This window comes from Pelecanus crispus, chromosome 15 (genome assembly GCF_030463565.1).
Source record: "Pelecanus crispus isolate bPelCri1 chromosome 15, bPelCri1.pri, whole genome shotgun sequence".
NCBI lineage: Eukaryota > Metazoa > Chordata > Aves > Pelecaniformes > Pelecanidae > Pelecanus > Pelecanus crispus.
This window is the reverse complement of record NC_134657.1, coordinates 7,633,167-7,694,114: the sequence shown is the minus strand read 5'-3', so window position 1 is coordinate 7,694,114 and position 60,948 is coordinate 7,633,167. Positions and strand designations below refer to the sequence as shown.

At 46.4% G+C, this 60,948-nt stretch overlaps 2 protein-coding genes across 2 annotated transcripts; both read left to right on the top strand.

Moving 5' to 3' along the window:
- Nucleotides 1-5,355: 5,355 nt before the first annotated feature.
- On the top strand, nt 5,356-34,845 carry SSU72 (SSU72 homolog, RNA polymerase II CTD phosphatase). Its single transcript, XM_075721501.1, has 5 exons — nt 5,356-5,487; nt 12,669-12,812; nt 31,000-31,139; nt 32,969-33,087; nt 34,141-34,845. The coding sequence occupies exons 1-5, from the start codon at nt 5,408-5,410 to the stop codon at nt 34,240-34,242; spliced, it is 585 nt and encodes a 194-aa protein (XP_075577616.1). The 5' UTR covers nt 5,356-5,407; the 3' UTR covers nt 34,243-34,845.
- Nucleotides 34,846-43,031: 8,186 nt separating this feature from the next.
- On the top strand, nt 43,032-59,147 carry TMEM240 (transmembrane protein 240). The gene is made up of 4 exons (XM_075721703.1): nt 43,032-43,088; nt 43,325-43,431; nt 55,523-55,731; nt 58,999-59,147. Exons 1-4 carry the CDS (start codon nt 43,032-43,034, stop codon nt 59,145-59,147), a joined length of 522 nt encoding a protein of 173 aa, XP_075577818.1.
- The last annotated feature ends 1,801 nt before the right edge of the window (nt 59,148-60,948 follow it).

Here is a 60,948-nt window from a genome sequence, read left to right as displayed (position 1 = left end):
GGAAAAGGCTTTTGTACAAAGCACAAGGGGAGAGAGGAAAAAATTTGCTGGGAAGCACTGAAGGGGAAAAAGGTGAAAGACGTTGGTGGGAAGCGCTCGGGGGAGAGAAAGGAAAAGCTTTTAAGAAGCACTGGGCTGATAGTGGGGAAAGAATTTCTCAGAAAGCACAGAGGGAAAAAATATTAATGGGAGGACAGAAAATATTTTTAGGAAGCATTGAGGAGAGAGAAAGCACCCCTTCCTGGGCAGGGAAAGCCCTGCCTCGCTAGGTGAAGGTCATCTGGGCTGGGGAATAGAGTTGTTTCTTCGATGTCCTGATCTTGTCTCCTGTATTTCTCTTGCTCCCAGTTCCCCGCTCCTGCCATGCAGAAGTGAGCAAGACGAAGAAGGCTTTGGAGAAACTGCAAGCCAGGAGCGAGAAGAATCTGCAGGCTGGTTAGGAGGGCAATGATGTGAGTCCCAGGAGATGGAGAAGGACCCTGGACAGTGGCACTTCTGCGAAGGTAGGGCCTGGGGTGCAGGTCCGCGTTCCGGTGCTCCCGAGCCCTTTTGCTGCCCTGAGCTGCGGGGCTGCCCAGTAAATGTTGGCTCTGAATTCTCAGGTTATGAATGTTGGCATTTTTACATTTCCCCACATAAGTGTGGAGATACTTTCCTCCCATGTGTTTTGTTGGACCTTGTTTCTCTAGGGGTACTTCCTAAGAGCAAACACAGGCATGTGAGTACTAGGACCAATGTATAATTATCTAGGGTCTTTGTGTCCCAGATTTCTGCTCTATTGCAATAAAAGTTTTCCTAGGATAAATGCAGCAGGAGATGGTTATTTTGGTTCTTGCTTTTGGGATATATATGTCCTAAATTATTCTGCCCTCAGTAATCTCACGTTTGGAAGCTTTGCGTTTTGAGTTGTTAATTCCAGCATACAATAATGGTAGAGGTAAATCTGAAGCTTTCGGCTTTGGAGCAAGGTTTCTGGGAATGTTTTTATAAAATAATTGTGGGCATCTTAAGGAAAAGCTCATTTGTAAATGTTGTATCAGATATTCTTTTCTTACAAAGATTTTTCATTTTTGTCGAAAAAGGGATTTTTCCAATTTACTTTTTGGTCTTTAATCTTTGTCACTTGGATAGTAGGGATTTGGGTTTTATTTGCAGGCCATACTGATCTGTATGATGCTCTATCTCATAAAAATTCTTTATTGTCTTTCTCTTTAGGGGCCTAAGTCCTCCATAGTTACTTCAGCTCTCACTCCTCTGTTGCCTTCCTGAAATGGACCTGGGGCCATATTCAGTTAAGCTTCCCAAGTACTTTCAGAGTTTCATCTCTCTGATGACCACTTTCTAATGATGTATTTTACTTAATAAACTTACAAGGGTAGGAATCTCAGTTCTGTCTTAGACCAAATAAATGGTAAACTAATAAATACTGAAAAGAATTAGAATGAAAATTAAGTAACAGTTAACTATACTGTCTTCTTTAATAGTCCTTGTATATAACGCTCCCATTATATTACAAATTTCCTGTCACAGGAATACATGGCAAATAGCTTGGCCTGCTGTATGCAGTCTCGATGGCAATTTGTTTGGCCTGCTAGCATCACGACACTGATTTTGTAGAGTGTAACTAAATTTGTTTCGCTTGTCAGCTACTTCACTGTAATTGCTCCAGACGGGCCTGAGATGGCACTTTTAAACTCAAAGGGTGGTTGACACAGGAGTGGAAGAAGAGGACTAGTGCATACGGCGCTCTGCCCATAGGCAGCTGTAGCAGTAGGCCTACCAGCTGTCTTAGGCCACCTTTGGTATTGAATCTGGGCGATGATTCAGAAGATCGCAGTTAGATGCAAAAGTTGCATATAAAATGGTGGTCAGAGGACATTTTTTTGTGAGAGGGGACAATTCAGAATACCTGAAGTTAGGCACTTAAAACGAGTAGCCCCCTGAAGATGAAACTTATAATAAATAAAATAAATAAAATAAATGAAACAGAATAATAAAAAATTTCCCTCCCTGATATTGTGCAGAAAAAGGTAACCCCAGAGGCCACCCCAGCTGCAACCCAATATTGATGACTCTAAATCTTGAATGCCTTCCCCACCCTGTGTGCTGTGCATTCCTGATATGAATCATCTCGGAGCTAGAGGGAAACCGATCCAACTTCATGGCCACAGCTCTTGGATTCTCTGAGCTCTGTGTGATGAGTAAGCCGCTATCTTAAGAACAGGCTGGGCATCTAGACAGCTGTTCCCACATGATAATCAAAAAGTTTTTAATTACACCACTAGTTGTTTCCTCTTGTAGTCAGTGCAAGGTAGAGAGAAGAAGAGCCCCAGTCGCCGTTTTAATATCGTTCCAAATTTCCTAAGTACTTTTCAAGACCCCATCCTGTAAAATATTCACTGTCCAATGGCTACATTGAGCTCAGCAAGAATGTAAGATGCTTGTTCCCGTGGCAGGAAGCACTTAGCATCTTGATGGATCCATTTAACTTGCACCCATTTTAATGTCAAATTGATTTTGTCACAGAGCTGCTCTCAGATCACAGTTCATAGTAGGCAGTTGATAAGAAATTCATTCTATCTGTCTGAGACCAGATAAATAGAGCTGGAAGGCTATGAGAAAAAGTAATTTCCAAGCATTTATCCTGGCTGTAATGCAGCTCAAGGCCTGTGCAACCAAATCTGGCACAAAGTAGCATCAATTGGAGATTTTTAGTAATGAGCATTCTTTCACTTCCAACATTTTAGAATTGTCAGGAGCTGGGGAGCAGATGTCTGCTTCATACAATCTCTCTTGTTACCACTATTCACTTCCCTCCACTTTTGGTAATCATAGTGGCACCAAACAGCTTCTCAGCTCCGCTCTCAGCCCTGGGACTGCTAGGGTAGGACCTGTGGTGAGATGGACCAGACTTGCGTTTAGAGCATGCGGCCATTGTCATGGTGTCGAATTTTAACACAGACAACTTTTGTACTTGGAGTCTATGCACATTCAAATTAGAGTTGGTTTCCTCTGGATTCTGCACCGACAGCAAAAATGTCCTTGTATTCTCTGAGATAAGCTTCCACCTCACCAATCTGTGAATGTCCTCTCACTGCTCTAAAAGGACCTTTTCTGGAATGAAGGAGGAAACCTCTACGTCCTGCTGAAGCTTTGGTTTCTCATCTCTCCTGGCTGTCTCAGTTCTCAAGCACTGAAGAGTACTGGAGTCAGCTGAAATAGTGCAAGTAAAGCAAGGTGGAAAAGCACAATGATACGGAAAGGGGAAAAGATGATGAAAGCCTCAGGGAAAAATGGAGTTGGTCTGGGCTGAGCAAGGAGTGCCATGACCATTTTCACTAGTATACAAGCAAAATAATTCTGAAATCAGTGCATTTTACCAGTCAGGTGGTACATAAATAACTCCTAGTTTTGGCTGTTCTTATTTGAACAGTTTTCAGTAAAAGCATGAGAGTTTACTCCTAAAATGCAGAATTCCATGATTAAGCGTAACAGAAAGCATATGTCTGCCTCATCTTCACTACAGAGTCCTCAGCACAGAGTGTTCTGGGTACAGACACGGAGATGGGATTGACCCAGGGTGTCAAACCCAATTTACTTTTTCTTAGGGGTGACTCAGCCCTCCATCCAAACGCTGCTTCTCCGGATTTTTTGTCCATGGTCCAGCTCCATGGACCGACTGCAACATTTGGCTGCCATCTAGTGCTGAGAGAGAAAGCCAGCCAGAAGAGTCTGCTTTTCAGGAAAAAAGCGATTGCTCGAGTGACATTCTGCTGAAAACAAACTAATGGAGCATGTGGCTTACATTGCCAGGCAAATGGGAATTATATGCGTGTGATGTATGGAAATAGGGTATATTTGGGAAGAAGATGGGAAGACCCAAGATGTTACACTGTAAATTTGGAGTAATTTCTTCCTGGATGTTGGAAAATTGCCTGTAAACTAAATGAGACAGGGTTGTCTAGCAGCTAAGTCAGGGGACTTGGAGCTGGGGGTGATTATAACGTATCAGCTGTTGTGGTCACAGCAAATTATTACATTTCTGTCTCTCTGTTTGGCACATGTAGATGAAACCTAACAGCCCATGCATACGTGTACGTGTGCCTGAGACTCTTCAGAATTACAGAATTACTCAATAGAGACACTGCTGTTGTCTCTGCTGGAATCTTTTAGCGGTTGTATTTGACTGAAAGAGCCACTTGCTTATACAGTAACAGCACAAGGCCACGGTTAGTTGTGAAAGCGCTAACCAGACGGGTGCATCGTTGGGCATTTTCTACATCCCTGTGCTCATGTTTAATTTGCATGAGCAGCGTGAATGTTTATCCAGTAAAATATTGTATATGTATTCTTGTTTAGAGTAGTACAAATCCACAGCACCTACTGGTGATTAACAGCAAAGCTGGACCTTTTCTCACAGGTACTCCCTGTTTTGCGCTAGCCCTCGGGTAGTTCTATTCAAGTGCCTTTCTCTGCCTCACAGTTGTCCCTAATGTTGGAAGAGCACTGGTGGAAACCATCTGGTAGCTGAATAGTCCATCGGGAGAAAGTTGGATCATTTAGGAATCAGAGGCTGCGCGCTAGTAGCGGGCTGTCCTGTGGGAAGTCAGACGCTGGGTCAGAAGCAAACCATCTGCGCAGCGCAGAGCTGTTTCCAACCACACGCTCCGCTTAGAAAACTGGGAAACGCAGTCGGATGGGAGGAAATAAATTGTGCCGAGCGTGGCGCCGAGTCCTCCGGGGAGCACCTGTGCCGTCTTCTGGTGGCTCTTCTCTCTCAGTAAGCGGCTGACGCGTTAGGCGGTAGCTTTAGGTGAAGAGCGCAAGCAAGAGTCACGAATTCATGCTAAGCGAACTGTTTTCTTTCGTCAACACCTGAGCCCCTGCGGGCCGTGCCCGCCGGTTCGGGGAAGCCCCGGAGGAAGCGGTGTTTACCGAGAACAGCCCGGGCCTGGCGACGGCCGCCGACTCGCGTACCGGCGGCCCGGCGCGCAGAGGGGCCGTCAGGCGCTCGGCACCCCTGAGGCCCGCGAAGCCGATCCCGCGGCGCGGCACAGGGGGCCCGGGTCGCCCCGCTCGGGGGATCGGCCCCTCCGCAGGCGGGAGCCGCCCGGGGGAGCCGCGGGCTGGGGCCCTCGGCCGGCAGCGCCATGGCCGCCGCCTACCATAGAGGCAGGGACAGAGCGGCGGCGGCGGCCGCCCACCATAGAGGCAGAGGCAGAGCGGCGGCGGCCTCCGCCCCCTGACGCCCGCCCCGCGGTTGGCCACGGCGGGGCGGCGCGGCCCTGGTGACACGTCCCGGCACCGCCCGCCGCCGGGCTCCCGCCGCCATTTTGTGCGAGCGGCGGCCGGGACCGAGAGGGTTTCGGAGTCGCGGGGAGGGAGCTGGGCTCTTCCCTGCGCCGCCATGCCTTCCTCGCCGCTCCGCGTGGCCGTGGTGTGCTCCAGCAACCAGAACCGCAGCATGGAGGCGCACAACATCCTCAGGTAACCAGGGCCTGCCCGACCCCCTCCCTCCTTCCCTTCCTCCGGCCGTGGCGTGGCCTGGGCCGCCGCCGGGCCCCGCGAGTGCGTCCGAGGGCCTGGAGGCCGCGTTCCGTCGCGGGCCGCCCCCCGGACCGCACCGGGGCCCCGTCTTTGGCCGCTGCGGCGCGGACCCGGCTGCCGTGCCTGCCCCGGAGCGGGGCTGCAGCGGGGCTGTCGGGGCAGAGGGGCGCGGCGCCGGCTGCCGTCCGAGGCCCTGCTCCGGGCCCGCGCCTGGCCCTGCTGGGCCCGCGGGCGTGGGGGCTTCACCCTGCTCGCATCGGGCCAGCTCCGCAGCCCGCTCCAGGCTGGGGTCGCCGGTGCGGGGGGTCTGCTCCGCTGTCGCTGGCCGACCTCCGGACCCCGTGCTGCAACACACGAGCTGGCGAGGTCGGCAGGTGCAGAACAGCTCCCGTGGCTCGCCATCTCAGAAGTTAAACGCTCCTTTTCCTCTTTTTTTTTTTTAATTTTTTTCCCCCGTCCTTTCTGTCATGCATCTGAAGACTGGAACCACTCTGTGCACTGAAAGGGAGCCTTTTCCTGTTGCGGGAAAACTGGACGAAGTGTTTGGTTCAGAATGTTAAAAAATCTCTTTGAGGTTATGAGGGGTTCATCTGTTTAGCGCTGCAAGTATTTTCAGCTTGGCTGAATTCAGAAGAGAAAATGGGAGACTGGGGATGGACTGACGGACAGGGGAGACCTGATCTGCCTGAAATCGTGTTCCTAAATCTTCCCTGTGCACTGCAGGAGCACGATAAAGGCGCTTTTTTTTTTTGTTAGCAAAGTAACATCCACGTTAAAAGATACATATTGCTAGCACAGTAAACCAAACAAGCGTGTGTAAATTGTGTGCTACATTTAAATAAAAACAACAGCCTTGGAAAGAATAAATAATAGAAGCATCTGGTCTGGCAGCCATCTTACTGTGAGCAGCACATGATGCTGTTATGTGCTTAAACTTGGCATCACATGTTACCTGTGGCAGTTCAATGAAAACATGATGTTACCAATAGCTGCTTGGGGGGGAAGGATGCTATTCTTCTGTTGTTTTTCTGCTAGTAACACTGCCACTGAGTTTCAATTAAAACCTGAGTACTAAGGACAAAGTTAAATTCACTTCTAATGTCTAGCCTTTTTCTTCCTCTCTGTTTTTGCAGCAGAAATAAATCACTTCCGGTGTGACTGACGTTCTTCTGGCAAATGTGGCAGGGAAATGTTTTTTGAAAGTCTCTTCTCCCTTAAGGTTTTAATCAAAAATTGACAAAATGTATGTATTTGGAAAATGTGTATTTTCAGCAGCATCCTATGTAATTACAGCAAGAATAGCATAAATGGCAAAATAGAGATGAATTACTGATGCTGTTCTAAAGAAATAACTAGCCCATGTGATAAGAGTGGTCATTTGCCAGTAAACTGCAGGAAAATGTTTGCATTGGCTCAAAGCCAGTCTGCTTTACCAATTCAGGGTAGTGTCTTGCTGTATGTTGCGCTACAGTTTGAAAGAACACATGATTAAAAGAGGAAGAAGAGTTAGGAAGAAACTGAGGTATTACGAAATGTTTAACGTATTTTGTTAAGGGATTACAAGACTTTAAAGGATACAATTTCTATAGAACTGCAGGTGACTATTTGAAAACAAAGTCTGGCATCCAGCCTTCAATGTTGAACATCTTAATGAACATTCATAAACAGTGTTTTGTAATGTGTAGCCTAAGATCTTGCATGAGTATTTAAGAGAGGCTTTTTTTGAAAATATTTATGCTAGGAAATGTATCAAAAATTTTTATTGAAGTGTTTGTCTTCTATTTGACGAGTCTTTTAGATTTTTGTAATGCTGTGAGTCAGGTTTCAAAATAAACTTCTCTAGTCTATTCAGTGTTCTAAAGAATTGCAGGTTTTAGTTAAGCCAAATTTTTAATGTAGAATTTTTATCAGTATCTTTGCTTATTCCATTCTTCAATTTATAGAGAAAAATATCTCAATTTATAGAGAAAAGTATCTGTCAGTAAGGCAAACTTTCCAAATGTTAGGCCTACCTACTGCCTACTCACAGTTGAACTTAATTGTATGCTACTTCCTTTTAAAGCAAAAATGATTTTGCAGAAAAAGCTGAATTTTAACTTCTGATGCATTTGTAAAACATAAAATTTAGCCCTCTACATATAACATCTAGGTGAAATGTTCAGTTTACCTGGTAGGCTTTTGTTGGAAGTACCTGTAGTCTATCCCTTCTCGCTTTTATGTTTCTTCTTAGTAGTTTATCCTTTTTAATGCATGAAATTACGAAGTGGTTTAAACAGGCTTGATTTAACATCTTAGTGTACTTATTTTATAACATCCTGGTGTTCCCTCTTTTAGAAAAGCAAATTGTAACATACTTTCTTCGCCCACTTCAGCAATTTGGGGGGTGCTGTTGGTGTTTGTTTGATTTTGTTTTTCTTTCTTTCTTTAAACTTAACATGCCAGATAATAAGAGTTACTTCTTTTTGGCCACTTAGAAACTTTCTGTCCTTTTAAATTGCAGTGGTTCATTCCAAAAGGGTTTGCAATGAGTCTCACTTGCCAACTCATTCATTCTTACTGTACTTGATATCTCTGTGCTGCCACTTGTGTCTCTGGAAAACAAGTTATGCATTAGATCATTTTCATATCTGAATAGTCAATCTACCAGTTTCTGGTGTTACCTTGGTCCAGTACAGTTTCCATTTGCTTTGTAGTGTGCTTGCATGTTTTCTAACCAACCAGGTTTTTTAAACATTCTATTCTAATCTTCCAACCAGAAGTCAGATTGAAGGTCTTTTAAAGTTTGGTAATAGAATAGTTACCATCACCATAGAGGTATGTTGAGACATTAAAGCAAGGGGAAAAGAGGAAGAGCTATAAGGACTACGTGGAAAAACATAATCCTTCCTTAACAGCTGTCAAACTGGATGTCTGTCTGTAACCAGTCCCTAGGGCAAATCTTACTCATCCTACATTTCTTGCTTTTACAAATACAATTTGTGCATAGGTCTGTCTTTTTTTTTTTTTTTTTTTTTTTTTGACATAAAGTATGCAGACTTAGGCCATGGTTCTCCTTTGAACATAGAAGAGGAAGGTGGAAGGGTAACACTTCTCTTATTAGCAAACTTTATTATACAGCAACTTTGACATTTCCACTTGTGTATATTTATTTGGTAGTACACTGATGGCCTTTAAAAGGAAGTTATCGTTTCAGACTCTCCCAGTGTGTAGGAGGTGCTCTGGTAACTTTGTATTTTCAGGTTCTTGTGGTATAGATACCCTATCTCAGTCTCCTGAGTTCAGGGACTCTGTGTTACTACTGATAATGAAAACTCGTAGGCTACTGATACGTGCTTAAGCTACACACACATATGTTCCTTTGTTTTGGGAAACTAAGTGTGTTAAGAAATTAGTGTGAATATGCGATATCTTAGTGGCAGTAAACAGATTTAAATACTGAAACCCTAGTAGCTGAAACTTAGATTTCATATTGATGTTATGTAGCTCAACATTGACCATGTAAGAGAACTTAAGTTGCACCCTCGCAGTTTACGTAAGTTGCTAGTCACAGCTTCTCTAACATTATCTGTCAGCAGCTAAATGCGGTTAAATAGTATTAATAAACCCTCAAGAAGAAGATGTGTTAACATTTTTATAATAAAGTGCTTTCATTTGACAGTTTATCATTGATAATGCAAATTACAAGTTAATGTTTTAAGGATTTTGTAATCAAAATTAGTTAACGATGCTTGTGTTCCTGCTGTTTAAGAGTGTTAAGAGTGGGGGGGTTTGGGGTTTTACTGGTTTTTTTGGGGGGGGGGTTGGGTTTGGTGTTTTTTTGAAAATATCTTATGTCATTCAATCAATCTAAAAAAACAAAGTGGTCTACAAGGAGGGCACTGTTGCTAGTCATTTTCCTGCTACATGTTGTGGAAGGGGATGTATTAAAATTAGTGATTTGTCCCCTGAAAATATTTACCACTGCCAAGGATTCATTGCATTTGCCTTAATGTTTAGTAATACTTATTACTGGCCACTGTAAGAAGAGAAGCTGTAGTGTTGTGACCTTACAGTAAGCTGAAAAATACCTTAATGTAATAAGTGTATGTGAGATCCCAAAATAACAGGGAAATAGAAGAAAGGTATGGATAAAAGTTCATGTCTCAATCTGCACCGATTAATATTAGTTCTCCCCTAAGTGCCTGAAACTGAGTGGTAACAACTCTGTCGTGTGCTAGTGCTCTCTTAATGTAGTCCCATGTTGATCTTGGCTTTCAGCAGCAGTTGTGTCCCAAATACTACTTCTCAGTAGTATTTGCAGTGAGCTCTGAGATTCTTTGGGGGGAAATGCAATGGCTGTTTTCAGGTTCTTCAGTAAGTCTATAAACTCACAGGCACACGATTAGTGCGTGTGATCTCATTGTAATGAGCTTTGGACTGAGGTGAGCATACTTACTGGAAATGAGATCCGAATACCGGCTTATATTTGTACTTAGTATATTGATAGTTTACGTACATTGGTCTTAATAATATTAATAAAAACACATTCCTGAGATTTCACAACACTTACAGGTCTGTTAATGTTTAAGCTCACATTTTCAGAAATCAGTGCTAGGGTATATATTAGCATGTCTTACCCTTTACTGTTTATGGTAAAGTTGAAGCTCATTATTTTTCCATCTTCCGGGTAGTTTTACTAGGCCAAAAACAAATACTGGATATACGTTGTCTTGTAGAAAACGTTCATCGTTACAAGGCTGTGCCACTTTACAACAGATACTTGATGACTCACTAAACTAGATCTGTCCAGCTACTTAATAAAAGCAGGCTCTGTTGAATAATGGTTCTGTACAGGCATTCTTCCCTCTCCCCTGTCCCCCAATTGTTGCAAGAAAAGCGTTGAAACATTTTCAGAATATTTCACAATAGTACCCCTCGTGCATCAGTAGTGTAAAAGCTGTACCCTGGCAACTGCTAGTGTCAAAGCATGAGATTCCATGTGAGTCATGCATATTCTGGCTATTCAAGGAAGTAATTTTCAATGGGTCATGTGCATTAGAGGCACAAATTTTTGATGTGTGGCACTTCAAATGAAGATTTCTGTTCTGCTTTATATGAGATCATGGAAACTTCAAGGACACTTCTGACAGTTGGAGATGGGCTTCTTCATGTGTGTGACCCAAGCAGACTTATTTCAAAGAATAACATTAAAGGAAAAATGAAAAGTTAGGAGGAAAGCATAGAAGAAAATAACCATTGTAACGCTACTGCTTTGCAGTAATGTGGGAGAGAAGGAAAGAAGGCAGAAAGTGCAAGGTGTCAGAGTCCAGTATTTCTCAGTTAGTTGGTATTAAAATTCTTAGCAAAAATGGCTTCAAGTGGTAAATATAGAAAGGAAAGAAGAAGGGTAAGACGCCTGTGAAAAGGATCAATTTGAAACATTAATATTTTAGCACTGCGTTTTCTTCTATATGTGTTATGTCTCTCTTCATGTCCAGTAGAAGCAGTAGAATAAAAGCTTGGGTCTGGAAGTATTTCAGGGAAAGTAAAATAAACTAAATGTAACTGGTGCAGTTATGAGTTGCTCTTAATGTGACGGTGGGCTGGGAGGGGAAAAGAAGTGCACTCTTTTCCACTTGCATCTGTTTTCAGTCATTAGTCCTGCAGAAAGAAGAAAAAAATCATCATATATCCTGTCTGTTTACAGAAATAGGAACCTATAAATAGTTGCTGGAAGAAAAAGTGTAGTGAAGCAAGAAGGAGGGGCTATGTTCCAATAGGACAAACTAAAGGAAGTAGCACTACTGATAGTTGTATAGCAGTGTTTGAGCTTGGGGCGAAGCTTGATCACAATTAGTCTCAGCATAGAAGCTTTGTGGATCACTTCAAAGACACCATTTGAAGGCAAACATGCAATTTGAATTGGTGTCTTCTACTGAACTTCCTTGCTGTCTTGTATGTGAAGACCAAGGAGCCAAGATGTGACTTGTTTGGTGCTCAAAATATGTACCTGGGAGTCATGCATTGGTTCCCAGTCTCCTGTTTGCTCTTCTCAGAAGAAGGTTCTACAACTTTTTTTATTTTGGGGGGGGAGAGAGGGGGCATTGGGTTGTCTGCTTGCTTGTTGCTTTTAAGACTGTTCTCTCTATTTAGTCTCTGATAAATCATTAAAGCTGAAAATGTGGGTCCTTAAAAAAAAAAAAGAGATTAAGCCATGGTCTTGACCTGTTTCAGAAGTTAGATTGTCATTATAAAGCCAAATGTTTCGTCATTCTGGACAATACCAACAGTATTTTACCTCCATTAGACCACCAGAAAACAATCTCTTTTCGGTCCTGTTATTCAACAAATATATTGTAACATTTCTTAATGTTACCGAAGGATTTGCTGAGGTTCAAGTAGGTATATTTAGGTTAATCAGAACATTTTGGCATTACCCCTAAAGACAAGCAGGTTCCCATCTTGTTTGTTTGTTTTTAATTATAATTATTAAACAAGTAGCTGTTCATGAGAATGGAATGAAGCTATCCCTGGCCTCCCAAGAGTTTTAGGCAGCAGAATATATGCCAGCAGAATATATGCCCCACTTCTGTAAAGCTAATTACTCAGTATGTTTTTCAGTCCACTTGAGAAAAGTGCCAGGCACACAAATATTTGTACTAGGCTAATTAAATTACACTAGAGGTAGTTTTGGCAAAATAGTGAGGGGAGTAATGTAGTTAGCCCAGCAACTTTAGCAGAATACGTAAGTATTGATCAGTTGGTATTGTTAATTACTTTCTTATATCAAGACAGAAACATCTTTGTCTATACTGTATTGTCCAAGAGTGAACATAGAATGCATGCTTGTTGCAAATCCAAGGTGCCTGAAAGCACAAAAGAAATATCCAAAACACTATATGCCATAATTCTAAGAAAATTTCATATAAAATACAGGTAGAAATGGTGTGTAAGTTTGAAACTGTGAGGAAATATGCATGTTGGGTACGCTTGGTTGGTAAGAGTTGCCCAGCTGGTTGTGGTTTCACTGATTGCTAAGAGGTGTTTTTAAAATTCAGTATGTGTTCTTCACTTTGGTGTTTAAGTTCTATCCAATCTAATTGCCTTCCCCCCCCCCCCCCCCCTTCCCCTCTGTCTTTCAGCAAACGAGGATTCAGTGTCCGATCCTTTGGAACAGGGACTCATGTGAAACTGCCAGGACCAGCACCGGACAAGCCGAATGTTTATGATTTCAAAACAACATATGATCAGATGTACAATGATCTGCTTAGGAAAGACAAAGAACTGTATCCCTGTGGCACGGCCTTTTTAAAAAATCCAATATGGTTCATCCTTGAAAGGTGTAATTCATTATTTGGCATTATGCATTAGGAATATATAGTTGCTTGACTGGCGATCTTAAAATGTTTTAGGTTTATAGGAGTTTTTTTTACAATGGGCCTCTAATGCTCCCTTGTAAATTGCTATTGAGTTACAATGCACGCATTCAAAATGCTCTTTTGTAGTATGTTAACATGTTTAGCTCTTGAATGAAAGCACATTAATACTATCGCAGATTGTCCATTGCCTCTACTGCACTGTGGATTGTATTTTCTCGGTGCAAAGGCTGTCCTGATAATCGATGCGAAGAGCGACCACCTCGACATTAATGTTGTATTTAGCTCAGACAAACTGACAGGTAAGGTTTACTACAGTATACTTTCTCTGGGAGAGAGGATACCTTTCATTAAAGAGCTCACCCTTCTCACTGAGAATTTCTTGATACATCATTTGATCTGTGCACAGAAGAAAGAAAAAAATCCTGTAGCATATCATAAATCATAGGATTGTAGAATCATTTAGGTTGGAAAAGACCTTTAAGATCATCGAGTCCAACTGTAAAAGAATGGACATAGGAGAGCCCAATAACATATTTAATCCTGGAGAGCAGAGGTCATCAAGGTTATGCGCACCACTCAAAACCATGGCTAATGTCAAACTGCATGATTTTAGAACATCTATATTTAAAGTTGACTTTTAATTTGTTTTTAAGAAAACCCACAAACCTACAAAATTGGGGCACTCATTCTAGATACTCTTTTCTCAACAAGGGATCTGGTATAATTTTTTTTTAATGTTAAATATGAGAGAGAAAACTTACCCTAAATAAGGGATTCAGTATATGCTGAATTTCTACTTAAAAGATAGAGGACCCTTTAGAGTGAAGTATCCCAGAAATGAGTCTTGGTAATTCAATAGAGCAGTCTTTGCACTTTATAGTGGTATTGGTTTTTTTCCTAAAATCTTGGGTATGGCCATCTGAAGATCGAAGAGGAATGTTAACATGGTTTAAATGTCTTAACTGTACTCAAACAGCCCAGTTTTCTTGCATCTTTTTGGAAAAATTGGAATAAGACAAAACAGGTTGTCGGAGACTAGAAAACTCAGAACATGGTAGAAACTAGTTCAAGCTGTTACCCAAGGAGTCAGCAAACTCGGTGACTTTTTGAAAGATAGCTCTACAGTTGTTTGGTAGCACAGATTACACTATGGCTTACTACTACTCAGCAAATTCTTTGTTGTATTTGCTGACCAGAAATAATAAATTTGAGCTCCCTGAGACCCCAAGAGTGGTGGCTTCTTTTGCACTGGGCATTGAAAGACTTTTGTTAAGAAGGGCTGGGCTGTTTGATTAAAGCTATCCAGCACAATGAGAACTGATTAAACATTGGAATACCTTTCTGCATGGTGTGCCACACAAATGGTATCCCTTGCAGGGGTATTGCCTTCCTAATATCTAGTTAGAGGTCCTTTAAAAAAAAAAAAAAAAAAAAAATCAAAATTTAGGGTATAGTCTTAATGAATCACATGTGTGATGTGCTGGGGGGTTTTTTGTATCCCTCTGCCTATAGAGAAAAGGAATATCTTGCAAACCCATCTTACCAAGCTATGCCATATCTTGATTAAAAAAGAATAGCTTCAAAAGAAAATTATTTGAATTGAGAAATAACTTTAACAAGCACTAATGGCTTGTGATTTCCTTGTTGCATTCTTCGTTGCTGCTGTACTGAATATGGCACTGCTTTAAGATAAAACCAACAGAAAGCTTATCTAGTCCCTCACATTCAGCATACTTTGGAGTTACCATTTTGGTTCCACTCCATGCTGGAGATGGTTGCTGTGTTCCCCAAATGTATTTTCAGTGTTAGAGTTAAACCTTTTCTCAAGATCAAAAAAAGCAAGTTTAAACAATAGCCATTGCAAGGGGAATAGGGCAAGAACAATTGCCTCTACATCTTTGCATTTTTGATTCTCAGATATTAGAAGTTGAAGTTGTCCGAGTGAAGACTGTCAGTGCAGAAAGCAACTCCACTTCCAGAAATGGGTTTTGAGGGTGAAGACTTTTACAGTAACCAAAACCAGACCTACCCTTGTCAGAGTTGTGGAGTAGTTTTTTGTGAACCAGGGTCATGTGGGCTCTCGGGTTTTTGGGTGAGCATTACTTCATAGAGGTGATGGGTATGCAAACATTACCTGCTGAGGGGTGGGAGGGTCTGCTCTTCTGATGGGCTTTGAGTGTAATTGGTATGGGAAAACAAAAGAAGGTGTGGTTCTTCATATGATTTAGCTGCTTGTTCTGTTCCCCAGCCTAGGTTTCATCAGCTAAGCAGAGATGACTGTCACCTGTAGCCTTTCCATGTGGTTTGAAATAGTATATCTTGGTGACAACTGTCTGCTTGTTCCTGTATTCCAGTGGTGGGACACATGAAGTTTGAGTGCTCAGCATTCAGTACTGCCTCACTTAGGAGTGATGTCCTTCCTCCAGTTCTGTATGTCAGCCGGGGTCCAAAGCATTAGGGACACTAGCTACTCCGTGAAATTGTGGCTGTAAGGGACTTAGAACGTTCTCTGTTGGCCAGCCAAGTAAATGACCCCTGTTTCAGAAAGCAGTAGCCTCGAACAGAAATGTGCTTCTGCAGTGCTGGACATCAGTCAGAGCAAGGTTAATAATGTGTTAGAGTGAAAAGATCCATTGAAACTCTCTTACTCGCTTGTGGAAGGGAGGGAGAACTATCAAAACCCCACTCTGCAGAGACTAAAAGCACCTTCATTGCAGTTAATTAGTGAAATACAGAGCACAAGCTCATATACCTTGAAGGCATATGTTGAATTTCAGAAGCACAGGAATAGGGATTAATGGAGCCAGGCATACAGATTCAGCTGAGTAGGTGGTTACAGTATATCTAAAATGGGAGTACTTCAAAGCGTTTTAAGATGTGGTAGTTAAACCTTACAGTTAAAATAAGTATCCATATCTACCGTTGCATTTTTAGAATATTGCATTTAAATTCCCCGAGTCCTAATAGAGAACTGTGATGAAACCATTTAAGGCTGTTCTGAATGTGGCTTTTGGTTGCTTTTTAAAATACTACTCTTAGTTCTAGGAGAACAGTAGGGGGTTCTACTACTGATCTGCAGGAGACATGAGCAATGTCTGCAGTACCTCTGTGGGGCTATGCATGTGTAGTATAGATACACTACCTTGTTGTATTTGCATGTGTAACCAGATCTCTCAAAGACAGGCCACTGTGATTACTTGCCCCTTACAGCTGTGTGAAGGGGTTTAAGGACTTAGTTCTAATTACGTGATGGTGACTTTAAAGGTGAAACAAAAATAGAGGAAAACTGGTGAGCCCTGCCTTCAAGTGAACAGAAAAACTAGTCAAGGATGAAACTTTCTCAACGCCAATTTATATCTGCAACAGCAATTGCTTTTATGCCCAGGGTTAAGAACTGTTCAAATGGAGATTTGACCAAAATTCTGCAGCAGTAGCTCCTGGGTTCTTTATCAATGTTAACTAACTCCATGATAGATTGTTTCTTTCCCTTTGTCAACGCTGATGTATCTGTGACCCTCAGATGGAAGATACCTAGTGACTTCCATAGATAGTTTTTTTTTTTTTTTACTAGGATTTCTAGGCAGCCTACCTCTACTCTGCAAGCTTGGCCTACTGTTCTGTTTCCTACTTTTTTTACCTCCTCTTTAATTTGACGTGCTCTCTAACTACACATGGGATTCCAGCTTTAGCTCCATAGTTACATGATGATATAAAATTGGGGGGGGGTGCAGAACATGTCCTCAAGAAGTTACTAAAGGTGTGCTTGAGGTAGAAAGGAAAGTGTTTTAGAAATGAAGAAGAAAAACAGGCTTGGTACCTCTCACTGAAAGGCATAAGGATTCTTTTCTGTCAAAAAAAAAAAAAGTTGTGATAATCTAGGTGATTGGGATCTAGGTTTTTTTTTTCTCTGTGAACTCCATATTTAAGCTGGATGGCCATATGGTACTTCTTGTGATAGTGCTGATGTGTGCTGGTTTTTTGTTGTTTGTTTTTTTTTTTTTTTTTTTAATAGTACCCTTCACATTCGGAACAAGTGGAAACAGTTTCTTCCACCATATACAGACCACTTTGTCAGTAAATACTCATAGCATTATGGTCTCCCCATAGCTGATGCTTATCCCTGGTTTATCCTGCAATCTTCCATCTGCCTAAGAAGATGTGCTCTATTAACTGGTAAGATTCATTGTGGTAGAACATCAGTAGAGGAAAATGTGGTGGCTTTGGAGCAAGCGTAGGCTTGAGGGACTATGTATAGCAGTTTGAGAATTGAAAGGGAAAAGAAAAAACCTGAAGCAGTTTCTGGCATGCACAAGATCTTCATAGGGTCTAGATGAACAAAATGGAAATCTTTATTTCCCTACAGAATATGAGGAAGGCCAACAGAAGTATATTGTTGAACTAAATTGACTTCACTGTAGAACTGTGTAGGAGAAAGATTCTGTGTCTTTCCCAGAACTTTTCAGTCCCACTTGAGACACCATCTCCTGTGTCCATGAAGAGGAATAAGCACAGAGAGGATTGGGAGTAGCTAAGGGGGCATCCAGAGGCAGTGAGGCTATACTGAGGATTAAATTTTCTGTCTTTGTAGGGTGGTGATGAAGGAGGATCCTTTAGTGCTGAAGTCTTAGCCAGACATCGCTGTAGTTAGGCTTTTCTTGCAGAAAAACTGCATTTCCTGTCTTGGAGTCAAGCTTAGCTTCATCGGACAGGACGATATGAGTATTAACAGTTGTCTCTTCAGAAGGTTTCCTCTGCTCTCCCTTAACATTAGTACTGGAAGAAGGGAATCTGTTTCTTGTGCAGTGTCTCTCAGCTGTAGTAGAAAGTTACTTGGCATCAGCCACAGAATTGATAAGCTGGCTGATGAAATACTGCATATCCATTGTAGTGTGTGTTGCTGGTTTCTGCTTAAGGCAAGAAATAGCATTGCTTGTTGGACCAAGGTCAGGCTATCTTATAGGTGAATAGGAAGTCATTCTCTATTCAGTCTGAAGGGTGGAGTCAGTAAGAGATGAATATCTTTAAATGGGGGGCTAAGACTGAGAAGGAATTATCATAACACACCCCCTTATGACTCTTAAGTATGCAGCTAGTCCAGGATTACATCTGCTACCTTTTCCTGGTTAGGTGTAGCATACATTATGAGGATAGTAGTGTCTGTTTGTTACAGCCTTGGTCTTAGTCATTTAGAATTCCTGGGTTCATGTAGTCAGGTTCTCGAGAATTCTTGCTCTTAAACTGATCAGTTTGCCCTAATATATCTTCTTAACATTGGAGTGCACTGATATGGAGAAGCCATTTAGTAAGTAGTGGGTTTGTTGCATTTTCTTAGCCTGGTAAGCAAGGGAACAGATGTAGGGATTTCAATTTCTCATATAGTTAATCTAGAGCATAAGCCAGACTCTTGGGGTTTTTTTTCCCTGCACTTCAGATCTCTTAAATTGTTTGGTTATGTAAGGCTTTCCTTCCATTGGGCTTAGACTTTCATTTTCTTGAGAAGGGATGTAGTATCAAATAATATCTTGGATCATGCTGCTTAGCTGTGTCTTCCCACTTTAGAAAAGTGGCATGTGATACTGATACCCAGATGATTCACGGCCTGAGCTGATGACCATGCAGGCATTGATGTGGAAAAGCTGTTGGAAGAAAAGTTGGCAGTGACAGGAATACCTTGCTCTAAACCATTTCCCCAGTTTCTTTTGAATGCTGTTTGTTCATTGCAGAAACTTCTGCCACCTGTAACAAAGCTCTAGGATTCATAATACTTGAGTAGTAATTCCTAACATTTCTGGATCAACGAACTGCCCTAATACATGGAGCATTTATATTGAACCACTTGACTGGAGGCTGCACAAAGCAACCTTGAGTTGCTTAATGGGGAAAGTTACCACGGCATGGGTGCACAGGAGCACTAGTGAGACCTGCAGAGCATCTGCACCCTGCTTGTTGGGGCCATATAGCTCAATCTTGAGGAGTAACTTAATTAAATTCCACTTCAGGTAAGCTCTTTGCACATGAATTTATCTTACGTTTTCATTTGGTTTTCTTCATAGATTTTTGAACCAATAAACAGCTGTCAGCTGCTGTTCTGAGCTGTCATTCCAGTGGTTAGTGGGATAGTTTCTGTGTCTCTCTAAACCACCTTGGAGTGTTTTATTTTAGGTGTGTTTGGGGTTTTTTGTTGTTGTTTTCTTCTTTTTCTTTTTTTTTTTTTTTTTGAAGCCTGACCTTGCAAAAGCTAAAAATGGTTGAAATCATGACCTGCTGCATGTCAGTGGCAAAACTTCTTCTGAATGCAGTGTGGCACAAGTCTCATTTTCTTTTTAAACTGGATTTGAGCAATCCTCTGAGAGGCACATTTCTGCGAATCTGTACGCTTTCAGCCATAAGCTGAATTCCAGTTCCTTTTTCTCCATGAGGGATCATAAGACCAAAACGCTTCACAAAATCTCAGGCCTTTCAAAGGCAGGAGTTTTCAGTACTTTTTAGTTTGACTTCTGATCAGACTGCCATTAATCTTGGTTCCATTTACATGAAAAAGGTAATATTTAAAACTAAAATACATAAAACATATATTATTTAAATATTATTTCCTCTGTATTTGAACTTCTGGGACATAGTAGAAACTACAGGCTCCAGTCTCATATTAAATATTTTTCAGCATATAAAACATCCTCTGCCATTCTGTCTTCTAGGTAGTCTTTGGAAGGTTTATTTCCTTAACCAAAGAGAGTCCTGAACAGATGCTCTAAAGAATTCTGACTAAAGGATCCTGTCTGAGGCTGATAAATTCTAAATGGATTTTACAATAGTTGAGTGATTTCATTGACTGTGTTTCAGTCATAACATATGAACTCCGTGAATGAACACGTACGTTTGAATCTTCAGGTGTCTTTAAAAGGGCATTCTTGGAAGTAAAGGTGACGCTTGGATCTGACACTTCACGTATTTGAATGGATGTTAAAAATAGGGCTACTTGAATGTCTAGCCAAAATACGTCCTTGCCGTCTGCTGGCCTCCTGAATGCACCGTGCACAGTTAGCATTGCTTAAATATGTTTTGCTGCATAAGCAGATCATAATGCATCAGCTCCATTGTTTGTGATGCAACACAGGAAGCTTTCATAAGTAGCATTAGCAGTAAATGCAGCAAGGCATTCGTATTGGTTGCTCTTTGCATAGCTAACTTCTTAGCATGGGCTTTCTTTGTTTATAGACTATCGTCTTTGCAAGGGACTTTATACAAGGGTAAGTAAAAAATTTTGCTGCTTCTGCTCTTGGGCATTGGCTTAAATCACGCTCAGTCCTCTTGTAATCTATAGTTGATAAAAGCAGTCTGCAGCATAAAAAGGAGCATAGCTATGTTTGGTCCTAGTTTGGCAATTTCGTCCTGGACTTGAATGAGCGGGGAGAAGGGATGGTAGACTACTCTTTCTTGCCTTGAAGAGGTTACCTCAGATTAACACAAAACTTCTGTGCCAACATAAGGGATGCTTATACATACTTTTTTTCCTTATATCGATTCCAAAACAATTTCCTTTTTCAGGGTAGTAAGTGTCATTTCTTCAAGTAGCATTAGTTGCAAGACAGTAAAGTCTCTGTGCCTGACTTTCTGCGATGTTTATGCCATTTTTCTTGGATATGTGGAAAGATAGTGAAAAGATTTAACAGATGGACTGAAGGCCTATTTCCACACAAAGTTTGCAAATACATGTTTCCCCTTCTTGTTCTTTGCTCTTATATTTGTAATTAAAGATGCAGAATTTTTTGCCAGAACATTTTATCTTGCAGGTCTTTCTGCTTAGACTTTGTGTATGGAGTATTTGTGTCACTTCTGCCACCTTTTAAAATGGTAGTGCTTTTAGGTATAAATCACATTTATTTCCATTTAGGCAAAGTTAGCATTCTCTTGCTACCAGCATTGCTTCTTACTAAAGCTCCAAGTTAAGCAGCTCTATCTAGTTGAATCTTGTGGAATCATAGCTTCTGCCTTTACTAAAGCATCTAGAAACTTGCAGCAAAACCAACAGCTTAAATTGTGCAAGATAGTTTTGAAAAAGACTACTGTGAAGAAAGAAATTTGATTTAATTTACTGGGAAGAAATAAATCTTCATAGTTTTAGCAATTAATTTTGATGCTTTTGACTCTAGAGTAATTGACTTGTGTTCATGTAAGACAAACCTTTTAACACTTTTGGGTATGGAAGAGCAAGTGGAAGTTTGACGCTTCATCATTTTTTGTTTAAATTACTCTGATCTTAAAAATTCCTCAATACTGCCAAAGGTACAAATTGTAGAAATTGAGTGAACTGTGTCAAACTTTTCTGGTAATCTATATGCGAGATGGATTATACGTCACCCGCTTCCATGAAGTGTTTTGGAAGCTCACTTCTGTGTAGCTTGCCCCATGTCCACACAGAGGAGTGTTTTGAAAACTTCTAACAGAAATGAAAGATTGTTTGGAAACTTTGGATGCATTTGGGAACATGATCAATAACCCACATCTTGATAGAAGGAAGATCAGAAAAATGTGAAAGGTAAGAGAAATCTCAGTAACATGGCCATTGTTACAATTTTCCACTCGTTGTGCTCCTTGTGCTCTTAGAGTATACAAGAGTGCACAGGCATGTGCTTCAAGCATTCGCAGGATTATTTGGATCACAGTGTTTTGTGAAGGATAGCACATATCCTTCTGTGTATTTCAAATATAATTGTTCTGGCACTTGGGGTCCAGGTGCCAGATTTGTTCAACTAGAGTAAATATAGCAAGGTTTCAGCAATGGACCAACGTATAAAGAAGTATTTAGCAGTGCAAATTAGAAGTCTGGCCAGTTTTGTGCCAGTTTCTTACTTTCCATCTCGGTAGAAACACGTTGGCTGACCAACTGTTCTATAAAATCCAACTCAATATAGAGAACAGTTGCTGGCGTGGAATCCTTATTGGAAGATCTTGTTCATGTATGCTGCTAGAGTACATGCAGGAAGTGTCTGAAGGGCTTCATGTCCCAGACAGAGCTCAATCAGCCCTGAGAAATTCATATACGTGAGAGCTCTTTTCAAAAAAATTCTGCAATAAACTTCTGAGAGAAAGTCAGCAAAAGAGGGAATCTAATATAAATAGAAATACACATTTAGATGGTTACCTTTCCCAAATGTGATGCTCCTACTTTATGGATTACTTATTTTTCACTGATTTGATACAAGGCAGTGAAAGTAGTGTTAAAATTGGAAGTAGTATTAATTACTGAAGTCTCTGTTCTCAGGATGTGTGAAAGAAATTCAGACTGTCTTGCTGCCATATATGTCTAACTGGCATAGCATAGATACCAATTCAGGAAAAAACCCAAAGTGATTAAAGTACTACGTTTTCAGGAGATAGTAAGTTGGGTGGGGGTGAGGGGGAGAAGGCATTCTAGATTTGTTGCTGCCCAGCGACAGACTCAGAAGTCTTCAGTATCTTTAGAACTTAACGCAAGAATAAGAGACATACTAACGAGTGTGAGAAGGGCTTATCGTGAGAAGTGTTTACCCAGGGCACACGAGTTGTGTGTATGTAAGCTTTGCAAAATTGGTTGTTAATCAGACTGGATTAACGACATTCCTCTGTTCTTCAGTATCCTGTTTGTACTGTCGCGCTGAGGAATATTTGCTGCAGACCTCATCCAGCGTGTTTCTTGGTCTGCACGCTGCTGTTTAAAAGTGGTCCTGCTGTCTTTATGAATGTGTTCTCAGGTTTCCCAAATGTGTTAAATGAGATGGCTTAATTGATTTAAGTTTTGTAATACTTGTGGGTTTGCTTTATCTGAGTTACCCTATCCAGCTGTAATTCTATTACAGTTGAAAATTACCTTTGATTTCTACAGTACGAAGCAGTGGCAACAACGGAGACCAATTTGAAAATACCTGTTGCAGACTGTTTCTCTGAGACATTAAATGGAATGACTAATATTTTTCTCACAGACCTCTCTCCTCACAGCTACCTCAGAGTACTTCCCCCTGCACAATCCTATGCCATTTGCTGCTCATCATCTGAAATCTGGTGCTTGTTTCTAATCCTGAGAAGAGCATCCAAAAGTAATGTGTGATACTTAACAAATCCTCTTGCGATTCCCTCTTGCTTGCCTACTGGTCCTAATAATGACTTCTGTATTCCTTTGTTACATGTCCATGTCACGTACTGGACTTACTGGTAGTTTAAGCTATCTTGCCAAGTGACCAAGACACTGTAGATTCCAGCAATCAAAATCAAACTCCTCTTGAAGTACACACTTGGATGAAGTGCATAGTCAACTGTTTGATGGCATAGTCAAACATGCCATATCTTTGAAGTCATCTTGTGTTTTGTCTCTGGCATCCTTGTCTTTCTGGTATGTCTGTGATATCCCTTCTCCAGCTATTTGGCAGTGGACTTTACCATTACTCCCTTTCTCTTCCCCTTTGACAGCTTGTGTCTGTCTAGTTTCATCCTCACGTACAGTTTCAGCTGTTCAGCACCGACCAGTCATTGTCTGGCACTTGAGCTCTAGGCTTCTTTCAGTGATGTGTGGGTATGTAGCCCTCAGCTTTAGGGCTCAGCCAGCCTTGAGGAAATGAGCACGGCTAGCATGTTGTTGCATTTGGACCAACTACTGTGAGTGTGCTCCGCTGGATTTTACCTGTGCAGCTTGTAGCTTAGAGATGCTATGTAGTTGGCCTTAGCAGTGAAAAACAAGTGACACTTCAGTGCTTTGCAAGCCATTAATGCAGGCACAGATGTTACCAGAAATGTTATTTAACCCAAATTAGTATTTTTGTGATATTTTGGGATGTCATATTCTCAATGTTAAGTCTACAAGTTACACAATGCCACAAAAGACTTGTGAACAAACTCTGGTTTGTACTAAAACCACACGATTTCAATTCCAAATGAAAGGCAATTTGCACTCTGGATGTGGAATGTAGGCAGTTCTTGCAGTCATAATCACAGTTGCTTGGGAAGTAGAATTTGTAGTGCTGGTGCCCATTTTTAGTCTTTCATTCCCTGTAAAAGGAAGTGATTCTGAAGGTGGAAGAAGGTTGGGCAGTCTCACCCCCACACACACACTTCCTTTAAGGAAATGTCTAGTTCCTAGGCATTTTGCCCAGCTGGGCTTAACACAACATATCTTATGCTTATAATACAGATACTAATAAATAAATTAAGATGATACGCAAGAGACACCTGTAAATGCCATTCATACTAGTGTGAGAAGTATTCTGCTCTGCTGCTGTTTCTTCACAAAGAAGAATTGCAGTATTTGAGTATGATGACAGCTGCACCAAAATGAATAATCAGCATGTCAGCTTTGTTTGAAGATGTAGAAGCTTTGGGTGCCAGCCATTACTTTAAAGATGTTTGTTTCCTAAAAAGTGTATATACATTTTAGCAAATGTAGTGTGCCCAATTATGTTTAATAAATTGGTCTCCAGTTTATTGTAGATGACTATGTAATTAATTTACATACCCCAAAACTTTCAGCTCCAATCACTTGTGGGTTTAATTTTCAGTTTCACCTGGGAGTTAAAATGAAGCTTACTAAATACTTTGGTCAGTAAGAGGCCACTTTTCTTTTATCATACAGGATTTTAACGGAAATAGGTCTATGTGTTGGTATATAAATGGTTTAAGGCAGCATTTATCTCATCTAAGTTCAGTCATCTGCAGACTAGTCATCTTGATGGGACCTGGCTGGGTGCCCTTATGCCAAGAGGAGAGAAAGGGGTATTTTAGATGATGGTTTTTCATGGAGGGTGGAAGAATTAAAACAGAGTAGCTGGGCTACAGATATGCCAGATTCTTTTTCACCGACTGTCAAGGAAGACTTTCTACCTTGATGTAGATGTTTACATACAGCCTTCTAAACCTGCATGGTTGAATTAATGTAAACTTCTTCTTAAAGTATGAAAAATACTTCTGAAAGTAAATTGTCTAGGTGCAATGATTGCCACTGCTAAAATGCTGCTCTGTAAGCATTTTGGTAAGCATAGCGGTAAGAAATGAAAACAAAGAAGCCTTTGTCTTAAAATGCAGCATCATGTGCTGAAACATATTAGTGTAAAGAAGTAGGCATGAAATTTAGTGTTGTTGCTTGCATTTCTTGCATGGTGCTTGGTATCCAGGTGATGTTTTACAAGTTCTGAAATACACGTTCCTTTATAAACATGCGACTTGGATGGCCTAAAACGATGGTCATTTCCGTCTCTCCATTCCTGAATATCAAGCTCTGAGGTTGAACTACTGTTGAAATCTCCCTGCTGAATTAATAGAGCATTCTGATTGCAGTTGGACACTGAGCTCTGCAAAACAGTAATTTAGCGGGAAACAGAACTCATCTGGCTATGTCCAACTCTGATTTTAGTCCGTCTCATTTTCCTGAATTTCTCGTTCAGAATTTTGTGGTCTTGTTGTAGCTCAAAACTGAGATGGTAGGTGGAGGCACCATCATCCTAGTTACTGGAAAAAAACTCACTGTTAACTAGATTTATTCCCAATGAAGTTAAGAGCTATTCTTGATTCCTACTGGTCTGGGAGAAGCAGCAGTGATCTTGTACTCTGACAGATTGGAATGTGTCTACTGTTGTGCAGTGTACCTCTTTCAACCTTTAATTGTCTGATCTTGGGATTTATCGAAGCCTCCTGGTTTTTTCTTTGCTAATCTGTTGCTTTTTGTCAACCTCAAGTACAGGTTCTCTAAACATAATCCATAATAATTTCTGTGCAGACTAGTTGCTTTCTGTACCCTGTATCTTACTATATGCTTTGTGCTCTAACAAGAGTATCTGTTTTTATTTAATGCAAATAAAACTTGGTTTTCTTACATAATTTTCTATTAGCTTGTTTGGTGATAAAAATGCTCAAGTCACAGCCAGTACTTTATTGTAATCTTGTCTTCTGTTTCTGAGCTTGCTTTCTTCTTGCTGTCCTCTTGCGCTTCTACTTGAGAAGTGTATTTGACATAAAACCTTCATGTCTGGAAGTGATAGAAGGTCTAAGGCTGGGTTAGGTGTGACACATGATAGCACCTCATATTGGAGGGGAGGAGGGCAGAATTCTTGTTAAAGGAAAGTCAAATCTGATGCATTTGACTATTATTTTAATGCAGATTATTTAGTAGTCTTTCAGGTGCTGGCAGTCCACTTTAATACTGATGTATTGGGGGAATTAGTCTCAATATGTAGTTCTTTAGGGAATATGCCATATTTGATGAAGGAGCTATTTTAAAAAAAAAAAAAAGTACTACTCTGGCAAAGAAACTCCATGTCACTTTCCTACTAGATTCCGCTGTCTAACGTGAAGAAGAGAATGCCTAGACTCCCTTTAATTCTTCATAGACAGATTTGCAAGTTGTTCTGAAGACCATCTTTAGTTCCCTAAAAAGTTGGCTTCTGAAATAGAACTTGGAATAACTGCTGTTCTTGAACATGGCTCAACAGAGGAATGGGTGTATTGTTCACAGGCATAGATGGGGAGATAGCGCTAACATTTTAGTCATTAAAAAAAATTAATTACACCATGAGTGATTTTTATGTAACTGTATGAGCATATTCAATACAACTTTAAGTTACAAAAATACAGACCAGACCCTGGAAAACCTAATTAGGAGAGAGTGTAAATATGCAAGAGTATGTGCTTGAGTGGTTTTGGTCCCTTCCCTGCCCCCCCCCAATTAATTTTTATAGTACCTGAATGGAATAACACCTGGCACCTATAGGATAAATTTTTGTTGTTGTTGTTCTAAGTCTGCCTGTCACTTCTTTTTAACATGTTTTACCCAGCTGACGGCTGACAGAGATAGTCATCCTACAATGTTAAGGGGCTGACTGATGTCGAAAAAGCTACATGCGTTCTCCTCTCCACCCCACCCCTGATTTTTTTTCTTAATGAATTTCCAACAATAGTTCTCACGGAATTATAGCCAGAAATATCTTTTCAGGTTTGCAAGGATCCAATTTCCTAACAAAACCAGCAATCTACATTTTATTAAATTTCATAGTCTGGTAACCACCAAATCTTTGGCACTCTATTCAGCTACACTAGAAACACTATCAGCAAAACAGGAAGCTGGACATTTGTGAAAGCAATGCAGTTGTTATGGTTATCTGTCAGTGTGGGAGTGGTGTGTATGGACATTGGAAAATAGTATTCTGGGGTAGGGAAAGCTTTGAATTTTTAAATTTTAGCCTCATTGTAGGTTTTATGACATGCAGGGCAGGTTTGGGAGGAATTACTCTAATCGTAATCATTGTGTGAAGACAATTACAAGAATATATTGAACAACAAAACACCTCTGCTTCTCCGGATTAGCTGCAGTCTGTGGATGTTCTCCCATATGCCGGTTTCACTTTAACAAAAGCTCCTGTTCGCAGTTTTTACCAAGACTTACTCATATTTTGCGAAGTGGACCTGTTAAAATGGTTACTTCAGTGCAGCAGTGGAAGATGGGCAAAACCAGCAAATAGACTTTCAGTTCTGGAAAACTTCCTCTGAATATTACTAGTGTTTGTGGAGGAGATATACTGTATCTTTAGTTGAAATTGCTTTCAGTAGAGACTTTCTGAGAGGACTTGACAAACTCAGAAACATTTTGGTATTTTAGAACTTTTAAAGTGCCTGGGAGGGGGGGAAAGGCATTTAGAGAGGATATTGTGGATCATTGCTATTTTCTTTGTTATTGTTGCACCAAATGACTTCTTGTGTCCATCCTTTTGTCACGTAATAATTGGCCAGAGGTTTTGAAGTTTGGAGTGCCCAGGTCAAAGCAAACGCTCGCATGAAAGGACATCTGCAAAAGCAAACACTGAGTGTGAGAGAGAGAAGAAAGAGTGCATCAGTATTACTCGCTGATGTTCAGGCAGTTGGTAGAATCTGCTTGTTCTTGCTTTGTCCATGATCTGGATTTCTGAACAAACCCAGGCTGATCGCTGTGTGGTCTGTTAAGTACAGTCACTGCTGGCTATGCTGTGCTGAAGAAGGGGGGAAGAGACTGTACTGTCTTGGCTATATACATCTTTCAGTTAGTGCTCATAGCTGAAAGTATTCTCTGGTCCTGTCAGTGAACAAACTACTGATGAATTGATTAGAGGGGTGAAGGATGGTTGGCCATGCGTTGGGCAGAGACCTGTCGAGTGGATGATAAAAGGCATTTCTGGTGTCTGTGACAGGAATTTGAAATTTGGGTAGCAGAAGCTATAAAAGCTTTAGGGGTTCAATCTAAGCACACAACTCTTACTATTTTTTTTTAAATGCATATATATCTTCATCACTGCATTATTATGGGATATTCTTATGTAAATGGAGAGAACACACCATCAGTAACAGTAGAAATAGCTGGGTTTAGCTATCTCCATAAGAATGAGCAACAATGCTGTGTCTGTTGGAAAAACTCAACTTGTATTGCAACATCTCCTTTTTATATCAAGTCTTTCCATTACTGAGTTGCCATGCATCAATTTCATTATATTGTAGATCTGTTTAGCATAGTTATTCCAATAAAGGTGATATCTGAATTGGACTCACTGTAAAAATGTGATGGATTTACTCTACCAATAGTTTGCAGTAGGTGAAGGCCTCTTAGATAAACGTATGCATGTTTTGTTGACTTTCTGAGCATGGTGGTGTTAAGAAGGCTGCTATGGCCAGACAACGTAACAGCACTGAAAGCCAGACAAAAATTGTGTGAGTACCTTCTGAAGAAGTGACTGCTGAAAAGGGCCAGCAGAGATCCATAGGATAGGGAGCATGCAGTTGAAATGTGTTGGAAGGAAAGCAGTCTGACTTAAATGATTCAACATCTGGCACTGTAGTGGAAACCATTAATAAGTTGTAATATCTTTGCATTCGCCTGAGCTCATGAAGAGAAAGAAGCTGGGTTGTTATTATGCATTGAAAACAATCATGCAGATCACATCCCCCTGCTTGCTGAAAGGACGGTATGCGGGTTTTTTTCCAGGTGAAAAAGATTCTGACAACCAAATATGAAAGTGTCATGAATCTTAACTGCTTATTTCAATCTCCTTTTATAGGCAGATGGACCCTTGGAAAAAAAATAGCTGTAAGTTGGCAGCAGAAAGCTTGACTGTGTGAAGCAGAAAGCTTGACTGTGTGGGTTTTTTGAATATGCGTAATTCTGTCTCCAAGCTCAGTCAGGAAAGCTAGGGGACAGATGCCAGCAACATTTTATCCTAGAAAGGGGAAAAAAAAGAACCCAAAAAAGTGTGTGGGATGTTGTGGGTTTTTTTCTGGAACTGCATGATGTAGAAATGAGGACTATAGAGCCCAGAAAGGGCTCACCTCCAAACTGAACAAAGCAATGCAGCCAGGTGTTTACAAGTATTTTGAAAATGGCTGCTGCAGTCGTTTTGATGCTTTGCAAGTAACCAGAGGTCTGAAATGGCTACACTGAAGTGCATTTTTTCCAAGCATGACAAACCCAAGGAGAGTTTACAGGGGTGCTGCGAGGAAGCAGTGGGTGCTGGTGCGCAAGAGCTGCTTGTGAGATAGCTTTGGACTGTAAAGGACAATTCTTTAATTATATAGGGAGAAATCTTTTGGGAAAGAAGAGTGGTAAAAGGCTTGGGGGTGACCTGAAGAAAAGAAATGCGGTAGAAGTCAGCTGGCTCAGAGAGAATTGACAATGTGTATTTGTGATAAAAAACATATTGTTCAGTTTGTGATTCAAAATTGAAATTTTCTTTAGTCAAGTAGTTAGTGAGATGATGCAGACACATGAGAGAACTGAACATATTTTCCATATGAAGTAGACTCTTACAGGTAGAAAGGTGGGTTTAATTTTTAAGGTAGCAAAAGCTTTGGAGGCTGTTTGCTTGAAAACTGTTCAAGAACACTTTGAAGCAAATAGATCAGCAGGTGTAGGTCTGGCTACCTAGGGCAGTAGAACTTGAGATACCAGAGGGCAACTTCAAAAAGGTAGGCAGAAGGTTGCTGGTCTTTTGTTACAGAAGTTTAGGGCTGTTCTCTGAAAAGAATTAAGATACCTGCTAGGTATGTATATGACCTTTTCAAAAAGGAAATAAGCCAAGACGACCTCTTACATACTTGCTACTAACGATGGGAATTTTTTTGCTCAGAATCCTTCTGTTATCTCAAATTACTCTGTTACCCTTACTGCTGTTTTAATTTAAAATTATATACTTGGACAGCTAAAAATACTGCCGCTTCAAAGCAAGGAGGAGATGCATCAGTTTCCAGCCTTTCTTAATTCAAACCTTTCCTGGTATTCCCAATTTACTCATAAAACTTTGCCTTCAGAGGGCGTTTGCTTTTAGTCAAGTGAGCAGATTTATGTGATGGTCAACCCTGGTGTGCTCCTAATGAAGCTGCATGTCCCAGAAGGTGGAGAAGACAGTGCGATGAGTGAATCCTGTCTGAAAGGGGAATACAGGATGTAAATTTGAGCCTCAAGGTTACAGTACCAACATAAATATAGCTACCAAGCAGCATAACAGATTCCTTTCACACAGTGACTGAAGTTCTGACAGGCATAAAGTCAGTGTTTTTCTTCATTCCCATTTATATACCTTGGATATTTTTAAAGGATGATGCTTCTGTGATTTATTTAATTTTCTTTGGAAGTTCAGTCATGTAAACCTGAGGCCTGAGTAAGACTTCATGCAGGTGTGCAGCTGATGCTAGAAACACCATGTAATTGCCTCTCAAGGTGGAGGCCCCTGGAGTGAGGGGCAGCGACTTAAGTGAATGTAGGACATTCTGCTTACGCAAACAACGAAGTCTTTATGTTCTAAGCATTATTGATATAAAAATAGTTGCCCAAGACAAGTTGTCCTTCTGAGGAGCTCAGCTCTTCCGAGGGCCTTCTAAAGCTGCCTTTGCCATTGTACTAATGACAGTGACGGGCCTCTGAAAACCAGAAACTGCATGAATTACCTGATGGGGCATCATGCTGCCACCTCAGGAATCTCTAGTGATCAGTGATCTTATATTTGCAAACAGAAAGAATCGTATTTTAAAGATACAGTAATAATCTAACTTGTGCTGGTCATTTGCTCAAAACCCTGACTTTTCTTAAAGTAAAGGTACTTAACTCAAGCAACTTCAGATACACACAGAATGGGATTTTACACATGTTGGACAGAAATAAGAGAATCAAGCCACGACCAGAAAGATTCCAGAACTGCAAAGATGTTTTTGATTTGATCCTAACGTGTGAAGAAAGAGTCTATGATCAAGTAGTAGAAGGTAAGGACCTTGAACTGATAAATGATGTTAACTTTGAGTGCTGTTTTTCCCTTCCCCCTGAAATCCTTCACAAATCTGGAAACATCTTTGTCTCCTCTGACTACTGCTGCTGGAACACCAGCAGGGACAAGAGCTCACAGTCCATTGGCGTAGACTTTATGTACCAGAGTGTGATGGCTGAATACCTGTTTCTAAAAGATGCTGGTGTTGGCAGCTACACAGAATGTGTATCTATAGCAATTTTAAGGCCTGACATAAGGACATAGCCAGTGTTTGGAGAAACTCAAATACATGTTTGGTTTGAAAATGCTCATGGATCTGGAAAACTAGCAAGTTGTATGTGATGAGCATTTTTTCACCCTGGGTTGATGGAGAAACAAAGGCTAAGCTGTCTTCCTTAGGTCAACTTCCCCTGCCTTCTCTGTGGAAGACTTCCTGTGACCTACCAAGCAGTTTATCCACAATAAATACCTTTTGTACAGGTGGAGAAACTGTTCTTGAGCATGGTTAACGCACTGCAAACGTGCTACGGCTTTGCCCTTAAACGAGTCAAAGTGAGATATGCCAGAAGAATCTCAGCTGGGGATTGAGTCCTGCACAAATACAATGCAGCAAGCTTCATGTGGACTCACTTAGTCATGGGGTTTCGCAATGACTCAGTTAGCTCCTGGGCCGACAACCCTGCCTCTGGAAATGCTGGATACAGGCTTGGGTGAGGTTTAAGGTGTTTCCTTCACATTGAAAGACCAGCCAACTGAATTAGTATCATGCACGTAATTTACAAGGCTGTTGCCTTGCCTTTTCAGTCCTCGGTCGTCATGTTACAAGCAACGCAGAGCACAATAGTTTTGGGCTTCTGCAGACTGAGCAGTTAGTGTTCTGAATCTTTAAGTGTTGTGTTTGAAATGTGTTGGTAAGTTCTGAGAGCAACTGCCCTGGTACTTGAATGGATCTTCAGCAAGTTCAGCATGTCTTACCCAGAAAGCAGCTTTCACTAATGTTTTAGGCGAGTGTCCTGAGGAAGGGAGGTGAAGAGCAACCACTTGCTGATTTTCCAGTTGTGCATCTCTCTAACTTCATGGTAATGCCCTTCATAATTGACCATGAGAGGAAGAAAGCTTGAGTGCCACCAAATGGCTCTAGATGTGAAAGCTGAAATTTTAAAAAAAGCCTCAACAGGTTTGCCAAAATGAAGGTGCAGAATAGGGTGAGGAGAGGACAACCTGTAGCTTAAAAACAGTGTGGGTAATAAGAAGGTTATGTGAGAGAGGCATAACAATAATACATTGGTGGATTAGTAGGAAAAGGATGTTTTCTTTTCCCCCTTCACCCCTTGTTAATAAGCGGAATGCATTAAAGCTAGAATCTTCTAATGTGACTATCAGTCCTTAACTTGTAGGAGTTCACCTTGCAGTTTAATTTTCAGAGTGTTGGATGTACAGTGACTTTTTTTTTTTCTAAATTGGCAATTAAAACTTACCAGGTGAGGAAGCCCAAAATCATTCTTTACTTTTGAGAATCTTGGTCTTGGTCTTTAAAGACTATCAGAGTAAGGTGAGCAGTAACTTTTCTTGACCAAGGCAAATAAACTGCCATCACCTTTCCACAAAACTGAATTCTTTTGTTTCCAAAATCCTTCTCTCACTCTTGAAGTAAGAGGGACTATTGTTTAAGACTGTGTTAAATAAACAATTTTCTAAAAACAAGTTTGGAGAAGGCAGAGGTGGACAATGTCTGCGTATTTTTAAAAATCTTGTGAATACTCTGTGTAAAATATGATACCATTCCACCCAAAGTTTTGCTGTTACGTGTGTTTTGTTTTCAACTAGATTTAAATTCCAGAGAGCAGGAGACATGTCAGCCAGTACATGTGATCAATGTGGACATTCAGGATAACCATGAGGAGGCAACCCTGGGTGCTTTCCTTATCTGTGAGCTCTGCCAGTGTGTAAGTAGAGAGGGCTCGTTGCCTGTGGCTACCTTGGACCCAGCTGACTGCACAGGGGTTGGGGTTTGCTTGTACTCCGTAAAGGTGCTGCATATTGCGAAAGTGAAGTAAAATCCACGTCAAGAGACGTTAAGTTTCCAAATTCCTGTGGTTATTTTTGGAGCGGTTGTGCAAACAGATGAATTGTAACTGAGTTCGTGGTTTCCAAAGTGGAGTCTGAGTGCATTCAAAGCCAATGCCTCGACAGCTTACATGAAAAGCAGTATCACAAAGTGCCGCACAAAACCATTACACGTTGAGCCCATACACAAAACACTGTTTATGGCAAAAACGTCCATTTCGGAGGCACTTGTAATATGTGGGATTTAAACATCAGAGTTGCATTGTGGATCACGATATACTTGAAAAACATCCTATGTAGGTGTATTTCATAGTACCACCCTGCTGTGTGTGTGATGTGGAAGAAAAAACTGGTGCCTTCTGCCATCCCTTCTGCCCTAGCCCTTGAAGTAGGATGGAAATAAGCCGCACGTAAAACAGGCGGTGTAACTGTCAAGAGAACAGAGAAGGGATCTGTGTCCTTTTACAGCATGCAAGTTGATGAGTTTACCTATTCCAGTGTGGCAACGGGCATTTTTTTTTTTTTTTTTTACTCCAGCCTGTGTGATCTATTCTAGTCTTAAATTCTTTCCAGATTCAAAAAGCCTAAGAGGGTTCAAGGACTTGAAATTTTAGCCATCTGTTCAGTGTGCTTGTAGCTATTCTGAAGCTTCCATTTGTTATCTAGTGAGGATGGATGTTGCCTACTCAACAAAGTACTAGTTAAGTGCCAGTTCAGTGGGCTGGGGAAGGAAGGATATGCAGATAAACATGATGTGGAATATATATACGTTTGGGAATGCTGGGAATGTCAATAAAGCACCCGGTGCTGCACTGTTTGGTACAGCCTGCTGCTTTAGATTTCACAGTAAACCAAAAGCATTGAATTATTACAGTTTTCTAAACTACACCATATCCTTGGAGTCCGGTTGCTTAGTATTTTTTTTCTTCTAGATACAGCACACAGAAGACATGGAAAATGAAATAGATGAGCTGTTACAGGAATTTGAAGAGAAAAGTGGAAGGACTTTTCTTCATACTGTCTGCTTTTATTAAAGCACATCTGTCTCTTAGGCCTTAATACAGATGAGGGAAGCATGTGTTTAAAGTTCTGATTATACTGTATTTTCCTGGAAAATGAATATTGATTTTTTTTTGTTTGTTTTGTTTAAAAACTCCTTTTCAGTGTCTTTTTGTTTTGTTTCAGGTATTCTGTCACAGGTAGGCAGAGATACTGGTTGGGGTTGTACATATGAGATGATGAAAAGTATACACAAAGGCCACCTATTTAAAAATGAAAATCGAGATTTTCTTTAAATCCTACTTTAATTATTACAAGTAGGCTTTTAATTATAAAGAGAATGTTTCTTGAATATAAGTTTATAATGTATTTTTCCAGCTTTCAAATTTATTTTATTTCAGTTGTGCTTTTTTTTTTTTATTTTAATGTGACAGAATGGCTGAACTACGTGAGGATATGAATGGAACAATGAAAAATGAGTATCTGTATATTATTAGATATAAAGTTGGAAGCATCCAATAAAAATGAAAAACCTGCAAGTTTGTCTCTTTTCAAAATAGAAGCTAAGTAAGCGTGACTGTGCCATGTGAGGTAAAACACAAAGGATCTGAAGTAGCACAAGAATGCTCATTCATCCAGAGTGTCTTGGAGAGGGTAGTGACAGCAAGAAGATCTTGATAGGAATCAAAAGACCTGAACTGCGTCCCTTGTTCAGAGAGGCTGTGTATTTGGGGAGCTCATAATGATTTTTGATCCTGTGTTCAACTAACGTGAACTGTTTTCTCTGCATGAATTAGGGCACTGCCAGGAAATCTTTTGGGGTCTCAATGGCTTTTGAATTACCGTGTGTGAGCTGAATAAGACTGTGAAGCTGTAACTGTAGCAGTCAGGGCCAATTGTGTGTATGCCTTCTGTAAGGAGGGTGGGGAGAAATGGCAAACTCCACTGTCAATGGAAACAGTTTAAAGCTTTTTGGTTTTTTAACTGAAGTATCTTTTGAATAGATGCATTCTCCTCCCGTACAGCAATCATAAACATGCTTGTCACAGCTCAAAATCCAGAAACTGAGTTATGTGTATACAAACAGAGCAAAAGCTCAGACTTGCCTTTGTTCAAGCTGATAAAAGTTAAAAGTGAAAATGAACCAAAGTGTTAGACATTCAAAATGTAAAGTGCTGCTGCTGACAGGCAAGAGGAGATCTTAAAAGTTATTTTGTTAAAGGAACCTGTAAACAGTTTGGAGCAGATGAGGTCTGTGTGCTCTTTAATACATGGATATGCGAGGACAACTTTTTAAAGATGTTGTTAAAAGTGAAGTAGCATGAAACAGGGTTTGAGGTTCTGGCTTCTGTCTCTCATTCTGTCACTGACCTCTGACAGCTCATACGGATCACCTGATTTTCCTTCAATTTAATCATTTTGCACATGCAGAAAGTTAGCGCTAAGTACTTTCTCTCAATTTAGGGCAATGTTACCCATCTATGCAGATGACTTTGGCTGTGTATGTAGTAAGTCATATGGCGATGCTACTTAACCTCTTTCAGTGAACACACTCGCATATATTAAAAGGCATCTGCTCCACGCCTCAAAACTGCAAGTCCATATCTGAAAAGACTTCTTTGCAGTTGCAAATCTTGAAGTCTGTTGAGTCAGGCCCCTCTCTGCTGGGATCGGGGGGTTGGCTGTGGTTTCAACAGCCTTGTGGGAAAGCTTAGACCTCTGCCAGCTCAATCTGTGTCCTGGAGAGTGTCCAAATGGGTCACTGCATCATACTCTGGTCCCAGGAATGTTTAATATCCCTGAATTACCTGTGCTGTTTTTCTTGTCCGTTAAAAATACTTCAAGCAAAAATTTTGTGGAGAGTGAATGAATAGATCAGAACAATTAGGGGTTGGGGAGTTCAAGCAGCAGCTGTGATAAAGTTTGCAGAGTGTATGTTTTCTGACTGGCTTGTCCTGTCCCATTTTGTTTCTGGAGACTCTGTATTTGAAGGATTTTATTCAGCCTCCTCTGCTTCTGCTCATTTGTCTGTCTGATACCATCGCTTGTTACCATGGGGATATTTACAGCCAAAGGAAGAAGATGTTTCTGTAAGGACTGAACTGTTTTAGTTGATCTCTTTAAAAAGACATTTCAAGCAAGCATGGTACTGAGCAGAGTTTTCCTACCCTGTACAGTATCAGTACTGAAGTCTACTCTGTGGCAAGGTGAAACTTGGCGAGTGTTTGAAAATGTTTTCTAATTTCGACTTAATTCATCCTATCAGAGCTCTTTGTTGTTATTTTGCAGAAAGGCGGAAAAAACCCAAACAGGATGTTTTAACCCATGTTTTGTGTCTATGTGGAGACCTACAGAAGTGTCCTTTTTATTATATAAAGATTATACTTTTCATGTGCATAATTGGCAGAGAATTCTGGTTCATGTAGTGCTAAGTGTGGATTCATTAGTAGAACTTGAGTTCACTGCATCTCTCCAACTGAAATGAGAAGCCTTGGTCTAAAAACATGATACAGTATACAGGAGGTTACAGAGTTGTTCTTTCCATCCTCAACGTTCTGTTCATAAGCAAAAGCAACACTGGGAGCTGGTCATTTGTCATTTGTTTATTTACCAGTGTGTGGAAGGATGCTTGGATGGATGGATGATGACCTGGGCGGACAGGCAAGTATACTGAATGATCCACAGTCCAGTTCGAAGTATTCAAATTTCTGTGAGCAAAACTTGTTCTTTGGCTAAAACTGTTCTTACTCTGACACATTACTGCTCATTTAACTTACAGGTCAGTGAAAAATGGAAAAATGAAAAATATGTACAGTTACTTTGTCTCCATATGCTTCATTTGCATTGAAGTCCACAGTGAAGCTCAGTTTATACAGGAATTTTGTGGGGTCCTAGTCTTGTTTGAGATAAATATATATTTATACACACACACAAAAATATATATGTAGGTATAAAATAAAGTCTGGCTAAACACAAGGTCAAAGTTATTTTGTGTGTCAAAAAGAAATTTCAAGAGAAACTTTGGTTTAAAGGAAATGGGAAAAATAATGTCTTTTTCCTTTAAGAGCGGGGTGGCGTATATATGATGATGGTGTGCTCTCCCCTGGCGTGTAGACAGACTGACACTCCCATCGATGAGTATCGGTGCTGAAAGACGGGCTCTTTCTTTTTAAGTCCTGTAGTTGGGCACCTTCCTGTTTAATGAAGGAAAGCAACGCAGGGTTACCACCTCGTCAGCACAGACTGTGAGTATTCTGAATGTGGCTGTGACGGGAGACGTCTGCGGTAAATGAGAGTGTTCAGCTATCATCTAGGCTGTTCTCCCAGGTTCCACAAGGCCAGCAGAGGTGGCTTTAAAACGCAGATTCCTCCCAGAGGTTCCCCCCACCCTTTCTAAATGTGGTGATTAAGTTTTGTCAGCATTTCTCTCACTTTCTTGACTTTCTATGAAAGGCCATATTGATTAAAGAATACTATCTATTGAAGTGCGTTTTTAAGATTTTGCTCTCTTGCTGCCGTGAAGCTGATGCCGCTTCCCATGCGGGTCGATCTTCGCCGAGAACTTCTTGAGGCTTCCATCTCTCGCACCTCAGTCCTCTGCAGATCCTATCCATGCAGTGCAGAGCAGCAGAGCCCTGTTCACGTCTGCTTTGCAGTCTGGTTTTCTTTCACACAAGTCACCTTGGATTTTGCGTGTGTTTTCTGTGTTTCTTGTCTTGCTTAAGACCTTCCTGACGTTCATGAACGTTCTTTCCATCACAGACATCAGCACGTCTTTCGACTGGTGATTAAGGAGCAATGCCCTTTCTCCCCTCTGCACTGCCGGTGTCTTGTCCCTGAAGTTCTCTGCTTGCTGGCTTCCTTCACCTGCCTATAAGGCTCAGTGCACAGAGTAATGCAGATAATGCAATCAGACTGCATATGGTGGAAAAGAGCATTCTTCCCTAGGTTTCAATATTGCTGGTTCTGACTGTGCAAAGATCAATTATCCTAGCTAGACTTCCCCAATGCAGCAGCCTAATGAATTTGTTGCTAGGCAGATTATCCAGTTTTAATTTCTATTTCTCATACATGTAGGAGCTTAGGAGAAGGTATCAATAAAGACAAACACAAATGCTTGTACCAGCACAGGAACTGTGAAAAGAACAGGGGAATAAAAAACAGTCAGTGGAGTAGAGGGTAGAGGACAGCTGAGTGGGTTCTTATGGAAGAGAAAAAATTAAGAAGGAAAAAGGAGATAATTGCCGGCTCTACTTGTTGTTAGTCTAAAACTTCTATAAATTCTGACTTGTGTGAGCACCACAGAATGCCACCTGAGGTCTGTGCTCCCTTCAAGAGGAAAGTAGAAGGAGTCAGTTCCTGTGAACGTGGCTTGTGATAATATTCCTACCTGGGGCTGCATCCTCACAGGGCAGAAAAACCCTGAGGTGGTTCCCATACAGATCTCTCTGGTCTCTTTTATAATCTTAGCCAGTATTGCTGGGGTTTAAAAGATATTCTTAGTAGTGTTAGGTTAATGGTTGGACTGGGTGATCTTAAAGGTCTTTTCCAACCTAAACGATTCTCTGATCCTACATTTAATAAGGAGGGAAGGATATGTTCACTGTATGCCCTCAAGTGCTGAGCATTAAAGGAGGCTGGGTGACAGTGCCAGGTCAGGCAGCAGGGTTGGGCTAAAACAAAGGAAAAGGCGGTGGCCACTTGATGAGGGATAGGCCAAATGCTGCCCAGATCTTGTAATGCAGGCTACGGACTTGTCTGTGTGAGGATGGTGGTGACAGAGGTGGTGTGGATGCTTGTTTTCAAAAAGGAGCAGGTTATTTTTAGCAATATTGAAGTGATTAGGAACAAGTTTAACACCACCATGTGAACTAGTGTGGTGGCAACCCAAAACTGTCTAAGCATCTGTTAGCATCTGCATTAAAAAGGCAGTCTTCACTCCTACGAGTATATGCCACTGTGCTGTCAGTCCCTGCTGCCTCTTTTCGTTAGATGGAAGTCACCAGAGAAACTCTGCACAGCCTTATTTCCCCTGGACGTGCAGACGAAAGGCCGGCCTGGCTGAACACCATGCACAGCCTCAGGTTGTTCCTGGGTGTCCAGCTACTCAGGCTGCGAGCAGCCAAGAGTTCCGTGTGCGCTAGCACTGAATGGGGCAGAAATGCTGCTGTTGGTTTGTTCCTGCAAGAGCGGGCAGTCCGTTTGTTGGCCCAGGTTCTTCTCCAGTCTGATCCCTGCCATGGCTGCGCACAACTCATCGTTTCCACCACGGGTTGCTGTGAAGGGTTGCTCTGATGAGCTGCTGCTTGAAAAACTCTTAGTAAGAGTCTGTACTAAGGCTAGGGAGCAAACCTCGATGTGGTGGGGTCAAGAGGATGGGCCGAGACAGGCTTTACAGGGTCCAGCCAAGACTGGGCGTGTGGAAAATGGGCCAGCAAGGACGCTGAGGAAACCGGTTTGACTGACACGCTGCAGCATAAAGCAAGCGTGAGATGTTCCTGGTTGCAGAATCGCAGATGTCGCTTGGTGCTCCTGCCAACTGGAGGATGGAGTGGAGAGAGGAGAAGGAATTTCTAATACAGTTCAGTGCCACAGGAGATCGTTGACTCAAATGTTCTGCATGGCGACTGGATTTAATAAAGACACTGATAATTTCATGGCTGCTATCCACGTTTGCAGCCCTGTGAGCCTGTCGGATTTAGTGACTCCTGTACTCTGGACAGTGCCAGCGGGCGCGAGAAAGCATTCTTGCGCTGCTCTGCACGTTAGCACCGTTTTGCCCACAACCAGGCTTCACCACCCCTGGAAGCGTTCAAAAAACGGGCAGACGTGGCACTCTGGGACATGGTTCAGTCTGGTCTACCCTTGACTGGTTTAGTGTGGCCTTGGTAGTGTAGGTTAATGGTTGGACTGGATGATCTTAAAGGGCTTTTCCAACCTAAATGATTCTAGGATTCTGTGAAGTTTGTTAGTGTCAGGCAGCGGTACATGCTGCCCCGTAGCCGAAGGCCGGAGGTCAAGGGCACGAGGTGCAGCCAGGACTGCTCTTACTCTAAAAATGCCTACGTTCTGTACAACTAGCAGAGTAACTAGCTGCATTCTCTCTGCCTGGCTTTTACTGCGGTCTGCATCTAGGTGGTAGAAGCCACCTCCTTGCTCAGTACGAAGCAAAGCAGCTCCAGGCAGCGGGCTGGTGAGGAGGGAACCCCGCCGCGCTGGGCAGGACTGCGGCGAGAAGCCCCTTCCCCGCCTCGCTGCTCGTTTGCGTGAAGTGCCTGGCTTATCAAATATTTCATGGGTGTGGTTTAATTTAAAAAAAAAAAAAAAATCTGCAATGCAATCTGTGCTCTAATTTGAGGACACCATTTAGTGATTTTAATTGTGTGACAGTATTTTGGTATTTTCAATACCCAGTAGTAGGTTAATGACTGTTCCTTGAAGAATGGAGTTTATATAACCCAAGTCATTACATAAGGAGGCTGATTGTGGCCTGAGGAACAGAAGGGAAACAAATATGCAAGAATGCGAAACCCAGAACAAGCAAACTCTACTTTGACGGCCCTGAGAAGCCTTAAAAAAGAGCCAGGACTTGGGTTCCAGCAAGGTGAACCTGACCTTGAGCAAGGCTGAGGACGCGGAGGTGAAAGCGCTGCCCGCCGCGCCGTGAGGACCGCCGAGCTCTGTGCTGCCACGCATCACCCACGTGGCGGCCGTCATCTCCCCTGCTCATCCCCATCGCGCCGTTTCCATTAAAAAGAACAGCAAACAAGCAGGCAAGCAGAAAGTTATCGGCTGGTCGCTTACTTACTCTTTTATTTTTCCCCAGACGCTGCTAAACGCGGCCTGGGTTGGACTGCCCAAATCGCGCGGTGGGGTGGAACCGTGGCAGAACCCGGGGTACAAACCTGGCACCTTAGGTCTCGGGCTTGGTAGAGGGGACAAAGCTGTGCGGGGTAATTGTATTTCTGTCACAAAAGTGAGTGGGTCTCCTGTGCCTGCATCGCCCCAGCTTCTCCTAGGGGGGCCAAGTCCGGGGGGTACTCGGCGGGGGTGGGAATTGCTCCCGGCTCCGTTGCTGGCGTGCTCAGAGAGGGGCTGGGCACCCGCAGCCTTCCCGGGGGGCCCCTGCGGGCACCTTCCCGGAGGGCTCCTGCGGGCACCTTCCTGGGGGGCCCCTGTGGGCACCTTCCCCGGGGGGCCCCTGCGGGCGCCTTCCCGGGGGGCTCCTGCAGGCGCCTTCCCCGGGGGTCCCCTGCGGGCACCTTCCCCGGGGGGCTCCTGCGGGCACCTTCCCGGGGGTCCCCTGTGGGCGCCTTCCCGGGGGGCTCCTGTGGGCACCTTCCCCGGGGGTCCCCTGCGGGCGCCTTCCTGGGGGTCCCCTGCGGGCGCCTTCCCCGGGGGGCTCCTGCGGGCGCCTTCCCGGGGGTCCCCTGCGGGCGCCTTCCCCGGGGGGCCCCTGCGGGCACCTTCCCGGGGGGCCCCTGCGGGCACCTTCCCGGGGGGCTCCTGCGGGCGCCTTCCCGGGGGTCCCCTGCGGGCACCTTCCCGGGGGGCTCCTGCGGGCGCCTTCCCGCAGAGAGGAGCGAGGGGTGCTCGGGCCCAGGCCGAGCAAAAGGGGGCTGGGACCCCCCGGGGCCGTGGCTCCCCGGGCCGGCAGCCGCGGGCGGAGGGAGGCGCCGGGGGAAGCGCGGGGGGGCGCGGCGGAGTTCGGGGGCTCCGGTCCCACCCCGCCGCGGGCCCTGCCCGCACCCCCGGCTCCCCCCGGCCCCCTCCGGGCTGCGGGGGAAGCGGCGGGCGGGGGAAGGGCGGGGGGAGGATGGCGTGCGGGGCTCCGAGCGCGGCCAAGCGCCGCTGCCGGGGCTTCGCCGGGGCAAAGCGTGCGGCTGCCAGGCGGGGGGGGCCCCGCAAGGGCAGGGCCGCAGAGCCGCCGCCGCCGCTCGCCATGAGCCGCTCCCGGAGCAGCGCCTGCCCACCTAGGTAAATGCCCGGGGTGGGGAGGGGGCGGCCGGCTCTGCCTGGGCGCTTCTCCCCGCTGCATCCCGCACCCCCCCCCCGCAGAGCCGGCGGCGCGGAGCCACCCGCGCCCGGGAGGGGCTGGGCCGGGGGCTTCCAGCACGGAGCCGAGCAGCGGGGACACGCAGCCCCGAGCCGGGAGGGGTGTTGGGGTTTTTTTTTTTTTTGTCTTTTTTTAGCTGGGGGTGGTGGGGCGGTGGTGTTTGGGATTTTTCCTTTTTGCACCCATCGGGGAGGGGGGGGGGTGGTGTGTGATTTCGGGGAGGGTCGGGGACGAGGATGCAATGAGGCTCCCTCGGACTGGGTGATTTTTTTTGCAGCCTGCCTCCTCCTCCCCCAGCCTCCCCCCCCCTACCCCCCCCCCCCCCCCCCCCCCCCCCCGATTTTGGCTGGCTCGCTTTCCAGTTGCTGCATGAAGGGCTGTGCTTGTGGCGGTGTGTGCCCGCTCCGGGAGCCGTGGCGCACCTCCCGCGGCTGAAGCCGGGGGGGGGAAGCGGAAAAAAAGGCACAGATTTTTTTTTTTTTTAATTTTTTTTTTAAAATTTTTTTTTTTTTTTTTTTTTTACCTGTCACATTTGTCCTAGAAAAATAAAAAAATAAAACGGGCAGGGCGAGGGAGCCCGAGGCATCCCCGGCGCGGGGGGGAGCGCGGGTGTGTGTGCGGGGGGCTCCCCGCCGCCCCCCGCCGCACCGCAGCCTGCGGGCGCTGAGCGCGATGCGCCCCGGGCTCGGCTCTGCGGAATAACGCGGCCGCCGCTCGCCGTCCGCGGGCTGGGGGCGGACGGACCCGACCGCTGGCAATTCCCTATTGATGTCCATGAATGCAAACACCATGATTTTCATGATCCTGGGCGCCTCTATCGTTATGGTAAGAGATTTTGCTTATCTCCCTCCCCTCCATCCCACCCCCCCCCCCCCCGCACCGTCCCTTAGCCTGTGCACCTCCGTGTGCGTGCGTGTGCGTGTGTGCATGTGTGTGCGCCCCGTTACACACCAAAGCTTATTTTCTTTACGACTGCTCCAGCCTTTGGCAATCAAACTAGAGTCAATGTTTTATTCCATCATCCAGAGTTGACCAGATGCCTTGGTTATGGGCTCTTACAGGCAATAGCTTGCTTGATGGACATGAATGCGTTGTTGGACAGATTTCACAATTACATCTTACCGCATCTGAGAGGGGAAGACCGAGTTTGTCACTGCAACTGTGGAAGGTAAGTTACCTGCGCAAGCTCTCGCTCACCTGTCCCCCCAGCCCCTTCCCACCTCGTCTCATCCGAAGGGCACGGTGAGGTGGTGGCCAGCGGCAGGGTGCTGCTGGCTGGGCTACCATGTTTGCATTCTGGCTGTGTCTCACCTTCCTCAGCAGCTCCTGCATGAACACTGGGGGCTTTTTTTGGTTTGGGTTTTTTTTTTTTTCGGAAGAAGAGTTTTCTGTGGGCCTGGAAGTCCATTTTTTTTCTTTGTGTGCGTGCTTGTGTATTTGCATCTGCGAGCCCCGGGAAAGTGAGTAACTTTCGTTTAAACGCTTGTCGTTTTGCCTTTGTTGTCACCGGGCTGTGGTGTTTCTCAGTGCCTTTGTGGTCTGGGTGTTGCAGTTGGTGGTTGTGTGGCTTAAATGGAATGGGGTTCGGAGAACCCGGAGGATCTGTGTCCAGGGAGGAGTGTTGCTGTCTAGGACAGCGTCACTTTGAGGCTTTGTAATCTTTGCTCGGCTTTTAATTCTCTGTGGCTTTTCTCCTGAGAGTTGTGATGATGCTGGCCGGAGCGCATTGAAGCAGCTGGTCTGTGCTTTTGTGGAGCGTTCAGTAAGCTGAGAGCATCGGGGTGGATTCTACGCCCCGAGTAATGCCTTTGCTGTGTACGAGTTTGACTGGACAAATACCCACCCCTCTCTGTGGCTCTTGGGCACTGCTTAATTCTCCTAAACAACATAGCGCGTCTTGCGTGGAATCGCCCAGGTGCTCGACTTGTAACTGGCCTGTGGCTGCTCTCTGTGTTAGCGCCTGGGGACTGAGTTTTGGGGAGGTGAATTCCCCTCTTCTCGATGGGACTGTTCTCAGGGGGCCTTATCCTGCGCTCCTGGAGGCCTCCTTCCCCTCCCGTGCCTGGTTCCTTGCTGCCTGCTGGAGAGTTTCTTGTCTGGGGAGGGAGTAAAGCAGCATGGGGCTGTGCCAGCTGAAGGCCGTGCTGGGGGAGCCCTCCCCTGCCACATCCAACGTTTAGGTTGAGCTCTACTCCTCTCCGAGCTGCCTCTGGAGCCAGCTGCATCCTGGCTCCCCGGCGTCACGTCCCTTTGGTGTCCCTGGTGTGGAAGCTAAGCTGAAACTGGGATGCGCAGAGCTTAACGAAGGGAAACTGCTTTGCCATTCCGCTCTGCTTCGTTCACCGAAGGCGATCATTACCTTTCTCCCCACCGTTCCGGCTCAGGCTCCTGTGGCAGAAGAGCAAAGGCGGCACAAGCAGCACCTCTGGGGCCAAGTGCAGCCAGGCCCTGGGCGATGCAGCGAGCAGACCCTAAGGCCCTGGCTCCTTGGGCACCTCAGGCACCTCTGTGGAAAGGTCAGCTGGGAAGACTGCGGACAAGAAACGTCCACAGTGCCTTTGACTTTTTTTTTTTTTGGCAGGGATTGGCTTTTTCTTAGGTAATTTTTTGGAGTCGTCTTGATGTTTTTCACTAGTTTAAGAGTTTTCCTCTGCCTCTTCAACCAATTTTTCTTCTTGCTTGTCGCAGCTGTGTTCAGTGGTGGTGAAAATTGGCTGCTGGTAATAGACCTTAACATCGTCTGGAGCGACTGAGGAGCGTCAGGTCTCACTGGCGTTGTTGGCGGAGTGTCCCTTCTGCCCAAGTCTGAGAAGGTGGCGGGGGCATTCCTCTCTCCTCTAACTGTATGTCTGCAGAGATGCTGCTGAGGCAGATAAATTAGCCATGGCACTCTCCCCAGACATAGTTAGGTCATTTCTTAGAAAGTGCACAAAACAGCTTCCAAATTGTCAAGCATGGTTCTGAAAGGAGACAAAAAGCCAAAGTTTACCAGTTGCCTTAGGTATGTAGAAGCAATGGCTCCTGCTAACAGAAATAGCATACCAGGCTCCACGCCTGGGCATGGGCTCTTGTCGTGCGTGAGCATTGGTTTCAACGTGTTCACGCGCTGACGCAGGAGATGCTTGCACAAAGCAATCCTGTGCTATGGCGCTTTGTGCGGCCTCGCGCTAAGGGTTGGTCTGTGATCCTCACCTGCTCTCCGTGAGCTCTGACCTGCTGCCTGAATGCCAGTGCTTTGAGTTCTCTCATTTAAAAGGCAGGTGATGCTGAATGTGCCTTGTCCTTTTTGTCCGAGTGCTCTGAGGGCAGGCCTTCAGTGCACGTAGCGTGAGCCATAAGCAGTTCTGCCTTGCACGAGGCAGGGATGCATCCCGGAGCACGTGGTGAACAGTGGTACCGGGGATTGATAAAGGACTCCTAATTTGCCAGTAACCCAAGGGAGTCCTCGGAGGAGGGAACTGGCTGCAGTTCAGTGTGTTGCAGGGAGGAATGGGGAAAATGAGTAAATGTTGCAGAAATGGAAGGAGGAACTGGGAGAAATGAAGATCAGTGTGCAGTAGGCTGAGCTGCTGCGATTACTGCTTTTCCCTCCTGCCCTAGCCTAGGTTCTAGTGTCAGTCACACCAACTAAGTCATTCAGAAATGTTTTCCTGCCACTCTCCTATCCTGCTGTATCCTTCCTCAGGGTATCAGAGTGGAGCCCTTCCCCAGGAATGGTCTACCATGTCTAAGCACCCCAGGATGGACTGCGAGTCCCTGGCCTTGGGCATCCAGCGCACAGCAGGATGGGCTCGCCAGAAGGAATCAGAAGCTGCGCTGAGGTTATGTCGGCGTGAGGGGCTGGGAAGCGTTGCCTTGGTGGCTGCGGGCAGCGAGGGCTGACTCTGCGCGTGTCCCAGGTGCCAGCTGAAGCCAGGCGCGCCAGGGCATTTGGGGCTCCGTGCTCTGCCCCTCCCAGGCCTCTACGTCCCACCTCATCCCCGCAAGGCTCCAGGGCAAAAGCCCAGACTCAGCCCTTGGCTGTCCCTGCCGCTCCTTGATGCCAGAGTGCCCTTCGCAGCCAGAAGGCTGGGAGGGCTGCAGGCAGCCGGGGCACTTGGCTCCGGGCTTCAGGCCACAGCAGATGTGTGTCATTAGTGCACCTGCAGCCCGAATCTCCACGCCCTCGGCAGTGGGATGGGGGCCTGGCTGTGTTTCCAGCTCCCTCTTCTCGCTTCTTTCTGTCCGCACGTTCTGCTCCCTGGGGAGCCTTGAGTCTCCCTCCGGTGTTGGTCTCTGGTGGGAGGCTGGCGGGCAGCAGTGAGCGTACCCGGGGGTGCCCCAGGCTCTGCCCACGTTTTGGTGGCTCTCGGCTCAGTAGAGTCGCCCGGGTGCATGGCCAGCAGGGCTGACTCTTCTGGCTCTCTCCTCAAAGAGCTCTTTGGGTTGCATGGAGGCTGTGGCGGGGGTCTCTCCTCATGGGCAGCCATGTGTCTTTCCCTGGACTCTGCCTGTTCTCCTCTCCATAGCGAGAAAGTCCCGGGACAAGTGATAGGGAGTGCTAGCTCATGGCACCCTGCCCACTTCTTCCTGGAATGCCCTCTGCCCACCCTTCCCTCACAGAGGGGGCTTCATTTCCTGCAGCTGGGGACTGTACCTTGGGTTTTTTCCCATGTTCCTAAGCTCTCGGTGTGTTAGCAGTGGCCGGGGAGAGTCACTGGTGTCAAGACACTTGGGGAAGGAAACCAGCCCCATCATCAGGCGCTGCTGAGCGCTGGACACTTGGCACTGCTAGGGCTGATCTCCACCCTCGCTGTGCGTATCCCTGTGGGACTGGGGTCACTGGGGCTACTTGAGGCTGAAGCTTTTGCTTGTCGCTTTATGCCAGAAGCACGGTAGCGATTTGTTGAGGCCAGAGTGACCTCGCTATGCTGGGCCCTGGCAGGTGCTTTTCAGGTCTGTGACGTCCGAAGGGAGTTGTGGCCTCTTGCTGGACACAGGAGAACTGAGAGGGTGCTTGTGAAGGCTCTGCTCTGCAAAGTTTTCAGCGAGTGCCTGTGGCTGCAGGGACTGGGACCCCATGGCTGGCTGGCTGCGTGGTGCCGGGAGGTAATGCTCTCAGGAGTTGCACGTGCAAGCTGCCCTTCTCTCCCGCCCCGTGCACAGAAACTGGGGGTCAAGGCAGATGCGTATCTGCGGTCTGTTAAGTGGCAACGTCCACCGAGCCACTCTTTTCAGTCTGAGTGAGCCTGGGCTGGACAGTGCCTTTGCCATAGGAGCCGTCCTGCTCTGGAAGCCGAGACGGATAGTCCTCCGGGCTCTGAGTGGGAGCAGATGTACTCATCTGTGCGGGTGGAATGTCGCTGTTAGGCTGGGCCGGTGCTTTCCCACTCGGCTGCCCTCCTGGCAGCACTAGAGCCGAGGAGGGCGAAGCTGCCAGAACCCCTGAGGCCAGTCAAAGTGCATCTACAGTTGTTCAGCAGGAAAACAGTCCTGCCGGCTGCTCGGGAAGGGGAGCTGGGGTAGCGGTGGTGCATGGAGGGAGAGCAGCAACGGAGAGACAGGGCTGGCCCCGGCACCTGGTGCCGATACTGAGCCTGCGGAGACGTGCCCGGTAGGGCAGGGACTGTTCCTCTCAACATCTGCCTTCTTGCTGGAGGAAGAAGGGGTGACGGCCACATTTACACTCCTGCTGGGTCCTGTTGATGCCATGCAGGAATGTGCCTGCTGGAGCAGATCCCTGGGGGAGCTCGGCACTCTCTGTCCTCAGCATGTGGAAATATTCAGGCTGTCCAGATCGCTGTGTTGGGGCTTGCTTGCATGCAGGCAGCCCAGCCCCTCTGGGCCTACCTCCTTGGGAGGTACCTGTTCGCAGGAGAGAGCAGAGCTGTGGAGGACTGCAGAGGTGTAGCACTGCCCCTGTCCAACCGGCTCTGTCCCAGCCAGTGAAGGATCCTCCCTGGAAGCAGGGAGCTGGCAGCAGATCAGGAGCTGGGTGATGTCATGCAAAGGAAAAACACCAAAGGGCGTCCGTGGAGGCAGGGTGAGTTGGAGAGAACGGATGACCCTGCATGGAGCAAGGACCCGCCAAAACAGCCTGAGGGGCTTGGAAGTTCCCTGCCTGGGAAAGGACGGGGACCTCAGGAGCTCTGGCGTGCATTCTCTTTGCCGCTGACCTTCTGAGTGACCTTGGGTGAGTCTGTCCCTCCCAGGCAAAGTCTCTCCCCGTGAGTGGGATTAGGGAGGACTGAGAGGACCGTCAGCCTTACCTGAATGCCAACGCCCTGCAGCAGAGCTGGGGGCCTGGTCAGCCCTCAAGTCAGCTCTTCCTGCCTGAGGGATGCTTCAGCCCTGCTCTCACTAGGCTCTGATCCAGGAGGGAAAGCCTCAGGGCAGGGCTGTGCTGGACCTCTCCTGAGCGCCTGGTGAGCATGGAGACCCTGCGGTGCAATGGGCTGCTTCCCGGGATGAGTGGCTGGGCACAGGGTGGAAGCATGTGAGGTGGCTGCTAGCTGGGGCTCTGCCCTGGTGCTGGGGTCACCGGCAGCACCAGTGACCAGGGAGGGTGGCCGGTGGTGCTGGAGCAGTGTTGTCCTGTGGCAGCAAGGGTTCGATTAATACTGCTCACGGGGGCCAAATGTTGCCCTCCACACTCAGAGGGTGGACAGGCTGATGCTTGTCCCAGGCTAGCAGCGCTGCTGTCGGGAGGTGCACAGAGAGTACATTTTTGGCTCTCTTTCCTCCTTTTCCAGCCACTCTGGAAAAGTCATTAAACCTTTCTGTCCCCAGATCCTCTGTGGGTGTGCTGGGAGGCTGCGAGCGCTCCTTGCCTGGTGCTGGAGACCACCAGGCCTTTCTTGGGCTTCTGGCGGGGGCTACAGCGTGAAGGGTCCCAGGGCGACGTTTTCACCTGTGTGCCGGTGCCGTCCACGCCGGTCTGCAGACTGGCTTTGCTGGCAATGGCTCTGAGAGGCGCTGGGCTCTTGGGCATGTCTGGGGAGAGGCTGCAAGGTCAGCCAGGGATGCAGACGCCCTTTGCCTCCCTCCGGCTCTGCTCGCGTCCCTCCGTAGGGCACGCCGTGGCTGTGCCTGGGGGCTGGCCAGCATGGCAGGATGAGCCACGTCCCTCCCAGCCCCTGCTGCAGCTGGAGGTGGGGAATGGGTCGGCCCAGCCAGGCTGTAGCAGCCGCGCCGTGAGCCTGGGCGAGGTGACATGGTGGGTGCTAACTGAGCCCGACACCTGCCCAGGAGGGAGCCAAGAACATCAGCCAGCCACCTCCCCAGCGCAGGGGGGGAGCGGGAAGTGTAGAGGCGGTGAGGGGCTCTTTGCATTTAAAACGACAGATCAGTGGCGCTTTTTGAAAGGCTCCCGTGCTGTGCTTTGGCTGCAGCAGCCGGCACACACGCAAGGTCACTGGAAGGGACAATAGCGCTTTGGGCAGCTCTGTAGTGAAACTTCCCAGCCATGCTGGCCAAGGCTCTGCTCCAGCCCGCTGCGCCGCTTGCCCCGGGAGGGAGGAGAGGAGGTCTTCCCCCTTTGTCACGAAGGCTGGGAAAGGGGGCAGGGATGCTACAGCTCAAGCACACGTGAACAGGCAGGAACACTCTGCTCCCTTTGTCCAGCAGCTTCAGTTTCTCACCTGAGCCAGGAGCTGTCTAGCCGGGGACGGACCAGCAAATCCAGTCTCTCGCTTGCTTCAGGAGAGCAGCTGCTGGCAATCGCCAGCCCCTCCTGCTTTCAAGGGTGTTTCTGGCCTGAAGTGTGGTTACATTTCTTTTCCTGCAATTACATCTGCTTCCTGTGGAAGCTCCACCACATCACGGGTGGGCACGGCTGTTGGGTATGGCTGAAAGCGCATGGCACGTGAAGGGAGGTGGTGTCTGATTAACCTCATAGGAATAATTCGGCCTGGATCTGTTGTGACAACTGATACCAGCTTGAACTGCCCAGGAGTTGGCCCCCAGGTTGTTTGGTACATCTTTCTCTAGTAAAGAAACATCGTTGGGACATGGGTTTTACCTTCTGAGGACCGCAGGCACTTTGTGACAGCTCTCTCACAGCTGAGAGTGCTGTGAACCCCAGAGTCCTCACACCCGCGTCGGTCATCCGGCTGCTGGCTAAGGTGCTGCAAGGCTGAAGGAGATGTTTGTCTCTTCTCAAAGGTCTTTGGTTGGTGAAACAGGCAGTGGCCGGAGAGTTACGTCAGCCCCTCGACGGCCACGTTTCTGAAAACAAGGTTTGGCCAAAAGCATTTGCTCCGAGGAGCTGCCCTGCGAGAACCTGCTCCCCAGCACTGCCTGCCCTCCTGGAAGTGCGCTGGCGTGGAGCTGGCGGTGGCTTGCAGCACCCACATTACGCTCAGCTTAGAGGTGGTACGTTCCCTCACCGGATCCAGCCCCCAGAGCCATCCAGGCCACGTTCCAGTTTCCAATTCCCTTGATGTGCGGTGGCGACCCTGGACCTTTGCACGCTATTAATAACGTGCTGTGCTGATGTGCCAGTGTCTCTGAAGTAACATAACTTCAGACGTTACAAGTCCTGTAACATCCCCAAGGACTTGAGCTGCAACAGAAAGCTTCTGGGGGTCTGTCCCTGTTCTCCTCCTCGTTTCAGTGGCACCGCTCAATCCTGTTAAGCCAAAACAAAGCATAAAGATCCCTGCAGCCCAGATCTCCCAACTGTTGCACTAGCAGGAAAAATTCATCTTCCCTAAGCCTTGCTAAACCCTTCCCAGAAAACTCTGCAGAGTGGAAACCTGGCACCGGCATCTCCACTGCATAGAGGTGCTCTGGTAACTCAGGGTTCCCAAAAGTACCTGGAAGGCAGCAGTGCAGGGCCTCAAGTGCTTTCCGGGGGTGCTTTAGTGACAGGAGGCTTTTCTTTTAAGGAAATTTGCACCTGGGATCCAACTTTGCTTTCTGATACTTGGAAAATTAAATTGCCAGATCCAGATAGGTCAAAGTTTTTGCTCTCCGTTGAATTTTGCCTCCCGTGAATCACCTTTGGACTTCTTGGTGGCTTACCGTGCAACAGGACTGACTGCTCTGTCCCCTGGGCATGACTGTCCTGCAGCACTTCTGGCTGTGCAGGCAAAGAGCTGGCACAGGGGTACTGTGAGGACCAAATCCCTCCTCATGGAATCCTGGAAGCCGATGGTCACTTTGTGTGCCCAGCCCCAGCCCACACATGAACAGTGCAAAAGAGTCAAGCAGCCGTCCTTCCCTGGAGCTGCCTCCCTCCGTTGTCTGCCTGAGATGCACCTTATGGCTTAGGGGTATGCGGAGACGTTGGTGCAGTCGCATTAGGGAGGTTGTGTTGAAAATAGTTGTTGCCAACGTCAGCTGCACCCCAGAGCTGGTTATGTTGTCTTTCTGTCTGCCCCACTCCATCCACAGCCTCTAGATCTAAATGACCTACAGACCTACGCATTGTGCTGTGGAGCCTGGAGGAGAGAAGGCTCAGGGGGATCTTCTCAATGTATATAAATACCTGAAGGGAGGGTGTGAAGAGGCAGAGCCAGGCTCTTTGCACTGGTGCCCAGTGACAGGACCAGAGGCAACGGGCGCAAACTGACACACAGGAGGTTCTGCTTCCATCAGGAAGCACTTTTCCACTGTGCGGGTGACTGAATGACGGGATATGTTGCTGAGAGAGGTTGTGGTCTCCCTCCTTGGGGATATTTAAATGCCGTCTGAACGTGGTCCTGGGCAACCGGCTCTGGGGGGCCCTGCTTGAGCAGGGGGTTGGCCCAGATGACCTCCAGAGGTCCTTCCTTTCCAACTTCCACCATTGCGCGATTCTGTGATTTTATGGAAGCTACAGGGCAGAAACAGGGACTTACACCGCTGAGTCTGGACTCTGAAATCACTGCACTTTGGGGACAGTCCCCTGCACGTGGAAAGGGAGCTGCAAGCACAAAAGGAGTGTCAGGCCCTTCCTGCTGCCCCCCTACCGACGGAAGCCAGGAGAGCTGGAGGACATCCCACTGCAGTGTGCAGAGTCAGCCCGAGAGGGACAAGGCGGGGAAGAGGTGACTGTGTCCCTTCCCTCAATGCCCTGCAAGCAGAGAACAAGAGCTGTGAAGAAAGTGGACTGTGTGGTAGGAAAAAAACCCTCTTGTGAAGCATGTGGAGGAGAGTGCCGTGTCCCACGCAGCGCTGGCTGTGCTGCACGTGTGTGTGTGTCTGCACATGTGTGTGTGCACATATGCCAGTGCTGCAGGCACATCCCTGCTCCTGAGTACTGGGGGAAGTTTGGCAGTGGGAGGAGCATGCTCCAGGACTTTCTTCTGGTACAGAGCTGAGACCCTCCATGAAAACCACCTCATGTGTGGAGAGAGGTCTGCACTCACTTCCTAGGAGTGGGTCTGTGCCTGATGCGTGTCTGGGAAGTTTTGCTTCTCTCAACCCCAGAGATGGCTGCGTGTTAGCAATGCTCTGCGTGGGGAGGCTTTAGGGAGCCCTGTGGGTTGTGACACAGTGGTGCAGAGGAGATAGATACCAGCCCCTGCCGAGGCACTCAAGTTCTTGATCATTTCAAGGAGTCTGGGTTTCTGGAGGCGGTTGTGGACTCAGCCCTTAGGCTGTTTCTGTACTGCAAGCAGCAAAAGGGGGTAAGCTAAGGACCTGCCAGGTATCCCTGGCAGTGCCTGGGGAAGCATGGCACATGGGACGTATGCGCGAGGCTTGCCTTTTCCCCATCTGCAAAGCTGCTTGGCTGTGGTCATGAAATTAATGGGAGCACTCCCATCCATGAATAAGAGCTCCCTTTTTTGGGAGCCCTCCCTCACACACCCTCTGCCCCCTAGATTCTCCCTAGCCAAATGAGGGCGGGGAAAAATCTCTGGTTACAAACCAACCAGCAAGAGGAGGCATGAGCATGGCTTGCCCTTAGCCTTTGAGGGCACTTTGAGCTGCCATCAGCGCTGACCTGGATGCATCTCCTTCCTGCTGCTGCCCCAGTCTGGTCCCTGGTACTGGGGCCTTTGCGGAAAGCAAATGGGGAGCAGCAGTAGACAGCAGGAGCGTGGCTGCATGGGCTCCCCACCTGCACAGCCTTTTCCACCCCCCCCCCCGGCCATGGCACCAGGTTGTACACCAGCCCTGCGTGCCTTGATCGGCCGGGAGTTGGTGCCTCTGGTGCCGGTGGCCTCCATTAAGTCATTGCTGAGATTAGGGCTGTTTTCAGTAGGTTCCTTTGAGTGGAGGTTTGTTTGTGTAAATATTTGGACGTTTCTCAGGCATGATTATTGAGCAACCTGCACCTCATGCATATTCAGAGGCCTCCAGCGATTGCCTCCTCTCCTGCATGTGGGAGCAGGGCTGGGTCTATGGCTGTGGGAGGGACGTGAGTGTAGGTGATGCTGGTGGGGGTGGCAGGGGGCAATGCTGGGGAGAACCTGTGCAGCTGTGCCCTGGCCTTGAGCTGGGAGCCCTGGGGATGCCTCTGTGCTGCAGTGCCAGGACTGTTGCCGTGGTCTGATGCATGCAACCTTAGCAGCGCTGGCAGGCACCTGGGGCTGCTGAGCGCACCTCGCTGGGGCTGGCCGGCCATTCCTGGGCTCCCTGGCAGCAGTGACAGCACCTGCCCAGGCCGTGCCTGCCTCTAAATCAGGCAGCGGGAGGAGGCAGGATGGCTAAGCGCAGAGCCTGGGCAGCCTCATGGCTCCTGGCTGCTCTCGGGGAAGGTTAAGAGCCGTTTAAAGCAGCTGCAGAGGCTCCAGAGCAGCTTGCTTCCAGTTTTGCTTTGCATCCCGCATCCCCTGTCATCTGGGATCCTCCTATCCCACATGCTCAGCTCACCTGTCACAGCCGGTCCCCTCCCATTCAGCCCCCACAGACCTGCCTTATTTTTTTCTCCTCTACAAACTCCCTCGCTCCATCCCTGCCATTTTCCTGCTTTTCCCAAGTTAACCAGGGTCTTTCAAGCAGTTCAGCATCATCCCAAACTTGGTCTCCGTCATCTCATTGCACAAATGAACCCAGTCTTCCTTCTGGCATAAGGCATGGGGCCAGCCTCTCCAGAACCCCTGGGAGAGACATAAATCTCTGAGCGCTCCGGAGTCCGTGCGTTCCCTTGAAGGAGACCAGCAGCCTGTGGCACAGCAGCCCTCCCTGCCGCGTGTCGCCATGCCTGTTGGCAGGCAGGGCATCTGCTGCACTTCTGGGCTGCGCTGCTTGGGGACAGCGCTAAGCTGACGGCTTTTTCTGGAGCCTGGCTACAGTGCAAGGTCAGGCCAGGCCTCTGGCCATGTCCCCAGCAAGTGGTGGACGGTGGGATGAGATGGGAGGCAGGGGGCAGGGTGCTGGCAGAGCCTGTACCCAGCAGGGTCTGGCTGGGAGACCTTCCTAAGCCAGAGTGCTGCAGGAGGGAGCTGTGAGATTCAGCTGCAGCTGCAGTTTGCCCCAGGCAGCATTTGGGGCACTAAGGGGAGGCTTGCTGGCTGCTCCTGTGCTGAGATTTCTTGCTATCTGCTACAGGCAGTAATTGCTGCCTGTTCCTTGAGGAGGGTGAGGGAGACCCTGCATCCCAAACCACCCCAAGTCATGTAGTAAGAAAACTTGAGCGTGTCGTAGAACTTGCCTGACTCTTCCAGGAGCGATATGCTGCAGGGTCTCTGCCATCTGCTGTCTGAGGATGAATTCAAGGCGTGCTCTCAAGCACTTCCTCCATGGCTGTAAACACGCTCTCCTCTAACACGTAAAAGACAGGATTCTCATTTCACTCTGAGAGATGGGGCATTGAAAGAGCACACCTCTGGAGAAGCGCCGTGAAGCTGCGAGCGCTGGCAGCGCTGCATACAGAGGGCTGTTCTGGCTCCTGTGAGGCAGTACGTTATGATTGCGCTTGCAGGGCTCCACAGCTGCACGCTCAGGCTGTGTGCACCCGCAGGAGCAAAGTGAACTGACCTCTGCCTGCAAACATGAACGCAGCAGTGCCCTTTACATCTCTGGGGGGTGACCACGCCGCTCATGCTGTCCTTAATATTATCTTCCATTTTACAAATGACAACTTAGGCACAGAGAGCCTGTGTCAGGAACGCGTCGCGAGTTCCAGGCGTGGGTTCAGGTTTCTGTACTTTTCTACCTCGCTCTCTGCCAATTCCTCTGCTGACATAAACACAAAAAGCCAAGACGGCACTTCTGCTCCCAGGGATGTTGGTAGAAACTCAAAGGAATGGCGTTAAACCAGCCCCTGGCCGCAAGAGCAGGCGCTGGCTGGAAGCCGTACTCTGCTCTTCTCCACTGATGCTTTTCCCTGTTTCTGTTCCCTGCAACAGGCACCATGTCCATTACGTTATTCCGTATGACGGGGATCAGTCAGTGGTGGACTCCTCGGAGAATTACTTTGTGACTGACAATGTAACCAAGCAAGAGATTGATCTGATGCTGGGACTTTTGCTGGGCTTTTGTATAAGCTGGTTTCTGGTGTGGATGGACGGGGTTCTCCATTATGCAGTGCGAGCCTGGAGAACCAGCCGACGGTATGGTAAGTGCAGCCCCACGGGCTCCCTCCTCTTTCCTCAAACCCCAATTTCCTCTGAGGCTGGTGGCGAGGGAGGAGGTCAACAGCCTTTGTTCCGCGTGGATTTGGCACTGGCCTGACCAGCCATATCCCAGCCCTCTTTAGACAAGCAGAGGTGTTTACGTGGAAATAGCCAGCCAAGGATCCTCGCCTTGAGGGCTCTGCTTTGGGAAGGGTAAAGCACATGTTGGTGCAAAGGGGTGTTTGATGGAAAGCAACATGTTTACCCGTAGGCAGGCTGGCAGATGGTGGTTGTATGTCTGCACATGTGGGCAGAATATTTTCAGGCCAGACAAAACTTCCCTGAAATCTGGATTTTTTTTTTTTCTTTTCTGTGCATATAATTTGCAGCCAGGCACATGCTTATGGAGCGCAGCCTCTTGTTGTTTGTGTAAGCTTGTGACAATGTGATGACAATGACAGACATTTTTGTGTTGTGTCAGGGACGCATCGGCTGAGGTTCCCCCATCCTCGTTGCTGTTCCAGATGTGTCAGGTTTTTTTCCGCAGTGACATCAGCCCCACAGGGAAAAGTCTTAGCCGTGCGAGTTAGTCTTTGGACCAGTTAGCTTAGCACCCTGAACTAACATCCTGAGACTGACCCACAGACACTGAAAGAGTCTTCAGAGGCCCCCTCTGCCTCTCTTTGCTCTCCCAGCATGGAAATCCCGTGGACTTCAATTGTTGGAGGGGAAAAAAAGACAGAAAAACTATTAGAATAGTGAATGACTTGAAATTCTGTAACAGTGTTCCTACAAATCTCAGTCTCTCTAACTCCAACTGATGGTGTCTGTTAAATTACAGCTCGGAGGAAAAGGAGAGCGAGCAAGAGAAAGATTTATCTGTAAAACTATAAGAAATTCTAATTAGGGAAGTGGACTATCTCTTTCTAAAAACTCAGATCAAAATGATATTAATTTCTCATTAGTCTTCCCAAATCCCCAGCAGCCTGCTCGAGCAGTTCCTGAATCAGGACTCTCTGGAGGCTGTGGTGCTGTCATTTCCCAAGCAGAAGCTAACTGTCAGAGTTTCCAGTGAGGTGGACGGTACGGAGCCAATCTGGAGGCCGTGACACCTGGTTTTGATCAGAGCACCTGGGGCTCTGGTCTCCTCAGTGCCCATGAAGGCAGCAGGGCTGGCAGGAGTGACCCTTGGGAGGGAGAGCCGCGATGTTGCTCTCCAGAGCTGTCGCCTTTCGTTACGGAGCAGTGAGCTACGGGCATGGTATCGCCATCCAACCTACCTTCTTGTGAACGGGCGCTGCGCAGGTTTTTAATTTTAGAAATTAAGGGTAATGCTAGTAATCAGTCTAGTATGTAAGCTGAGCAATCTTTCTTCTTTCATTTTTTTTCTCCCTGTGTGTGCATATTCTAAGGCTTTAGGCAGGCGCCGGCCAATGGTGCAACATACCGTACAGACAGAGCTTTTCAGAAAATGAATGCAGTATTACTTTGCGCCCAGCTTTTCCTTCCCTTAGCAACCCCATCGGCAGTGCCCCTTTCACAGTGCAGAAGGCTGACACCCCTCTGGCCTGAGACTCTGTCTCAGTGCTGGCTCAGCGGTGTCGCACCAGCCCCATGGGACCGGGCTGCTCCTAAACCAGGTCGGTTGTTCCCCAGCTGTGCGCTCGCACGGTTCCCGGCTCTGTTAACAACCCCGTGTCCTCACAATCAAAGGTGTGGTAGAAGAGACCCTGGAAGCCCTCGTCATCTAATCTATAGGTGAGGTTCTCAGTGTCTCCTGTGCAATGGGACACGATAAAGTAAAGGTTTTTACGTGCCTTGAACTGTTCTGCCCAAAGAGAAAACAGTGCGCTTGTGTGCTATGCGGAGTACACGCCACTAAAGACGGGCTGAAAAATCACTGGGGAATTTGGAGCAAAATAATGAACGTTGAAATTGTAGGTATTTCCTCTTCATTCAAATCAGCTATGCAAACCTAGTCATTTCAAAGGCAGTAAGCAGAACAGATACCTATTTCTTTGTTGAATGAGTACCTAAGGTAAAATTTCCTTCTAAAGAAAGAAATGGTGCCTGTGACCATGGGAGAGGGGGTAGGGGTAATCCAAAATACTGTGCTGGTCCAGAACGTAGAGCCCTCCCTGAAACACGAGTGCCACTTAGCAGTGACTCAATGTCACATTGTGGCCTGATCAGCTTAAATTTTGGTCTATTAGAAAAACCTATAGCTCCTTCCTGATGGAAGAGATTTCTTAAAATAGAAAACATTCTGTAGAAACTCAGACATCAGCTTGCGCTTCATAGTAACCGCAGTGCTGGTCAGAGCAGTCACATGCTGGTTGCAATAGTTCAACTTTATACGATCTGGCATTCTCTGGGCATTTCAAACTCTCCTTTGTGGGGTCGGGCTGTGTGTATTTCTGCGTGGAAGGACCCAACGCTCTCATGAAGCTGAATGGCAGCTGAAGCATTGCTACAGGGAAAGGTTCATGGGCTGAGAGCTGAAACACCGGATGAAAAAAAATGCTGCTGCCCAGCCTGCACTGGCTGTGGGGCAGAAAGTGGCTCGTGCTGACGGTGCGTGAAATCGGCCAATATTTCAGAAGGCAGAAGAGCCCGGATTGAGCTGGGATGATACGTATGCAGCAGCAGCGTGCTGCTGTTCCCCTGGCAGCTTGGTCCCCGGAGCAGCTCCCTGCTAACTACAGAGATGAGCAGAGATGAGTATGAGGTTACCGCCTTGGCTGAAGCTTGCCCACACTGTTAGCCCGACATGCGGAGTGTGAATAAGGCACGAGGAGGGCTGGAGGATAGGGCTCATCGCAAGGAGGTGGTTCCTACAAAGAGTAGAAAGCTGGAGTTTGACTCTTAAAACTCCCACCCTCACTGTTGTGATGGGCCAGCACAGCCCGTCCGTACCTCGGTCGAGACAAGCTGTTCCTATAGCCGGCACATCCGAGGGGTGTTCCGCTGTCCGCTCAGGGTCGTGTCTGAGCGGTGGGTACCAGCTGGTTCTGTTCAGGGCACAGGTTCTTGCGAGTCTGGGAGAGGAGTGGGCAGTGCTGTGGCTACAGCCAAGGCATGAAGTCTGGCTGGGGAACCAGTGGGGTGTGAAGGGAAGCTCCCAGCGTAGCCTTGCCAAGGCCATACCTAGTGCCTGAGTTCGGTGGGGCAGGCCAGGATCGGGGCTAGGCAAGGCAGGAGAACATGGGTCTCACCACTCCTGTAATATCCTGTAATATCTCATCTTCCTTCTCCTTTCTGCCTTCCAGACAATTCCTGGTCATGGATTCCAAAGTTTTGTAACTTAAAGGAGTTCAGAAAACGTCATCACAGGCAGTACGAGGAGGCGACTGGGAACATGGTGCACATCAAACAGAAGCTGTACCATAACGGGCACCCTAGCCCACGGCACCTCTGAGGAATGCCTTCCCCTCCAGAGACTGCAGTGAGGTTTTAAAAAGGACTTTGCTCTTCTTCCAGGGGAACAGCTACTAGCCAGCTGAGGACACAATTTTACTTATCCATCCTGTGTGTCCCTGTGGCACACCACGATGCACAACTAAGCCAGTCCTGGATGCTACGCAGCCAAGACATTGCACTGTGTTCCACATTTTATTGTCAGACTTGTGTATATATGTAAAAAGCCAACAAACAAAAAAGAAAAGAGATTTGCATTATACTTTCAGCCCCCTTTTCCTAGCATTCACGGCTGTCCTGCACATCCAGCTACCCTACGGGGAATGTTGGCCAAGGGTATGGAGGTGGGACAACATGAAGAAGATGCAGAGTTTCTCATCCAAGAGCTCAAGTCCCCCGTTTCTTTGGTCCTTTGGCTTGGTTCTGCTCTGCTCTGTTCCTTCCGTTGCTAGAATGGCTTGGCTGGTCACAGGTTTGGATGGGGACTGCTGCCAGCTGGTTGTGAAGGCACAGCGTCCCTTTTGCTTTGGTTCATGTTTTGGGGAGTTGCTGTGGGGGAAGGAAGTCCTGGGAATACGTAACTGATTTGTTGTTTGCATTGCTATACACTGAAACCTGCCTTAAGCAATCCGAGAAATCTTAGTGCCGGGGGAGCAGCGCTATGAGCTATCAGCCCGTTTAACGGGGCTGGTGCTGCCTGCTTTACACCGCTGTTATGTTGGTGGTACCGTGCTGATGTCAGTGCTGTTCTTCACTAACGCTAGAGAGGAGGTGCTCCTGATACGCGGGGAGAAGCGTGTTGAGTTGAATGGCGTTAGAGCTGCCTTGCACCCTGATCATACCCCTCTGCTGCATAACCACCGCCCACCCCTTGCCTGGGAGGAGAGGAGCTGCTCTCCCCCTCTTCTTGCGGGGGGTGAGCCTGAGGCGCCGGTCAGTGCCACCCTAGAACCACTGACAACGCAGTGAGAGGGTCCCGTCAGCAGGCTCGCTCTTCCTGCGCAGGAACAGCCACCTATTTTCTTGTGTTACCGCTCTGAGCTGAAACAGCACTTCAGCAGCAGGCTGGGCTTGGCTTGAGGAACACAGGGAGATGTGGGCCTGAAGCCAAACTCATCGACAGCGTCAAATGTCCCAACAGTGGGTTGAATCAAAGCACGAGGATGCTCTAACATGGTTTTGCCTTTGCTTCCCCTGGTTGCAGCTTAGGTACGGGTTTCAAGGTAGCTATCGAGTGTCTGAAACGTGGCTTTTGCACGTGCTGGGCAGCAGTAGCCCTGCTGGCTGCAGTGGGAAGAGAGAGATTTTTATTGAGAGGACTAAGGGAGGGAGATGCTAGCCCCAAGAATGTGAGGTGGTAGCCCTGAATCCCAATCATTTCTCCTTCATTCATCATTTTGTATTGAGCGGGCTTGTGCTTAAATGGGGAAAATATCCAGAACAAAAGGATGATGAATATTATCAGAAACTGCTGTTTTCTTCTATGGATTCCTTGACTCTGTCAATAGCCTCCTGTTGTTTGATTGCAATGTCTGTGAAGGGAAAAGGACACCATGACTTCCTACTCCTTTCCTCCCTGCTTCAGCTTCTGTGTCTTGGGTTTTTTGGGTTTTTTTTCTTCATTGTTTCCTATGCCCAGGATCAGTTCAATTATTTACAAGCCCTAAAGCTGGCCAGGAGCCAAACATTCCTGTTTCTCTGCCATTCCTACCTTTGCTATTCCCTAGTGCCTCTCATCTTGGAGCCCCAGTTTCTGTCTGGGCCTGAATAATTGCCCAGTCCATACTTCTGTCTGCTTGACT

Excerpts from the sequence above, each read along its gene's own strand:
- SSU72 (XM_075721501.1), top strand. The coding sequence starts at position 5,408 with ATGCCTTCCTCGCCGCTCCGCGTGGCCGTGGTGTGCTCCAGCAACCAG. Across the intron at positions 12,813-30,999 it reads CTTAGGAAAGACAAAGAACT|ATACACACAGAATGGGATTT; the intron begins GTATCCCTGTGG and ends AAGCAACTTCAG. Across the intron at positions 33,088-34,140 it reads TCTGTGAGCTCTGCCAGTGT|ATACAGCACACAGAAGACAT; the intron begins GTAAGTAGAGAG and ends TTTTTCTTCTAG.
- TMEM240 (XM_075721703.1), top strand. The coding sequence starts at position 43,032 with ATGTCCATGAATGCAAACACCATGATTTTCATGATCCTGGGCGCCTCT. Across the intron at positions 43,089-43,324 it reads TGGGCGCCTCTATCGTTATG|GCAATAGCTTGCTTGATGGA; the intron begins GTAAGAGATTTT and ends GGGCTCTTACAG. Across the intron at positions 55,732-58,998 it reads GAGAACCAGCCGACGGTATG|ACAATTCCTGGTCATGGATT; the intron begins GTAAGTGCAGCC and ends TCTGCCTTCCAG.